General features: G+C 47.1%; 5 protein-coding genes, 1 long non-coding RNA gene and 1 pseudogene across 8 annotated transcripts; 2 read left to right on the top strand and 5 right to left on the bottom strand.

Moving 5' to 3' along the window:
- Positions 1 to 5,770: 5,770 nt before the first annotated feature.
- On the top strand, positions 5,771 to 7,948 carry LOC124682280. The gene is made up of 6 exons (XM_047216993.1): positions 5,771 to 5,977; positions 6,077 to 6,169; positions 6,249 to 6,365; positions 6,550 to 6,666; positions 6,871 to 6,933; positions 7,064 to 7,948. Exons 1-6 carry the CDS (start codon positions 5,888 to 5,890, stop codon positions 7,946 to 7,948), a joined length of 1,365 nt encoding a protein of 454 aa, XP_047072949.1. The 5' UTR covers positions 5,771 to 5,887.
- Positions 7,949 to 8,516: 568 nt separating this feature from the next.
- On the bottom strand, positions 8,517 to 9,965 carry LOC124682287. Of its 2 annotated transcripts, XR_006996233.1 has the most exons (4): positions 9,857 to 9,959; positions 9,153 to 9,766; positions 8,949 to 9,050; positions 8,517 to 8,786 (listed from the first exon to the last, which is right to left on the bottom strand). It is a non-coding gene; the product is annotated as an uncharacterized LOC124682287 (long non-coding RNA). The 2 variants fall into 2 exon arrangements; XR_006996232.1 differs by having other exon boundaries at positions 9,153 to 9,965.
- A 772-nt stretch (positions 9,966 to 10,737) lies between these two features.
- Positions 10,738 to 12,106, bottom strand: LOC124682284. The gene is made up of 4 exons (XM_047216995.1): positions 11,488 to 12,106; positions 11,225 to 11,295; positions 11,038 to 11,136; positions 10,738 to 10,921 (listed from the first exon to the last, which is right to left on the bottom strand). The coding sequence occupies exons 1-4, from the start codon at positions 12,074 to 12,076 to the stop codon at positions 10,814 to 10,816; spliced, it is 867 nt and encodes a 288-aa protein (XP_047072951.1). The 5' UTR covers positions 12,077 to 12,106; the 3' UTR covers positions 10,738 to 10,813.
- A 4,358-nt stretch (positions 12,107 to 16,464) lies between these two features.
- On the top strand, positions 16,465 to 19,071 carry LOC124682293 (F-box/FBD/LRR-repeat protein At1g13570-like). Its single transcript, XM_047217004.1, has 5 exons — positions 16,465 to 16,555; positions 17,054 to 17,199; positions 17,324 to 18,181; positions 18,264 to 18,413; positions 18,666 to 19,071. The coding sequence occupies exons 2-5, from the start codon at positions 17,065 to 17,067 to the stop codon at positions 18,984 to 18,986; spliced, it is 1,464 nt and encodes a 487-aa protein (XP_047072960.1). The 5' UTR covers positions 16,465 to 16,555; positions 17,054 to 17,064; the 3' UTR covers positions 18,987 to 19,071.
- A 10,998-nt stretch (positions 19,072 to 30,069) lies between these two features.
- On the bottom strand, positions 30,070 to 36,057 carry LOC124682281 (annotated as a pseudogene).
- A 603-nt stretch (positions 36,058 to 36,660) lies between these two features.
- On the bottom strand, positions 36,661 to 38,538 carry LOC124682283 (cysteine-rich receptor-like protein kinase 7). Its single transcript, XM_047216994.1, has 4 exons — positions 38,377 to 38,538; positions 37,242 to 37,497; positions 36,894 to 37,116; positions 36,661 to 36,799 (listed from the first exon to the last, which is right to left on the bottom strand). The coding sequence occupies exons 1-4, from the start codon at positions 38,536 to 38,538 to the stop codon at positions 36,661 to 36,663; spliced, it is 780 nt and encodes a 259-aa protein (XP_047072950.1).
- Positions 38,539 to 45,832: 7,294 nt separating this feature from the next.
- Positions 45,833 to 53,254, bottom strand: LOC124682286 (phosphatidylinositol transfer protein 3-like). Of its 2 annotated transcripts, none has more exons than XM_047216999.1 (3): positions 52,908 to 53,254; positions 46,472 to 46,767; positions 45,833 to 46,371 (listed from the first exon to the last, which is right to left on the bottom strand). In XM_047216999.1, the coding sequence occupies exons 1-3, from the start codon at positions 53,034 to 53,036 to the stop codon at positions 46,032 to 46,034; spliced, it is 765 nt and encodes a 254-aa protein (XP_047072955.1). In that variant the 5' UTR covers positions 53,037 to 53,254; the 3' UTR covers positions 45,833 to 46,031. The 2 variants fall into 2 exon arrangements, with proteins under 2 accessions (XP_047072955.1, XP_047072954.1); XM_047216998.1 differs by lacking the exon at positions 52,908 to 53,254 and adding an exon at positions 48,586 to 48,872.
- Positions 53,255 to 70,370: the final 17,116 nt, after the last annotated feature.

A 70,370-nucleotide genomic window follows, 5' to 3' on the forward strand; every position in this document is an offset into this window, starting at 1 on the left:
TGACTCCACTTTATCTAGATACTGATGTACCTAGATGCATTTGTTGACTAGATACATTCAACTAGGCGGCGGCGCCGCACGCGGAGCCCTTCCGTGCGGCGGCTTGTTCGGCTGCTGTTTCCGTCCATTCGCGTAGCTTTTGGACTTTTGGTAGGACTTTCACTTTGGGCCCAATGATCTAGGGCCGAGCTCTACAGCAGCAGTATGGATAGCCGGAAACTCAGCGCCGGTGCATGCAAAAACAACTGGCCCACGTTATTGAATGTGTTTCTCCCAACAGAAATAAATGTCCATCAATGGCGCGCATTAATTATTGTGGCAAAATTATACTTACTTCCTAATTAGGCAACTAGACCTTAATTAATCTGGCAATTGTTAAATAGGGCAGTTAGATCAAAGTACTAATCTGTAAGTTACCACTAATAAATCCGGTAATTCCTTCAAATTAATCGGGCATTTAATGCAAATTAATGTTGGAATTTGTAAAACAGGTAATTATCCCTAATTGGTGCGACACCTCCGCTCGGTGCTCAACAATGGCCACCATTCCCCCGATGCTCCCCTGCGCGAAGATGTTGGCCGCGCCCATCCACCCCTCCGGCATCCCTAGTCCCTAGAGAAAACACCGGAAACCTCCCACCGTGCATGGATGCGCCGGCGCCCTCCCCGCTGCTTCGAGCTTGGCCGCGGTGGCGCCCTCTCCCGCCGTAAAGGGCAGCGGCCGCTCCCTCCCCGGCGTGCTAGGAGATGGCGGCCTCCTCCGTCGTGCATGGCCGCGCCTCCCTGCTGGTGCGTGCTCGGCCACGGCGGCGCTCTCCACCGCCGTTCATGGCCGCGGTGGCCTCCCCGACTGTGCTCCGTGGTGGCGGTTTCTTCGTCTCTTCACGGCGGCGTGGTGCTGGACTCTGCTGCTTTCCTGCTGGTTTCACACGGAGAGGTGTGTGGTGGAGAACACTCCCGATAGATAAGGCACAGGGCAAAGGAAAATAATGATGGATATGCGGTCGGTCCCCAAGAGTGCGATGCGTTTTTTCTGACGACTCGCGTCGCACGGGAGCGCTAGGCGTGCGGCGCTTCTCCGTATCATTTCCCTACATTCATATCTAGATGACATGGAGTAGTTAATTTGGATGGGAGAGAATATATTTTTAAAAATTATTTGCAAAACAACCTCTTGCCGTCTTGCCTAAGATGTTGCCCGTGGTTGTTAATAATTGACGCTACTATTGACAAGAGGGCTGAGATCGACGGAATCCAGCATTGATCGCGAAGACGCGGCCGTTCATCATCAACTACCAAATAAAACCCTAGCCCCATTGGCCTGCCGTCGGGTACAATGTGGGCACTGCGATCATTGCCCCGTCGAGCTCACCTCCTCCTCTCCTCTCGCCGCCATGCGAGCCAGTTGTCCGCCGTCGTCGGCGGCAGCAACCTGATCGGCCCGCGAGGATACGCCTCCAACTCCAACAGCAATTCTCACGCCGAGACCAATCGCAATCTGGCGGCGAAGCGACATCTGTACGTGGTGCTTGATGACCACAAGGACGGCTACGGCATCTACAAGCTGGACATCGACAACGACCGCCGGGATGACGATCTTGACAGCGGCGGCGTGCGGCGGCTTCCCGGGCCTCCGGTCCTCCGAGTGGCGTTTCCAGCCGTCGGCGACGACGCGCAATTCGCCGCCGTGGGCAGATGCATCGTCGCAGTCGGGACTTGCCTCGGTTTTCAAGAAAACGAAGACACCCTCGTTGGCGCCGCCTTGATCTACGACACCGAGACGGCGGCGATGGTCGTCTCGCCTCAGGTCCCCAATGGTCTATTGCTCGGCTACGACGCTGCCATCACGGTCGGGCAAAGGCTGTACATGGTCGAATCCGCAGAGCCCGAGTTTGCACACAGAGTGACGGGCGCCTTCCCCGGCGGACTGCACTGCCTCGCCGCGGATGGCGGCGGCGACATGAAGCTGTGGGGCTGGAAGCGGCCACTGTCTCCTACCTCGCGGTGGTGCTGGAGCGACAACCTGATGCTCCCGTTCAACCCAACCAGCATCACGGGCCACGCGGTGCACGCGCCGCCGGGGTCGGCGCACCATGACGTCTTCGTGTCTGTCTGCCTGTGTTGGTCCGGGTCGCCCGGTGGTTTCTTTTCTTTCAGCTCGGCGACCGGAGAGTGGACACAGCGAAACAAGCGTGGAATGCCGGTGGTCGGCCACGCCTACTATGACGGCGAGCTAGACACGTGGGTCGGCCTAAGCAACGACAGCAGCGATTTCGTTCGTCACACAGATGGGCACCTCTGCACTGTCAATGTCATGGACGCTAAGCTGGAGTATGCAGTGGGCAGTGAAAAGCTGTGTCGCCTCGACGAGGATATCGCAGCTGGTTGGGAGCACATCGACGCAAAGCTCGTGCCCATGGCACCATGCCAAGGTGGCAGCAAGTACTGCCTCATGGAACGCCTGCGACCGGACGGGAAAGAACAGGAGTGCTTGGGCGAAGGCGACAAGTGTCTTCTCCGGCTCACCTCTTTCTGTCTGGAGCGGGACAAGGACGGCAAACCGGTGACCGTAGCTCGCCGGGCTCGCTCTTACAAAGTCTCCAGGTACAACGTGGATTTTGATGCTCAAGTGTTCTGGTTATAAACTATTTCTAGGTATCGCCATAGAGCTTCAGTAGCAAACTTTTTTTTCTAAGGTCCAGCAAAATGCTAGCTTCAGTAGCAAACTTTTCTTTTTCTAAGATACATCTATTCGAGAATCGGCTCTGTTTGCCCCCTATGAGCTTCAGTAGCAAACTTTTTTTTTCTAAGATCCAGCAAAATGCTCAAGTGTTCGTGTTAAGCAGAGTTGAGCATAAATACAATCCAAGTAGTGGACAAGAGCACGAAAGGAAATGGGAAGAACAAGGGTTTAGCCGATTCCTCATACCGGCTCCCCAAAAGTAGCAGCAAGGCAGGAACACAATAGACCAAAATTGTAAGATTCAACCGAGAATTTTGTAATAGCCATATATAACTGATTATAAACATTTTCATGGGAAATGAATTCATAGTGCTTTAATTAATAAGCTTCTGGAAATTTCTCACGGTCAAGGGTGAACACGGTGAAGACTGTCATCCACACTCCTAAGATTCCTAATTTTATCTCATCGCCCTTTAAACCTGGGCGAAGGCAACAGGTGTCTTCTCCGGTGTTATAAAAGCGACAAGCAAATAACGAAGAACGATAAAGGAAATCGCAGCGGAGACACGAGATTTAACGTGGAAAACCCCTTCCAACACAGAAGGGGAAAAAACCACGGGCGCCAGCCAGCAAAACTTCACTATATCGGGGAGTGTTTACAAACGCCGTGGGTTATCTTATAATCTGATAAACCCTAGCCGGCGGCTTACAAGATGTATATATATAGGCGGTGTCAACGATCCGTACCTCGCTCCGCTCGTCAGAAGTTAGCCTCCCTTTAGTATATGAATTTGGATCACAATACAACAAACTCCACCTTGAGACAAATTCCATCTTTTAGCATGAACTTCAACAATCTCCTGAACAACAAAGAAAAAACACTAGCTGGCGCCAACAGCCACTTGGGCTAAACAGTTATACCAACCAAGCTCGAGCAAAGCTCAAACTTGGAAACAGGAACTGGCTTTGTCATCATATCAGCAGGATTATCATGAGTACTTATCTTGCATACCTTCAGTTTACCTTGAGCAACAATGTCGCGGACATAATGGTACTTGATATCAATGTGCTTTGTCCTCTCATGGAACATTTGATCTTTAGTAAGTTATATTGCACTTTGACTATCAGAAAACAAGTTAATGCAAGAATCATCTCCACAAAACTCAGCATACAAACCTTTCAACCAAACAGACTCTTTGCAAGCTTCATTAATTGCTATATATTCTGCTTCGGTTGTAGATTGGGCAACAACAGCTTGTAACGTTGCCTTCCAACTCACAGCACATCCACCAACAGTGAACACATAACCTGTGAGGGATCTTCTCTTATCCAAATCGGCAGCAAAATCTGAATCCACATAGCCTACGAGTCCCTCACCGGTCTTGACAAACTTCAAGCAAGCTTTGGATGTGCCACGAAGGTACCTGAAAATCCACTGAACAGCTTTCCAATGTTCTTTACCAGGATTAGCCATGTATCGACTGACCAAACTCATAGCATATGATAAATCAGGACGAGAACAAACCATGGCATACATCAAGGAACCAACAGCACTAGAATATGGAACTCGTGACATGTACTCAATATCTCCATCAGTACTAGGACATTGCAATGCTGACAACTTAAAGTGAGGAGCAATAGGTGTACTAACAGACTTTGCATCATGCATATTGAAACGATGAAGAACTTTCTGAATGTAATTTTGCTGACTAAGAAATAACACACTAGATTTTCTGTCTCTTGTAATTTCCATACCTAGTATTTTCTTAGCAGCACCAAGATCCTTCATATCAAACTCACTACTTAACTGTGACTTTAAAGTAGTGATCTCTTTCTTGCTCTTGGCAGCAATCAACATATCATCAACATATAACAACAAGTATATTGGTGATCCATTAACAAACTTGATATAAACGCAACTATCATACTTAGATCTCTTAAACTCATGTGCAAGCATAAATGAATCAAACCTTTTGTACCACTGTCTTGGAGACTGTTTCAGACCATAAAGGGACCTCTTCAACTTACAAACAAGATCCTCCTTACCAGGCACAACAAAACCTTCAGGTTGGTCCATGTATATCTCCTCCTCAAGCTCACCATGCAGAAAAGCAGTCTTCACATCTAACTGCTCAAGCTCAAGATCACGCATCCACAATACCAAAGAATGCACGAATGGAACTATGCTTCACAACCGGAGAGAATACATCATTATAATCAATACCTGGAATTTGGCTGAAACCTTTTGCTACTAACCTTGCCTTATACCTTGGAGGCTCATTAGGTGACAAACATTCCTTTCTTTTAAATATCCACTTACAGCGGACAGCCTTCTTTTGTTTAGGCAAGGGCACAACATCCCATGTGCCATTCTTGTCAAGCGATTGCATCTCCTCTTGCATAGCGGAAATCCACTTCACGCGGTCAACGGATGCAACAGCCTCAGTATATGTAGCAGGTTCAGTATCATGCTCCACCTGTTCAGCACAACTCAAAGCATGGTGAACAAGATTACATTCTTCAATCAAACGAGGACGTGGACCTTTGTTACGCCTCGGTCTATCAGCAGCAATGGAACTATTTGTTTGCTGCAAAACAGGTGGTGAGTGCTGAGCAACAGTGTTATCATTTTCAGCAACATCATTTTCTTTCTCCTCCACGTGCTCCACCTGCACGCTAATCCTCTCTTGTTCATCATCAGAATTATCAGAAAAATCAACAGCATCAGTAACATCTGTAGATGAACTCTTATAAAACATGACAGCCTCATTGAAGACTACATTCCTGCTATGCAAAACTTTCTTAGTTTCAGGATTCCATAACTTGTATGCCTTAACTCCTGAACCATAACCAAGAAACACACACTTAACAGCCCTAGGCTCTAACTTTCCATTATCAACATGAGCATAAGCAGTGCTACCAAAAACTCTCAACTGTGAATAATCAGCAGGTGAACCAGACCATACCTCAATAGGAGTTTTCTTATCAAGCGGAATGCAAGGTGACCTGTTTATCAAGTAACAAGCGGTGGAGGTTGCTTCAGCCCAGAAACGTCTAGGCAGTGAATACTGTCGCATATATAACTTCTTTTGATATGTATTGCTGGAGTTACTTGCGATACTTCCTTGCTGATTTAGCAAAGCTAGAGTGATCTTCTATTGTTATAATTCGTCACCTTTGTATCCCCAGTCAGTGCAACTAGCTATGGAAGGGGGCATACGAGTGGCAGTTAAGAACTTGCTCAACCCTCAAGCACCAGGTACTTTGATTACTGCAACAAGAGATATGAGCAAGGTTCGTAGTATGAACATAGTACTACCTTGTTGTGAATTCTTCTGTGTCTAGTAATTATTAATTGCTGTTTGCTGACCTTGAGTGTTCAATTACTTTCAGGTTATATTAACCAGCATTATGCTGAAATCAAATGTTACAGTGCTGAACATAAAGAGCAGAAGGATTCTACACCAGTCCGGTTTTCTAGCGAAGGTACTGTAGCGACATATGTAGCTCCTTTGTTCATGTTTTGAGTTTAATTATTGTTGGTATGATTATGTTATTTTTGCAGTCCTTCTCAATTTTCGAAAAATTGGGCATTTTTGTCAGTTGTGTGGTTACTAGTGAAGGCAAGATATCATTGATAACAATTCCACCAAAAACGTCGAGTCATGAATTGGTCCAGCTGGTAAACATTTGAATCATATTATATTCTGTGTTTGAACAATACGGCCAAGTGCACATTTTTGTCTGTCCTAGTATTATGTTTTTCTCTAAAAGAATGTATTATATTTTCTTCATAAAAAGTATTAAGTTACTTCTGGAATAGAAATTGTGCTCCAGATTATTTGGTTTTTCTAATTATTTTGCAGGAGCTTGATAGTGTAATTGGGGATCTTAAAGAAATTGCAATTGTTGATCGACTAGAGAACAGATCAGCCATCTCCCTGATAGGGAACGCACAGATGTCACAACTCATTCTTGAAAAGGTAAGAACCACATAACACTTAGCGACCAAAACTTTGTGTAGTGTTTTAGAAAAAATGAAACGCTTTTTTTGTGGGGAAATGAAAACAATTTTGTCGTAATTTTTCTAGTTGCTATTACAGTACCAGGGAATGTCTACTGTTCCTTTAGCTTTCCGTTGTTCTTCATTTTGTATGTTATCATTGTTGTGTGCTGCCGCATGCCAGGCGGTGAATGTTCTCCGGAGCATTAATGTTACGGCCCAGATGATCTCGCAAACATCATCCGAGGTAATCACTTCTCTTTCACAAGAATATGCATGATTTATGTTTTCATCCACTCTTATCTGTTTAAATCAAATTGAGCAAATGTGGAACTGAGTTCTATGCAACGGGAGTGATGGTAATTGTTCATAAGCAGGTGATGAAAATTTCCTTTGTGGTGAATGACCATGAGGCAGAACGTTGCGTGCAAGCCCTCCACTCAGCATTTTTTGACAAGGGTTTGGTGTCAGAAGCACAAGTTGCAGAGGTGGAGCGCGCAATCCCATCTGCAGTGGCGTCGAGCTCCGGTGTCAAGAAGAGAAAGGCCTGGGGGGAGCACCAAGCAACGGGTGTTTGTCAGGAAAGGGCAGACATTACTGCTGACCGCAGTCATAGTGTTATTGAGCATCCAATCATGCCTGACGCTGGAGGAGATGACTACGTCAGCGTTCCCGCAGAGCACCTGGACATCATACCTGACGACAATCCTGTGGCTGTCAGAGTCGACAATGATGGATTTGCCGGTGGCAGTGTAATGCCTCAACCCCAAGCTGTTCAGCCCGAGCAACCATCAGGTGTTGACGCGAACCACAGTGCTGAGGTGTACAATAAGCTCTGGGCATTTCTGGACAACGACAACCCGATGCCTGTCAGAGGTGACAACGGCGATGGGGATCCACTTGCGTGGTTTGCCGGCATACTTGAACCTGGCGACTACCCGATGTTCGACGACAGCGGGTTGGACAACGCCCCGATGCTGAATGCTGATGCCGAGCAGCAGGGACGACTCACTGAGGCGGCGGAGGGCGGCAGCCCAATTGTCACGGAGGAGGAGGAGGTGATAAAGGCCCTGATAGCAGGTGATACCCCTGATAAGTTCTTTGGCTTGCCCAGCAGCGACATGTCTTGGTCCCCGCCAGCGCTTGCCTCATCGTCATCGTTGCATGTGGCAGGGGAGTGTCAGACAACATTCTGCGGCCTCTGCGTGTGGCAGGGGAGTGTCAGACAACACTCTGCGGCCTCTGCTTCACCGAGGAAATAGGGATCTAACTGTGCATAGGTGCCTATCTAGCCACCTGATTCCTACATAGGTGTCCTGTTAATAATAGATATGGCAGTTTCGATTACACGAAATGCAAGTAGATTTGATATACATTGTCGTACAGAACCTGATTATATGTGCTGTAAATCAAACTGAATGGGGAAAAAAGCATTACACGTGACAGAGCAAGGAACTATCCTATCAGGAAAACACTTGATCAATATTGGTGCTTAACAACGAAATTAACAGTCTCCATATGCAGTATACACTATACTCTGTGCACTACATGAGGCTAATGCCATGACCGTGTGCTAGCCAGCTATGGTGTCACATCCTACAGGCTTAGCTTGCCATTACACGAGACTCATCTTCCTCATGGAGTCACATGCTTTCTTGAGCACACAGGGTTGTTGACCAAACTAACACATGTACGCCATGACACTAACTGCCTTGCACATCAGCTATGTGACCAATGCATTCTCTGTTCCTCGATTCCCGCTGCACTCCACTACAAGAACGACTCCATGATGTCCAAGGAGCTTGGATGCTGCCCAGCACCCGTGCCCATAACCTTGTCTCGCTCCAGCATCTTGGTAACTCATATGGGAAACCGTCTTAACTGTAACTGAAAGAAGGCCATGGCATTGGTCAGATCCTAATGCTGTGGCGCTCGACCTTCAAAAGTACAGGCGTAAACAATTGATGCAAGTCAAGCCTTTCCCTTGGAAGTGGCCATATCACAGAAACAGGCACGTCGCTGAACACCATGAACTCGTGCCACACTAGTTGGGAAATGAGGCTCTGGTCAGCATCAGGAGGGCGTTGGATGGACATGACACTTCCAGTTCGACCAACTTGATTAATAATGGCAGAATAGGTACAGGCTAAAGAAATCAATAGTCGCGAGGACGGTGCTTGGTTCGGCACACAGCCATGGCTCTGCCGCAGACTCGATAGTGATGTTTGGTGGAGCAGCAGGATGGAGGCGATTAAATTGTACCTTAATGGGTTGCTGCAATTTTCTAGCATCGAACACGGTGAAAGGTGCCAGGCATCCACAGTCCTAAAGGGCCCAGTTTTGCCCCATCGTCATCAAACCATACTGCATATGTTCAGAAAACTACTGTAACAACATACAGGTGAACCACTGCATTTCGTCTGGTCTGATCGAGCTGAGGTGCTAAACCTCAGATATATAAATTACCACGTGTCCAAGAAGAAGGATGGGGATCACAAACATGAAGATGCCAGCTTCCAATTTTCCATACCGGAGTCCTGTGAGAGTGCATTTGTTGCCAGATATTAATTTACCAGGTGTCCAAGAAGAAGGGTGGGGATCACAAATTGAAGTATTCAGTCGAACAGAGTGCATCCAGTGAACGCTACAAAGTTCTCTGATCAAATCAACTCCATGTAATTGTTAGAGGGGATAAATAAAGATGAACCAATCAATTCCACAGTGCATTTGTTGTGAAATACATTTCACAGCCTAAACTTTCAGTGTAATGGTTTTGCCACTTTACTAATCAATCACAATGCATCCTATGAACACTACAAAGGACTATGCTATTGATGAAACAAGGCGAACCATTCAAATCCGTTCATTAGCGCACATACACAAAGTGACTTTCAGAGTACCTTGTTTGAAGAAGAGGCCAGTCAGCACAGTGAATGTTGGCCTGACGAACCACATCACCCATGGGTGCTCAAGCACGTAGCGGACCAACCCCTCACCGAGCAAGGGCATAGAAAACACAAGTTACAAAAAACATGCTAGTAAGCCCAGATTTTGTGGCTTCTCATGGGTGGCACCAGAAACTACAAAAGGTGACAATATTGGCACTGAGATGAAGAATGAAACTTAAAAAATAACTTACAGCGAAACAACTCTGGTGGCTTCTGACATACTAGCAGCTTGTGACAAAACACAATCACAGTTCAGGAGAAAAGTTGCACATCACCAAGTGTCTCAGGTGGAGCTAAGATTCTGCTATCTTTAAGACCATGTAGAGGCAAAATCACTGGCTGCACAGGCACCCCTAAGAATTCAGAAACTATACGACCTGGACGCAAAATGCATGTTGATAACCAGTCTTGAGGGTACAATCATACCTGAAAAGTAAGCTACACTGATTCATTCACCGAGCAGCGCCTTACAGCTGGAGTTCTTCAGTATTTTGCATATCATCCCTGTCCTTTTGTGGCCTGACCAATACAAAATGCTTCTGCTATCATTCATTGATAACTCAAAATTTTCAATATGTGAAAGTTAACACAAATTGCAAAAATTAAACCCATGTGTGAGCACTGCACCTCAGCATGATCTGATTGCTATTTGGGAAAACATACTGAACTAAGGTGGCAACAAACGACACCTCTCGTTAGCACCGATGGGGAATTATGCTGCACCTACAAACTGTAAAACCACCAAACGAACTTATGCAGCTGGCAACCCATGTTTTTACTGAACATATGCAACCTCACAGCGTGCAGCAGTAATATGTTCAACAAAGTGTTCCACTTTGAGAGGTGCAAGCTGTAGCCTCTTGTTCTAAAAATTACTGACACCAGGGGTTGGCCAGGCACATCCAATAACAGGTTTTGCAGCTAGATCACAATTGCAGCATTCTCATCTACATATTGGCGTGATGCCCTGGTCTCCAGAACTACCATTTACATCTGTTATGCTACATACATCTGCCAGATCACGACTAGACATCAGCATTGTGCTTGCTACAGCTATTTGGAGTTTCTGCTCAGTTTGCCCCCCTCGAGCTTTAGTACAAAGTTTCCCTTCCTCTTCAGGGAGGCACCGATCTGGAAGTCCATCAACTGGCTATCGTCATTGTGCCTGATGGATATCTGCTATTCGAACTTCTGCTCGGTTGGTGCCTCGAGCTTCTGCAGCAGGGCTTTCTTTTCTTCTTCAGGGAGTGCGTTGAACATGAAAACAGACTTGTCGCCGATGTCGTCCTTCATTGTCAGCAACACAGCAGAACATTATTGTAAATTTCGACCAAGAATTTCTTAATAGCCACAAATGATGATAAAACCCTCTTGTCACCGAAAGGCAATTCCTGATATTATACCTTAATGGGCTGCTGGAATTTCCTCGCGGCGAACACGGTGAAGAGTGCCATCCACACTCCCAAGAGGCCCAATTTTGCTCCATCGTCCATCAACCCAGACTGCATATGACCAGGACACAAGTGTAAGAAAATACAGATTGATCACTGCATCCAGTCTGAGGTGCTAAATTTCAGATATCTGATTTACCAGGTGTCCAAGGAGAAGGGTGGGGATAACAAACGTCAAGATACCAGCCTCCAATTTTCCATAGCAGAGTCCTGTGAGTGCACAGGTATATTGTCAGATACATTTCACAAACTGACGTACACAGACAAACATTCAGTGGAAGGTTTCAGCACATGAACTAATCGATCAGAGTATATATCCAGTCAATGCTACAAACTGATCTAATCAGCACAATTGTAATCAGCACAATTAGGGAGACACTCATTCAGAAGCAGAGACAGTACCTTCCTTGAAGACGAGGCCGGTGAGCGCGGCGAAGGTGGGCCCGACGAACCACATGGCGCCCGGGTGGTCGAGCACGTAGCGGACGAGCCCCTCGCCGAGCGGCTGCGCGGCGAGGGCGTAGGTCCCGACGGACCCGAGCACGCCCACGGCCCACAGCGCCTGGAGGAACCGCTTGATGGGTGTGACGTAGATGTGTATCAGCACGAGCGACAGCCCGAGCCCCGCGGCCCCGGCGGCGTAGAGCAGGTCGGCGCCCTGCCGGACGGCGTCGCCGGCGGGGCTCCCCGCCGGCAGGAACGCCCCCGAGGAGGCGGCCAGGAAGGAGGCCGCGGCGGTGACGAGCCCGGCACGGTACAGCAGCACCTCGCGCACGTCCGCGTCGTCCACGGACCAGGGCCCGTACACGCCCGTGTACACGGTGTTCTGGTCGGCGAGCCCGTCGCCGGCGGCCCTGATGGCGCCCGAGGCGCGGCCGCGGTGGCAGGCGAGGGGCGGGAGGAGAGCGGGCTTCGGGGAGCTGGGCGCGCGAGGGCTGGGGCGCGGCGGCAGCGGCGCGAGGCGGAGGAGGACGGCGGTGGCCATGGACATGGTCGACGAGGTTGCGGGGTTCAGTTTTGTTTTCTCGGGATCTTTTTTGTGTTTGTGATGATGTGGTGGGGCTCGCGGGAGTGTGTGAGCCGTAAACTCAGCGGACGGCGAGGATTTCCGCCGGGTTTAAGGGCTCGTTTGGTTGTTCGGGCCAAATTTTTCAAGGTAAATATTTCCGGCCCAAATTGGCAGAAACAGGAGCAAAGCCCGGGAATATTTTCCCGACCTCCGGACTAGGAGCAAAATTTTCCCGCGAAAAGGCCGGGATCCCGCCGGGATTTCTGTAACCAAACAAGCCCTAATAGTACGTAAAAAAACTACTCCCTTCAACTCAAATTAATTATCACACATTTAGGAAAAATGTTATCACAATCTTTCTAGATTCACTGAGCCTACAACAATTAATTTAGATCAGATAGTGTTGCTCGTGTAGCATACAAATTAGGAGTGTTATTATTCAACAAGACCCTATTCAAATATTTCCAAGTATAAACAAGCTCAGTGCCTAAAAAAACAAAATACTATAAATATACGCTTGGCGCATCAAGAAGACGGTATGCCACATCTATATAGTCGAGGCCACACCTATTCAACTATCTGTGGCGCACCTTTAATACTAATGCGCCACGCCTATCCCTTGATCTGGCTAGAAGGTCCACCCACCCTTAGCCGTGGCGCACCATATACCGGTGCACCCCAGGTATATCTTGTACCCGTGGCGCACCTATACGCGGTTCGCCATGGCTAAGTAAAAAATTGAAAAATTAAAAGTGAGACACTATACTCGTGGCGCATGGAAGCTAGTGCAATAGGCCAAACCTTTCCACAGTTTGGCCCCGCGAGGAGACAAGGTGCCTCCCCAAGGGGGACAGGCGGCCACCTCGGCAGGAGGCGCCGACGGCTCCCTATGGGCGGCGCCTGCCCTTGGGGCAGCGACCCTTGCACCCTTTTATTCCTTGAACTTCGTGCTAACGTGGAGGAGATCCTCCCACTTCTTGATGGCTACCAAAAGAGAGGATTTTCGCCACAATGGAGGCCTCCAAAAGTAGGGTTTTCCTTCAATATATAGAAGTGCAATCTAGGAGAGTTAGGTCTTGGGCCGGACTCGGCAGTTGGCGAGCTCCGCTATTTTGTGTAGACTTATCGACCATCCTTCCTCTTCTTGTGCAAAACGAAGATGAAGGATACCAGAGCCCAAAAAATTATGTGGTCCTTGGGCTACACGGGTAGTTTTGCTGCCAGTGGTGCTGGCCTCCGTGGGAGCCTTGCTTTGTTCTAGTTGCCGCAGTACACTGTCTCTCTCAAGGGTTTCAACGATCACATCATCGATGTCGTTGTGTCATCGAAAGAAGGAGAACCGTGGAAGGCTACCTTTGTGTATGGAGAGACGAAAAGAGAATTGAGGCATGGATTCCGGGACTTACTTCATCGACTTCGGTCAAATGGAAAGTACCATGGATTTGCTACAGAGATTTCAATGAAGCTCTTACCCATGATGACCATGTTGGTGCTCGTGACAGATCCGAGGCACAAATGTCTCTCCTCCGTGAGTGCTTGGACGATTGTGGACTGTTTGACCTCGGTTTCTCAGGTCCCAAATTTACATGAAGTAATAGGCAATGTGAAGAAGATCATGTCAAGGTTAGGCTGGATAGAGTTGTTGCTAATGGGGACTTCACGGCCCGGTTTGATGATTGTTCGGTGGAAAATATTATCACAACAACTTTAGATCATTTAGCCATTATGATAAACCTCTCTACTCTTAACCAATGGGACCGTGCAACTCCAGTTCAGTATGGTTTCCGCTTTGAGGCCGCCTAGTTGAGGGCCCCGGATTACAAAGAGGTTTGGGGAAAAGCTTGATCTGAGAAGGCTGATGGTAACATTTCGCTCCAGTCTACTTGGCCGACGCTCCACCAGGTTGTTGGCTTGCTTTAGTCTTGGAGCCGGGAGACTTTTGGGCCTATTCCCCAAAAAATTCGTAAGATGGAGAGGAAGTTATACCATTTGCGGCTGGCGACGTCAAACGAGGGGTTCGATGAAATTCACAAGATTGAAAAGGACCTTTGCAAGCTCTTTGAACGGGAGGAGGTTATGGCACGCCAACGCTCCCGTGTGGAGTGGCTGCGCAAGGGGAACCGCGGTACTGCTTTCTTTCATGCTCGAGCTACTGCAAGGAAACGTGCAAATAAGATCAAAGTGTTGCGGCGACATGATGGCTCGAAATGTGGTGATGCCTCTGAATTGAAAAGTATGGTTCAACATTTCTATGGGAAACTCTTCACGTCTGAACCTACTATTTCTATACAGACTGTTCTTGATGCTATACCTCGGAAGGTATCAGATGAGATGAATGCTGACTTAATCAAAGAGTATACAAATGAGTAGATCAAAACAGCTCGTTTCCAGATGGGGCCGACCAAAGCACCGGGCCCAGATGGCTTTCCGGTTCTTTTCTATCAAACCCAGTGGGATTTCTTACAGGATGCAATCTTCCAGGTGGTTTGGAGTTTTCTCGAAGGGAGTCATTTACCTGATGGCTTTTGTGACTCTGTTATTGTGCTGATACCGAAAACTACAAACCCGGATGATTAAAAAAAGTCGGCCTATCAGCCTCTTGTAATGTGCTTTACAAAATTGCGTCCAAAGTTTTGGCGAATCATTTAAAGCTCATCTTGCTGATGGTGATGTCTGAACATCAAAGTGTTGTTGTTCTGGGGCGGTTGATCACGGACAATGCTCTTACTGCCTTTGAATGCTTACATACACTACTAGGAAAATCATTATAGGTATGAATGTATTCTGTAGTGCACCTAAAAGTGCATGCTCCACAAAAATATTTCTGTGGCGCATAAATACATATGCTCCACAGAATTTTCAAATTTCGGTGGCGCATGAAATATTGGTGCGCCACAGAATTGTGGCTTTCTGTGGCATATGTGGAGGGATGCGCCACAGAAACTCTATGGAGCCCACACGGGGTCCAGTACTGCACATGGACGAAGGAAATTCGGTGGCTCATGTGCCACAAAAAGTTGGACTTTTGTGACGCATGTGCTTCGTTCCGCGTCATCAGATCACGATACGGAGTTTTAACAGTGTAGTTTCCCGACTTTTCTAAATTCCACGCCTAGAAATCTTCTCCACTACCTGAGCGCAAATGAATATTCATTATAGCATCCGCTTCAGGGGCAATAAAATTATTCCTGATCACCATTTCCTTCCATGTCCAGTTTTCAGAGTCAATCAACTCTAAGACATTATTCAGTGGTGTATTGCCAATGTGCACCGATGGTGTCATCGATCTCACTCCCGGTATCCACTTATCAGTTCATATCGACACTGATGCGCCATCCCCAATGCGCTTAATCAAGCCCAAAGATAATGCCTCACGAGCAGACGCACTCCGAGGAACTGACGCTTGCATAAAATTAGAATTGGGAAATATTTTGTTTTCAATACCGTGCCACACAGACTCCGGGTCAGTCATAAGCCTCCATCCATGCTTACCGAGTAAAGCCAAATTAAAAAGCTCCAATTCTCTGAAGCCCATGCCCCTGGCTCTTTTTCACCAACTGATCCCAGGCAATCCAGTGAATAAATCGCCGATCAATCGAACTACTCCACTAATATCGTGCCATGTAAGAAATCAGAGTTTTGCACACTCTTTTGTTCAGTTTAAAACAACCCATGCAGAATCGCCTGAATTACTACTTTCAGAAAGATTTCCCGACCGGCGCAAGACACCATGCGCTCAGACCCGCCATTCAGCTTGCTCCGTATACGCTCGCCGATATGATCGAACGTACCACTCGTGATACGGCCAACAACAGTAGGGAGGCCCAAATATCTTTCAGCAAAAGCTTCCACTTCAATGCCCAATAAGTTCTTCATGTATTGCCGATCAGCGAGAGGGGTATTAAGAGAGAATAAACTGAACTTTTCTCCCTATTCACTCAGCTGGCCCGAACAATTCTCATAGATTCTTAGTCAACAAACAAGTTTTGAAGACGTAGGAACGTACGGATATTCAACTAGTGTATTGTATTTTTTTTGCGAGAAAGTGTATTGTATATATTTGAGAGTGTAAATCATACCAAAATTCAGTGCAGGGGTTTACTGCTCCGCTATGCTATATTTGGGGGCGAAATTTATATTCATTTTATTCGTAGCCAAAATATTAGGACCCCATTTCAAACAAAACAAAATACTAGGACCCACCGATTTGTTTCTATTTCTTTCCAGGAAAGAGGGCCTTGTTTTCTAAGTCCAGCCAACTAAAATTCGGCCCACTAAAATCCAGCCCAGAGGTGTGCGCAGAATCACGCAGCTGGTCCCTGCGCCAGCCGACCACGCAGCGCCGCCGCTTCTTCCGCGACCGCCTGTGCCGCTGCTGGTCGAAGCTCGCCGAGACGACGGAACTCTGCGCGTTCTCCTCTATGCGCCGCCGCTCTCGTCGGCTGGTCCAGCTCTCCATAGGTAACATCCATACCCCAGGACTTCACTATGGTGCTTGTACTGCTGGTTATTTCCCAATCCACTGCACACCAAGAAAAGAACCCCATCAAGTTTTGCGATTTCCCCCAAATTTCTCCTTCTTTCTTGTAGCTTGTGCCTTGACATGGGCAATGCTGTCTCGATGTCATGTCCTAGGTATATGCAGTTTTGTTTGTTCATTTATCGTCTGTCCTGTTTAAGCATCGAGTTCACATTCTTTGATAACAGTACTATAGAAAACAAGATGGAGAGATTCTTGTAACCGTAGTTTTTTTTTTGTCATTTATTATCTACCTTGTTAAGCATGCAATCAGTACTTTCCTTTTATAATCTTACTCCCTCCGTTCGCTTTTAAACGACGCGGACTGAGTTCAGCGCATGTACATACATAGTGTAGCGTCCGCGTTGATTAAATCGGGTCAGAGGTACATGTAAAGAAACAAGACTATGTATGACGCCTAACCATGCTTTTATCTTCAGCTTGCAGCTAAATGGGAAACTATCTGAATTCTCCAACAGCTCTCGAGAAGAAGTGTGAACTCCATTACCATGTCAATAGACCAGCAAGGAAACTAGCAGCTCGCAATGAGGGGCCTCCAAATGCTAAACTTGACGACCTTCCACAGGTACATATGTACTACGGAGTATCATTTTAAATGTTCAGTGTAGCTACTATGTATATTTATTTGGACTAACTGCTCCTGGGGTCAAAACATAAATGTATAATCTTGTTTTTCTCTGCTCAATTAGGATGTGCTGTGCACAATTCTATCAAAGTTACCTGCAAGAGAGGCTGTACGGTCCAGTGTTTTGTCGAGTGAGTGGAGATATATATGGACAGCTTGCCCCAGGCTAAGTTTCAATCACAATGATGATGTGCGCAGGCATGGGGGCAAACCGAATGCACAGGTGTTTGTTGACCATGTCAATGAAGTTTTGCAGAAGCACCGTGGCAAGGCCATTGACCATCTTGAGATCAAGTTTACATTTCAGAGCAATCTAACTTATCATCTCAATAACTGGATCAGGTTTGCTATCTCGTCCCAAACAAAGAATCTAGCTCTTGATTTGGCACCACCGTCCGATTTTCTGAAGCATGGGGATCATTACAGATTCCCGTTTCAGCTATTTGACAAGGAAAGTGTATCCTGCCTAGAGTGTCTTCAAATCAGCTTTGTATCTTTCAAACCACCTCCTTCCCAGTTCATAGGTTTCCCAAACCTAAGAAAGCTCGACCTCCATTTACTGAATACCACGAGGCAGGATTTTGACACTATCTTGTGCAGCTGTGAGAATCTCGAGTGGCTGAGTATAGTCAGGTGCCAGCTCAAGGATGAACTCAAGTTTAGTCGACCGTTGTCCCAGCTGCGGTACTTCAGAGTTGAGCACTGCAACAACATAACCAAGATACAGTTTCATGCTGCCAAGCTCTCCACCTTTATGTATAGAGGAGACTGCATACCTATTGCTCTCCATCATTCTATAAAGCTGGAAAAGGCCGAAGTTATTTTTCACGATTTAACTTTTCAGCATTGTACAGCTGCACTTCTCGATGGGCTTCCAGGTGTACAAAACCTGACGTTGGAGTTTGCATTCCAACGAATGGAGGTACAGTTTGGAACATATTTCAAGTGTGTAACAACAATGTTTTATCATTGCAGTGACCTCAAACTGCTCTTTTCTCTTTCAGACTACATGGGTGTTAGATAGCCGTCTAGTGTTTTCTCAGCTCAGGCATGTACAGATAGTGATGATTATGTGTGAGGAAGATGAGGACAAGATTCTCTACATAGTGTCTCTTTTGAGGGTTGCTCCGTTTCTTGAAAATCTGGAAGTACATGTGAGTATTTTCACCTTGATGGTAACAATGAACTATACTTTTTTTTGTTAAGGATACTACTTCAGTGACCATCTGCTGAATTTTATTACCAAGATGCTTAGTGTCGGTTCAACGTATCAGTCTTTTTCAGCGCCTACTTGTTTTGAGACATGGATACACTTATTATTCCTTCCAATTCTCACAGCTTAGTTAGTTCACAACATGTCTGCTGATGTCGTGTACTAATATTAACGTTATTTTCTTCTTTTGCAGCTTGATGGCTCTTATATATTGTGGTTTGCAAAGGGTGGACCTTCAAAACTAGACATTCCAGCTTGTGGATACAAATATCTAAATCTGAAGAATATGCACCTTACAGGATTCAGAGCAGCAAACAGCCATATTCAGCTCCTTTTGCATGTTGTGGAAAATGCGCCTGCGATAGATACCTTGACCGTGGATACAAGTGCAAGACTAGTTGATCTGCGGAAACCGGAGAAGATAAAGCCAGGGCTCCGTTGTGCCGCCCTTGATACTGTTAGGGGTTGTCTGCGTGAGAGGCTTCGGCCAGGTGCCAAGCTTTACGTTCTTTAGGATAGACAGAATCATTGGGAGCAGGGCACACATCATTCTAGGCTAGGCAGAGTAGGATGCCATCATACCAGCGTAAACCGGTCGTCTTTGGCAACAAACCTATGGGTTGTAAGAATCTCCTATTTTGCCCTACAAATTATAACTGTGGTGTGCGGTCCTATGAAATAGAATTTCGTCTTGGAACAGAACATACTGTAGCATGGTGCCTGCAGATCAAATTAGCATCCGGTGGAGATGCTCTAAATGCTAAATGAAGAACCACCAAAAAAAATATACCGATGCAGTAAACTTCAGTCTTAAGGCGTCACGTTCAAATAAACCCATATGCTTCAGGGCACCTCTGCAGAATGTCGGTTCTTCCATCCTTCAGGGCACACTACTTTTCCACTGCTTTTTTTTCTGAATTACAAAATAACCATATGCTAGGTCCTTGTTGTCATCATACTTGAAACATATACAGGCAGCATGAACAACGTCATAACTTATCTTCCAGTTTAAGAATCAATGTTCTTCCACAGCTTTGCGCCGTTGTCCAACAGTACATCTGCCACACACTATGAGGCCTAAATGTAGAACCACCAAAAACACATATGCTGATACAGTAAACTGCAGCCTTTAAGCGGCACGTTAAAATAAACTAACGCAATTCCTTTAAGAAAAACAGCTTCATAGACTGTGCAACATTATCACACGAGCCTTTGTGCATTTGGAAGAATTCTAAATGTCCAAGCATGCAGAGGGAATTTTATTGAAAAATGACCCAAACACAACGATTGATTTAAACTCGAGAAATCATCGCTAACCTTGGGATTCCTGAACCCAAATTTTAAAGAACAGATCCGGATAGTTATGCAAACTATATGAAGAACACTTGGGCATCAAAATGCCTACTGTGCCAGGAGACTTCGTACGAGCGAGCCGGCCGGCGAGCGGTTACCATGGGCTCGCCATCCTGCCCACGCTCGACACGGAAAGAGGTTAACCGGAGAAGGCTCCTACGGCCGACGCCCCAGCACTCCTTCTTTACCTGATCATCCTCGTGCACCTCCTCCTTCGGGCGCAAGCGCTCCATGAGGCAGTAATCACTGCCACCAGCTGGGTGTAGCCCTACCTGCACGAGCTTAGCATCGACGTTCCTCCAACCTGCCGCATCGTCCTCGCTGTGGCGGAATAGATTCTCCTTGCTGACCTTCCAATTTGTCGGGTCGGAAGTGACGTTCCCAGCGCAAAGGTGCCCGTCAGGCACACGAGGACCATACATGTTCCCGTCGAGATCGCCGGCATGGAGGCCAATCCATGCATCTAGGTGGCTGTCGTAGTGAGCATGGCCGACGACCGGCAGGTGCCACTCGCCATGCCGCCTCCATTTCCTACTGGCTGTGCTGAAGGAGAAGGTCGCACCTAGCACACTGTTCTTCGTGGGCCTGATGGACACAAATAATTCGTGCTGCTCCGCCGCCCCCGGTGGGGAAGTGTGGGTCGCTGCGTGTGCCGTGATGTGTTTTGCCCAGAATGGGAGCATTAGAGGACTCTCGAAGTGGCTCCATAACCACGGCGAGGAATCAGATAGGAGGTGCCAACCCCAAAACTTGTCTTGGTCAACCGGATCCAGTGGATCTTTCGTCAGGCAGTACAAGCTCCCGCCACCATAGTCAGAGTCATGATCCAAGCGCCATGGCCGCTCGGTGCTTAGCATGTACAGGCTGTTCCCGACGGCTATTGCTGCTTTGTGGCTACCCACAAGGCGCATTGGCATGTGAGCCGATGCTGTGAAGGCCGCCGTCTTGGTGTCATAGATGAGGACGCTGCTAATAAATAGACTTAAAGGACCTGAATGCCGGTGGTTTCCGATATAGTTGCCTGTAGCGACGATGCTACTGCCCACGGCGGCGAAGTGCACATGCTTTCCGAGAGCCGCGTGCACCAAGCGGAGGGCCGGAGGATCCGGGAGACGACGCACGGCGCCATCCGCCGGATGGTCGTCGTTGTCGCCGAGGTCCAGTTTGTGGACGCCGAAGCCATACTTGTGGTCGTCGAGCACCACGTAAAGATGCCGCTTGACCTTGGCAAGCGGACCTCCAATGGACGACTGGGAGACGTATCCTCGCGACCCGATCGGGTTGTTGATTCCAAGAACGGCGGTAAGCTGTTGGCTGCCATGGCGGCGGACAGGCAGGAGACGGGAGAGTAGCAGGGAGTGTGGTCGACTGAGGAAGTATCGCCACACCCGCGACATGTACGCCGGCGGCCGGAAGGCTGTAGGGTTTGGGAATGCTGATCGTTGGTTCGCTCGATCTGGCAACGGTTGATGAGAGTGAATAGCATAAAACCACCACATTGGTGGCGAAATTTACGAAAGACCACCACTTTTGGTTTGCGGGACAAAAAACCACCACATTTGAGTTGGTTTTTTGCCGAACACCCAAATGACGAGTTTGCAGCGAATTGACACTCAATCAGACCGTCCGACCCCACGAACTGTGCTGACGTGTCAAAACATTGACGGGAGGAGAAAACGGCCGTTGCCGTTGCCGGTCGGAAGTGGGCCCCGCCGCACGCCCAGATAGGGTTACGACCTGTCCCTCCCGTCACTCTCCCTCCCGTCACTCTCCCTCAGTCTCATCTCCAGTCACTCTGCTCCCGCCGCCGCCGCCGCAATTCTTGCCGCCGCCACCGCCGCATTTTGTGCCCGCCGGCCGTCAATGCCCAGTTGGAACGATGGCGAGTCGTCGAGCACGGCTCTTTCCTGGCCAGGGGTAAGTACCTCTTTACTCTGCATCTAGGGTTAGGGTTTGGGAAGATTTGGGAATTTTGATTTTTGTCAATTTCCTCTCCTTTTCTGGTCGATTTGGTGGAATTGAGAAGGTTTTGTTTGTAATTAGGACTTCGCACCTATGGACTACTGCCCAGACAGCTGGGACGAACCAACCTTCACGGGTTTGGCGGCAGGTTGCCCGGAGGTGTGCCGCCTCCACCAGAAGGAGCCGGTGAAGCGTGTCGCTTTTGAAGGAACGAACACCGGCCGTCGCTTCTACATGTGTTCTGTGGAAGGGGTATGTTGCTCACACTTCGAACTCTGTAGCAGTAGCTCTGTAGCAGTAGCTCTGTTTCTAATTTGGCAATGAGTTGATCGATACAATGCTCACCAGAAGAATGGCAAGCCATGTTAATTAGATGTAGCTATGAAGTACTAATTGTCCATTTGTGTGAATAATTGCATGTATGCTATGTAGTAGTAAAGAAATAAATAGTTGCTTTTGTATGAATAAATGCAGTCCAGTGCCTATGAATAATTGAAATAACAAGCATTAACTCTGAATAAGTCCATTTGTGTGAATAATTCGATGTCTGCTATGTAGTACCGATGAAATAAATAACTTTAAGATGCGATACATTGAGAATTGTGGCTTCCACTCTTGGCTTGATGATGAGTGGCCACAGCCAATGAAGAACACATTGCTGAAGCTGTGGGGAATGTACCATGACATGCACAATGCACTGCTGGATGAGAAGATTGAGAATGGCAAGATTGTGAAAGATTTGAATGAAGAGAGGATAAAGGTGGAGAAGAAGTATTCCAGCCTGATGGCAGATGTTTCCAAGTTTATGAATGATACTCAGAGGCAGGTTATGCAAGCAAACTATGACAAGATAATGAATGGTAGTGATGAGGAAAAGTTGAGGGAGAATAAGACTAAACTTGAAAATGAGCTGATGAAAGCCCGTGATGAAGTGGCTAAGCTGAAAGAGGGCAAGATTGCTGATGACAGAAAGATGAAGCTGATAGAGGAAGAAACTTCGTTGCTGAAGGAAGAGAAGAAGAAGCTAGAGTATCAGCTATTTGAGCTGTTTAAGTTGAGCAGTGCTAGGAATGACAAGTTGGTCAAGATCAAGCAGATATGTGAGGAGTAAGATGTGACAGTTGATGTAGTACTTGTCTACCAATTAGTATTTGTAGCCCTATGAACTGTTAGTGATGTAGTATTGAACTCCATGTACCCCTATTATGAATAGTTAGTACTGTTCCATTGAACTCTATGTACCCCTGTTGTTATGTTGAATCTTGTGTTGGTTTATAACTCTGTGTTTGTTTAACTGTGTGTTTAACTGTAAATTTTAGAAGCCTCGATGGTTTTCCGAGGGTTATCGACTATTTTAGCTAATATAGATCATGTATGTGCTTTTAAGAAGCATCGATGGTTTTCCGAGGGTTATCGACTATTTTAGCCCATATAGATAATGTATGTGGTTTTAAGCAGCCTCGATGGTTTTCCGAGGGTTATCGACTATTTTAGCTAATATAGATCATGTATGTGCTTTTAAGAAGCATCGATGGTTTTCCGAGGGTTATCGACTATTTTAGCCCATATAGATCATGTATGATGTTTTAAGAAGCATCGATGGTTTTCCGAGGGTTATCGACTATTTTAGCCCATGATGTTTTAAGAAGCCTCGAGGGTTTTTCGAGAGTTGTCGACCATTTTGGATCATCGAGAGGCTCTATGGTTATGTAAAACCCTCGAGGGTTTTCCGAGAGTTGTCGACCATTTTGGATCATCGAGAGGGGCTCAATGGTTATGTAAAACCCTCGAGGGTTTTCCGAGAGTTGTCGACCATTTTGGATCATCGAGAGGCTCTATGGTTATGTAAAACCCTCGAGGGTTTTCCGAGAGTTGTCGACCATTTTGGATCATCGAGAGGAGCTCAATGGTTATGTAAAACCCTCGAGAGGCTCTATGGTTATGTAAAACCCTCGAGAGGCTCTATGGTTATGTAAATAACAACAACAACTACCAACATAGTCTGAAACTTAATCTTAAGAGCATCAATTGCAACACCTCTGAGGAGAATGTGGGAACACTTGTGATACAGCTTTGAGAAGTCCCTGCAAACATGAACAAAACAATTGTTACTGTTTGTTTCCTTTTAAAGGAAAGAGAAATGAACTGTAATAGACAAAATATATGTTACTGCACTAACCTTTTGCCTATCAGAATAATTGTGTACATTCCAAATTTTCCAGACTCCCCAATACAGTACCTAAGCTGAGTCAGAAACCATAACCAACTGGCAGTGTCTTCCTTGTCCACCACACCAAATGCAATAGGGAAAATGTTATTGTTCCCATCTCTACCTGTTGCAGCAAGTATTTGTTGGCCAGTGCTCAATTTAATGAAGCATCCATCTACCCCTGTGTCATTGTATGGGTAAGATAACAAAGAAAAGTTACTGGCTAGGAAAAAAGTAATGCATTTACAAGAATAATTACCTATGAAGGGCCTGCAGCCATTAAGAAAGCCTTCCTTTGATGCATTCAGACAGTAAAATAACCCATGAAACCTTGGGTTTGTGCTAGGATGCTCCACTAAATTCTTTGTTGTCACAATACACCTACTGCCAGGATTAGTGTCAAGGACAGCCTGAAGATAGTCCCTCAACCTAGTGTATTGTGCCTTCGGTCACCCATAACAACGAGCAAATGCCCGCTTCCTTGCTCGTAAGCTTTGCTCTTGGGAACTGGTACACCCCACTTCGCTTTGCATTGTCAATGAGTGTGTCAACGGTTGTGTTTGGATCAATTCTAACAGACTCGCTCGGACTGTTTGGCTAGCCAATCAATAGTTACCTTTGTGTGTCTGTCCGGAGGCAATACAAGTGTGAACCCCTAAAATTTTCCTTATGCAAAAAGTCTTCTCATGTGCAATCTTTGAGGCACCGATGTAGAAGGGACAACCATCTTCTGCTCTAGGACAAAGAACTATGATTCTATCACTCGTCATTCCTCCGATCATCGAAAGTTCCTAAGCTGAGCTATGTGGTATGTCCTTAGAGCCCTCCTGAACTGGTATACATCAGTGAAACAAAGCTTCATACCTATCTGTTCATGTGGGTTTGCCCTGTTTTCATCATACCAAACTCTTTTCTTCATTTTCTTCAGTCTCCTCTTCCTTCCACTGGCAGATACAAATTTTGACACAAACCCATCATCATCACTGTCTGCAACCTCATCAGGGCTACTCTCTTCATCGGATGTGGGCATGAAATAATTTCCTTCTTCAAATTTAACCACCTCATGATGTGAGCTACTAGTAGGACCACACTTTGCTGCCTTGTTCTTCGGTGGGATGATTTTCTCCGTAATTTCCTCAACCTCTGAATCTTCCTCTGGTGAAAATATCTCTTCAACATCAGTGTCACCTTCAAAATGAAGAAATGGGTCAGCCTTCTGTTCTTTCATTTTTTGCAGCTTCTCCATTATTTCTTCATTCTCTGCATTTTGTGCTGCATGCCTCTTCTTCCTAAACTCCCTCATTAGCTCCAAATCCGCTTCAATAGCTGCCTCCCTCTCGACTGCTCGCTAGTTCGAGTCTGTACTCACCATCATAGTACATGTACTCAGCCTCATATTCACCAACCTCATTATCATTTACCTCCTTATCACTTGTCATATCCATCTTCCAAGTCTTCATCTTGATCTGATTCAGCAACCTCTTTTCCCTTCCCTTTATTCATGGTGCTGCTGTGTTGTGTACCAATGTACACAACATCACTGTAGTCTATTGCCACTGGATACACCTCCTCCACTTCCTTTGCCATGAAATTGACCCCTGTCTTGTTATCTGACAACACAACAGGGACATCAACTAGATTTGTAGCTTCAACATCTTCTCTGTTCAAACCAATTGGCCATTCCGCTTTGTCCTTCACCACTGTTATATTGAGTACCTTCTCACTGTCATAAAGCTCAAGCATTTCATGTACCTTTGCCATGCTATCAACTACCTCCATTCCTTCCTTCCCTTTGCCTCTTTCTTTAACATAGTACATGTAGTCTCTGATGCCATAGCCACGTTGTTCTACCAGAGCTAGCAAATTCAACACAGTGATGTCTGACCTGCTAATAGTCCTCTCTAAATTATCTTCACCACTAAAATTAAATCTAATCTCCCAGATATCATCATCCAAACTGCAAATAGTTGTTCATATTATCAAGACAGAGATGACAACTGAGCTTACTCGACGCCTATCATGCCTAGTGCAAAGAATCTACAACACCCGTGGCAGGGGAGGGGAGAGAGGAGTGAGCTTACTCTACGCCGCCGCCGAACCCTGACGCCCACCGGTGGCTGGTCTTGCAGGGTGAAGCGACCACGGCTCTCGCGAAAGCGGTGGCTGCTTTCTGCTCCGGCGACGGCTGCCCCACCGCGGCCACGTCCTCGCGTGCGACGCCACAGCCGCCTGCGCCGCCACCGCCAGCTCCGCCTCCTGCGCCGCCACCGCCATCCTCCGAGTCAGCAGTGAACGCCGCCATCCGTGTTCGAAAGGAGAGACAGAGGCGCTGACCGTCCCGACCGTCCAAACCCTAACCCTATCTGGGCGCGCGGCGGGGCCCACTTCCGACCGGCAACGGCAACGGACGTTTTCTCCTCCCGTCAATGTTTTGACACGTCAGCACAGTTCGTGGGGTCGGCCGGTCAGATTGAGTGTCAATTCGCTGCAAACTCGTCATTTGGGTGTTCGGCAAAAAACCAACTCAAATGTGGTGGTTTTTTGTCCCGCAAACCAAAAGTGGTGGTCTTTCGTAAATTTCGCCACCAATGTGGTGGTTTTATGCTATTCACTCGGTTGATGATGTGGTTACAAATGGGCTTTCTTCTGCGGCTGCGGGACCAGGCTGCCATGGACCGTGGTACTGGTTGGTTTGGGCTGAAGCTGCGGACTGGAATTGTGCCGGCTGAGAGCAGGTCCATCGAGAACATGCATGAAGTTTGCAGAACTGTTTGCAACTACATCGCGGGGGTTGGGCAGGGGGATTTTGCATCTTGATCCAACTCATGAACCAGCAAAATGAATTATCCGAAATGCAAAATATATTTTGGTAACAGCCAAGGACTAGAATTCCCACAAACAATTGTAATGTTTTACTATTAAAATGTAAGAAACAAACTAAAGTAGGGTCTGTCCAAAAGAAATTGCTATTTGGTGACTGAATGAACAAATAATCAAATAAACATACCACGTTAGTATGAAGTAGGAAAATGTACCATGTTTGCAGTAGAATGTTGTAATTGCATCCAATCTGCTCTCCAAGGCCTTCTCTGCGTGTTTGCTTGAACCATCTCAGTTGCAACTCAGGTGCCTTAGAGCAGGTCTAACAGACCCCGTAAAAGGGGCAAACCCGTATAATAACCGCCGATTTGAGGGTTTCGCGTCTATCCGGCCGTCTAGCACGCCCCGTAAAAACGGCCCCCGCATCGATTTTTCCTGTTTTCGACTACGGGGCGGGTCGTCGCCCCCTACTTGTGCGGGGTGGGAGCGGGGATAGTGGGTGAAACCAGCATCGCCCACTCCACAGCGCGCGAAGCATTTCGCTGAAGCCAACAGCCGCCGCCGCCGACCGATCTCCTCCCCCGCGCCCTTCCCGGCCGGATCCCGCTTCCATGGACCGTCCGCAAGAGCCGCCTGCCGCCGGCGATGCATCTCCTACGCCAGCGGTGGTCGATGTCGCCGTCGAAGCTGCGCCGAACGCCGGGGCGGTGTCGGCCATGATCTCCGCCACCATCCCGTCGAAGAGGAAGAGGATCCCGAAGGTATTCTTCGAAGCACCTGCGCCGGCGGCCGCAGCAGCGCCGGCCGCAGCTGCGCCGGCCCAAGGCGGCCGGGTCAGGGTGAAGACCAAGGCGGCCGGGCCGAGGGGCGTCGCGCCGGCCAAGGTGCGGACAAAGGCCATCAACCGCATCGGCCTCGCGCCTCCACCGCCCTCCAAGGCCGCGCCCTCTCCTCCCTCCGTTCCGTCCGATGCGCCGCTCGCGCCGCCGCCATCCACCGTTGACGTAGACAAGGTGTTCGATGTTGAGTCCACAACATCCTACTTGGACATGCTCAACGATTCCGCGGTGAATTTGGACGCCGGTATGGATGCATTCGATGCCGAGTGCAACGTCGAAGAGATTGATGGGGAGGAGGAGGATGAGGGTGACGAGGAGGAGGTGGTTGAGGTTGATCCGGCTGCCGCCGGTTCTTCGTCGATGCCGAAGCCACGCACGGCGAACTACGAGCGAGGTCGAGGACACCACCTTGGTCCGAGCTTGGAGCAAGGTGGGGATGGATGCGTGCACCGGAGTGGACCAAGGCGGCAAGCGCTACCGGCGGCGCATTGAGGATCTGTACCACCAGCTGAAGCCTCGCACGAAGAGCATGGCGGACAGATCCTACCGCTCACTTGAAGGCCGATGGAACATCATCAAGCCGGCTTGTTCTCGTTGGAGTGCTGCCATGGATCAAGTGGCCGACAACCCCCCTAGTGGATGCGTGCCGGAGGACTATGTAAGTTTTCCTTGTGTTGATGATGTGCTATCCATATTATGTGTTGATGATGTGGTATCCATATTATGTGCAGCCCAAGTATGCTCAAGCACGGTACAAGGACATGGCCGGCTCTAAGAATAAGGAATTTCAATTTCAACATTGCTTTTCCATCCTTCAACATCTTCCTAAGTGGAAGTTGCGGGACAACGAGCCAAAGTGCAAGAAGGAGGCACTTCTCACCATGGATGATGAAGCGGAGGACATGAGTGGGAGAAACACCGGCAAGCCCGAGGGCAACAAGAAGGCCAAGGAGAGGGCCAAGGTAGAACTTGAAGCAGCTAGCTTCCGGGAGAAGTTAGATCAACTCATGAAGTCCAAGGAGGCATTGACGATGAAGACGTTGGAGACCAAGCTCATCATCACCGACAAGAAGAGTGTGGTGAAGCTTGCCAAGGTGCAAGCAAGGAAGGAGCTTGACATGAAGATGATCGCAGCCAAAGAAGCGAAGGCCATGAAGGAGCTCTTGGCCGAGGAGAGGAAATCATGATGATGCGCACCGACGGCATGGACGAGGATCAGCTGGCGTGGTGGAAGGAGACCAAGGCGGACATCATTGCGAGGAAGAAGGCTGCGCGTCAAGCTCGTGATCAAGGTGAGTCTCCGGCGAGCGGTGGCGCCGGTGGTGATGGATCCGTTGATGGTTGATCACATTTGGGAATTCCGTGGCTTGAACATTGCCTATGATCGTCTTGTGATGTTAAAACTATGAATTATGCATCACATATTTTGGATGTGCTATGTTTGATGTGAAATTGTTGTGCAAATTGCTGTCTAAAACCCTGTTTTGAGGGGCCGGAAACTCGGACGAGCTAGCAGAGCCCGTATCCCCACCCCGTAAAACAGAATATTCTGTTTTACGGGGTGGGGATACGGGCTCTGCTAGCTCGTCCGAGTTTTTGGCCGGCGAAAACTGGATACAGGGCCCTTTACTCGTGTTATACGGGGTGAAATTATACGGGGCCTGTTAGACTTGCTCTTACCAAGTGTTATAGCAGTGAGTAGAGTAACATCAAGTATTGGTAAACATTTTCTAGATATTTTTTAATGATAAATTGAACCCTATTTCACCAGAAACCATCCTCAGGAGCGAACAATAATTGCATAAATGCACAATACATTGTATGAGAAAATGGGCTGTTGATAATACAAGAGAAGTTTACAACGATGCATTTTCCTTTTACTTCCACTTGCGCTAACTTTATGTACATACAAGACAACTATTTATCGGCAACTTCTATATGTACAACAACACTACAGCGGCATGAAGACCTCTCATCGCCGCTGGTGACTTATCACAAAAAAGTTCCATAGCTTGTAATCTGAGAGCAACCTGCATATATTTTTATTAAGAAAATAAGCATGAAAACTGAACCAGTAACTATTTATCGGAATAGCTATTTATCAAGATACAGGATTTCTGGAAAACAAAGTTCATTCGGATCAGTCACCATATCGGTAGTATAACACTACTACTTGATTACTGGTGAACATCCAATCTAATAATAGTACAAACAGGGAATGCGGTTAAAGACATTACCATTTTAGTGGATGATGCTCACCCAGCGAGCCTTCTGACATTACACCTCTGCATATATACTGTATTGAGCATCAAAAAGCAGCCTGCACGTTGATTCTGCTGCAGCTGTTCAGTGGGACCAAACATGGTCCGACCGCACGGTGATGGAATATTGGCGTAGATATATCCTCACTCCAATCATTTTATGGCTGCCTTTTCCAATTTCTTTTTTTCAGCTTCCGCATTTCGAGCATTTTCATCACATGACTTCTTGAACATATTCACAAATATAACCAAAATCGATGTAACTGAAAATAGAAAGAGCTAGGAATCATCAAGGAAAGATCCTCAAGTAAATACAGCTATGCTAAAAAAAACTGAGTTCATATCAGTCAAACAATAGATTCAACTCGTAATGGAACTAAAATGAAAGAAAATGCTACTTGATAGATCATTCCCGATAAATAGATATTCCGGTAAATGACTGTTTGGACCGAAACTTCCTCAAGGGGCAAGAGAGAACATTTTAAAGTTTTTTTTTAACTGTGCTAGTGCAATCAAAAACTTTGTCATTGGATGAGTTACATCTGTGCATATAATTAAGAGAACAATGGCCTAGTAAAGCTGCAAAATTTTATAAAGGTCACACAATACCTTGCTCAAAAGAGCAGCGGGCTGGATCTTCACCAAAATACTTAAGTAGGTAATCAGCGTGTTTTCCCTGCAAAACAAATGTAGTTAACATCTTTCACAAACACAAGACGCAAACAAAAAATAACTTCAGAGCAGGGCCTCACCACTTCTATAAAAAGGGAAAAGAGGGAACTAACCACAGCTTCTGCTGAGTCAAGAAAGCTTTTCAATGCCTGTGAAAGCAACTGATCTTAGTTCACTCGTAAAAGAATCACCATTTGTTTTGCTTACTTGCAAAGTCTCAGCAGGTATTCTTGCTTTAGAGTTAAGGGTCCCGCAACATACTACTCCTATCGAGTCCAGAGTTTGGACTGTACACGGCGTTATTGCTGTGCTGGATGCACAAAAGTGCACACCGATGGTTTCCCAAATTGTGTAACAATTGTGTTCGGTAGGCAGCAGAATATTTTCATAAGTCAATCTACTCTTGTACATTCATGATTGTTCTGAGCAATACATTTGTGAAAGAAAAGGTGCAAAATGCATGCCAGGCTGTGTACTTATTTACATTCCGTTATAGAAGTGATTAATGAATGGATAGTACTAAAAAGTATACACTTATCCTGCTGTCTACTATAGTATGTAAAATTACAAATCAGAGAAAAACTAAAACATAAGTCCTGAAATGAATATCAGGGGACAGCTAATTCAATAGTTTGGTATGTTTAATTTATATATGCCATTTCTTGTCCTGAATGAGTAAAATTATAAGCTCCTTAAGAAATAGACTAATCGTAAACAGAACAAATATGCCCAACATCCAACAACTGTGAAAAGTAGACAAAAGGTATTCTTACCTTACGGAAGCCAAGAGATATTGCACCATCATTCACTGAAGCACCTAATTCTTGCTCGACCTTCTCAAGACCTTTTTTTATTGCTTGCATTTCTTCAGCAAGCAACTTCAACCGGATCTGGGGGGGGGGGGGGGATTAAAAAATGCAATCACAGAGAAACATCTTTGGTGAGTAGCTTGATGATCACCCAGAATTGCTATTAACAGATCAATCCATCTGCATTACCTTAGAAGCTGCTTCCAGATGAATCAAGTCTTTGTCAAAATCAAGAAGCTCAGGCAACTTTTCAGCGAGAAGCTAGCATGTAATAAAGAAAGATAAGCTAAGTTCAAGAAGCTTGCAATAGCAAATGAGAACTGACGGAATTCTTAAAATGTGCATATAGTATTAAACGGCCCAAGCATCACATTATGAGGCCTACCAAACTGATCACATTCAAACCAAGACTCAAGTAGTGCCTCTATTCCTCATACATAGCTAACTTTAAAAATAGTGCATGAGAGCGCCTCAAAACATGTAAGTGAACCTTGGTGTCATATGCATCTTCATAGTATCATTCACATGCTTACCTATCTGCAATCATACCATTAATTGCATCTATACAACAATAGTTCACATCCAACTAACATCTCCTGTGGAACCTATCAATTACCATCTACGCCATAGACCTCTCACCTACCCAACCTGGGATTGTAATTTATATAGGGTATTATTCTCAAATGAAGGCAGCTCAAGATTAAATATCCAGGAAATGTATTGATGTGCCTGAAGCAGGCATGTTCTAGTTCTAAGCTCAGATCCAATATCAGATGGGTCTGCTTTTGAGAAAAACTGAACCAATCAGATGCTCCCTCAACAAACCAGTAATTACAACAATAATGAAGAAGGCAAGCCACCAGATTGAAACATATCCTGGTGACAGACTGATAATTGGCCTTCGGACCACCCTATAATTGTTTGCTTGATCTGAGCGATTGACAAACCGAGAGCTGACCCGTGGAAGATAATATCAAGCACGCTACAGCAATCGGCACCAAAAGCCATCGTGTATTTCAATGGTTCAAGGTTGCAATTCTTTAATTTTAGTGTTCAGGGTTGAAAATGTCTTTTTGACACAGTTTAGATTGAAAAGTGGTCTCTCTTCCTATACATGATTCTAAGGGCTCAGGTAAATTACTGTTCTGCACTAGCACAACATGATTATGTACCATAAGTCCATCAGAAGTGGCACAGTTCACCGACTGTAGTAAGATATTAAATCCAAACCAGCATTGAATTATTGCGAGGTATGGCCAGCAATGAAGATTGATTGGGGAATTTTAGCATACAAAACTATTAAGTTAATTAACACTTTACACCAAGCGCATACCTTGCATAAATAATGCATTAGTGTCATCTTATTGTTCCTAGCTCGAGTATCCAATAGTTTAAGAAGACTGTCTAATCTGAAGCCAACAGCAGAACCTGTTCAACCCATCACCATATCAGACAAACTATCAGACAAATGCTAATTTTCTACAATCATTTGATACCTCGAGCTGTACCTTGATTCAATGCATTCCCTAATGTGAGAATGATCTGAATTATCTTCCGTAACTTCAGAGACTCTCTCACCTGCATGAAGTGAAAAATTAAGACAGTCAGTGCATGAGAATATATATGTACAAAATTTACCCAAGATGAGATAATACGATGTTTTACCTCGATTGTTGCATCATTTATGGTGGTTAAATTAGTTCTTAGCTCATCCGTCTGACAAAAGGTAAGACATCACAATTACAAACTGCAGTTCTTAGAGAAACTGAGATAATCCCAGAAAATTAACTGGAAGGAGGACAACGGACCTGTGTCGAGAATGCAATTCTGAAAGCAAAAACTCTTAGTTTGGACTCCACACGAGGAACTTTCATTAGCTCCAGGAAAAACTGCAGCAGAGTTTATGCTTCCATCAATATTCAAAATGGAGCACTATATATGCAACCAAAATATTAAACAAACCTTTTCACATCTTCCAAGCATTTCTTTGTTGCCGTTATAGTTCTGAGCGCACGGACAAAAACAATAAAAATTTAGAACAAAACCGCATTAGATGCTAACTCAAAGTCTAAGTTACATATCATGAAATGCAAAAATAGCTATCAGAATTCAGAAGTACCTTCAACATCTCGATTTCTTCATTTTAGGGCAAAGCTTAATGAGATTCTCCACTTGGTCATTATCAAGAACAGAAGTATCTAAAGCCAAGATTGCGCTCTGCGAGAACAACCATTTGCAGAAGAAAATTACATAGGAGCACATAACAAAGTAGCAGGCTGACAGACAGTTGTTAACAACATCATTTGAATTGAATAATAGTGTCATCAATGTGATAAATTGCCTAGAAGATAAAAAACAAGGATCGGGAAATCCAACACAGATCATCAGTAACTTGCACGTACAATAATCATATACAGTGGTTTTACTTTACCAGAAGAGCGTAAAAATATTTTCTAGTCTTAGGCAGCCCAAAGGTTATAACACTGTATGCGTGCAGATTAAACAATAGGAGTTATAGCATCTAATTTTGTGCTTTTAAGAATTTTTAATGCTTAGTGTGTGGAAGATGGTAGCAAAACATGTGTACGCCATAGAATCTATTAACATATAAAGAGTAGAAAGGAAAAAATGCAAAATAATATGAATACAGGCTTTAGATACTCAGAAACTATTCCACATGAAAAAAAATCAACGTGCCTCCTTTTTTTTTCACAGAGTGGAGTAGTTAACCTACAAAGGATACTCACAATCATATCAGGAAGGGGCATTTTGATTCCGTTAAGTATGATCTCACAATTCTTTGCTCTTCTCATATCAACCTGTAATACAAGTAGCAGGAAAAATTAGTTCATCACCTGACGGAATAATCACCATGCTAGTCTATTAACATACTCCCTCCGTTCTGATTTAGTCTACATTCTAGAAAAAATGAGACAAATTAGTAGTGCATTTATTAGTACTACTTAGATATGTGAACAACTAATGCATTGTCAGTGTTGTTGTTGACTAAAATTTAGAATGTAGAGTATTTCAGAACAAATTTTGAGACTATAATGTAGACTATTTCAGAACGGAGGGAGTATAAAGAATAGAATTATGTTGACTGCAAATGACTGAAGATGTCAAACCGTGAAACCAGTATATTGGCGAGAATAAGAAAGAAAAAACTATTCAAATGACACTTTATAAGGAAATTTATTGCAGCATAGAGTACCATACATATGAAAATCATACTTTCAAACTTTAAATGGATAATACAACACAAAGATGCAATGTCACTCAGTTGAGCACATTCAAGGAAAAAATAAATATATAGATAGATTGACTTAAAAAAGAGCAGTAATCATGTAAATCGTATTACCATGCAATGGTTCTAATGAAGAAGAATAGTTTGACAAATCCGAGACTCGGAGCTCAATAACATATCATGAAAAAAAATAACAAGGTTACTGAAACAACTTTGTGAGAATTCAAGTGTTTAAGGTAGAAGCACAAGAATGAAAGGTCAAAAACTTGCGAGTACTCTACAGCAAATCAGTACATTAAGAAAGTGAAAGTTTCCATACGAGGTGAACATATTCTGGCTTGCTAACAGCTGAGGCACGCTTTGTTCCTCCTTTGTCACTTGCATTGGTTGCAACAACAGTGGAGAACAAGGTCTCCAACTCAGATAAATCAATGTCAGGAGCCCTGCAAAATAGTGCACGAGTAAATAAAGTTTCAATGCAGAGACTGTCCACATGTTAAACAAGGAAAAGGAATTCCAGACCCAGGTTTAAATAACAAAAATTTAGCATGAGAGAACAGATGCACCAATCAAGTTCATATAGTTAGGGGGAAAAGCAGCATGATAGTCCATAAACAATGACTGCCATATTTTTGTACCACCTAGCGGTATCAATGATGTAAAAACATACAAAATTAATTAAATCACAAAAAATTAACAGCATATCAGTTACCTAGCCTGATTTCCTTCATTTTGGGCATCCGCCCAGAGACTTCCTTGCAATGTGCGTGTAACTTTCACCGCATGCGAAGAATCTGAGGAAGATTTCCTTGGGGGGTTACTTTGATGCGCCAATCCAATGCCACGACCTTTTCCTGATCCAGTTGCTGCTCTTCGCCTTCCCAATAATGGGGGTGGTGCAGGTGCGTTTGAGATCTTTGAGCTTGGAGGGGGTACAGTTCCAGGAGGTTTTGGTGCTTGAGGTGGTGGGGGTGGCGGTGCAGGAGCTTTCTTCCTTGTCATCAGGGGAGGAGGTGGTGGCGCTGGAGTTCTTCGAGGTGGAGGTGGAGGAGGAGGGGGTGGTCCTTTGGCCAGAGTGCCAGCAGCAGTTGTAGGTGCTCTGTTAGCTTGGGATGGAGGTGGGGGTGGAGGAGGAGGAGGTGGTCCTTTGGCCAGAGTGCCAGCAGCAGTTGTAGGTGCTCTGTTAGCTTGGGATGGAGATGGTGGAGGTGGGCTAGAAACGCCCTGCACACCACGTTGTTGGTTGACCTTCTGGAGGCTCTCAGCTCCAAACTTTCCAATCCTTTCTCCAAATTGTTCCCTGGGTAAACTTATCTGTCCGACGCTAGTTTCTGAATAGTCAGCACTTGTCGTTTTATCAAGCCCATCAATTATGTGCCTTGCAACTGGTCTCTTCTTTGGATCCAAGTTCATGCACTCTATCCAAATCTTAGAGCATATTCTTACTTGTTCCAATTGCATGTGCCTCTCTGATGCATCCAATCGATTCATCCAACTTTCAACTACCTATAAGGTTGCAATCTAGAGTTAGTATTTATGTAATAAGTTTAAGAATATATATGATTATTACATTACAGCTAGTAGAGAGAAAGACTGGAAATCTTAAGAAATATGGATTGTAATGATTTTCTAAATTGGAAGCCACTTAATTTCAGTCCACACATTCTAGTTTAATTTGTGTATGTGCTACTTATGTCTTGCCATGTGATTTGTTTTCATCCAATTGACATTGGAATCTCTTACAGTTACAATTGAAGTGTACATTATATTAAAATGATCAGTTTATTTTAGTGGTATTTAAGAATGTAAGACTGCAGAGGTTATTCTAATGAAGTACACCCATGTGTATCTAATATTCTAAACGTGAGAAAAGATGAATTCTGATGGGTAATGCCATGCCCCACAACTAAACCACCTCACTGAGAGGTTATTTTAGGTATATAAGAAAAATCTCCAACCAAGAGGAAAAATGATGTTTTGCTAAGTTAAATCTAGACTTGAACTTGGAGCCAACGCCTACACTGTTCTTACATCATCTTCGTTGAGATACAGCTTCGGTCCTGTCAATATCTCCATGATTATGACCCCAAGACTATATATGTCTGAAGTAAATGCAATTTGTTTTGATCTCATGTATTCTGGAGCCATATATCCCCTGTAAAGAGATTAATGTTTGATCAATGAATGTGCAAATAAATATGAAGCAAGTCGTGCCAGAGAAAATGAAGAGCTTTTAGTGGCTGGCTTACAGAGTTCCACTTATGTTTTCAGTAATCACACGGGTTTGATCTTCACCGAGGCGTCTGGAGAGACCAAAGTCGGCAATTTTCGGTACCATGTGACCATCAAGTAAAATATTAGCTGGCTTAAGGTCTAAGTGAAGAATTCGCCTCTCATGAAGAAAAACCAAACCCTCAGTTATCCCCTTAATAATTCGATAACGTTCCCTCCAATTAAGTCCACAGGTTGCATCTGCACACAAGAAGCGGTTGGGATTTGAGAATGCTAGGTATAGTAAGGAAAGAACATGCTACTGTATGTATTTAAATAATCTTTCACAAAGTAAATGAAGATGGGAATAGACATTTTCGTCATACCGGTAATGTGCGTATCGAGACTCCCATTGCATACATACTCAAAACAGAGCAACCAGTTCCGTTGTTCTGCCATGACATCCTCCCCCTCAAACTTTTGCATTTTACCTTGAGTCTCAGCACAATAGCCCAGAAACCTTACAATATTCTTGTGCTTGGCATTTAACAGGCATCTGACCTCTTCATGAAATTTATTCTCATGAAGAACAAATGTGTTGGACAGCTTCTTTACGGCGACCATACCTTTCCCAACCATTCCCTGCAGTGACAACATCCATTGTTAACAAGAACTGGATCATGTATGTATGTTATCCATTGTTAACAAGAACTGGTTCGTTCTCTGTCAAGACAGCTTACCAGCTCTATTTCATGGCCAGTCATAACTTTGCTTGTGCCAAACCAATTTGGAAGTCAAAAGCACCGATGAAATGCAAATTCTTCATGTGGTTAGCAGTCCACAGAAGGTGCCTCACTGCAGATAATCTCGAAAGGAGAGGCTGGCCTCACTCTGCAGTTTGCTCCCTCTGCTCATCTGCAAATGAAGATTGCACTCACCTTTTTGTACATTGCCGCTACACTCTCCAGGTTTGGCTCCGCCTCCGCAACTGGGCCAATGCTGATTTCCCGATCCCTGGAATAAGATTCCAGAGTACAGAAGAGTGGTGGCTGACGGCTAGGAAGTTGGCTCCAAAGAAAGTTCGCCGCGATTTTGATACTTTTACCGTTCTTGTCCACTGGAGACTGTGGAAAGAACGTAACGCGAGAATTTTCCAGCAGGAATATAGTCCGGTGAATCGTGTTTTTGAGCTCATAATTGAAGACCTCCATGCTTGGAGGGCAGCCGGCTGTATAATTTCTTTGTAGTGGCAGCTTTGTTTCATGTGGAGCCAGTGGAGTGAGTGCCCTACCATATAGTGGTAGATGTGGTGCCGGTGGTGTATTTTCCTAGCTCCTGATAGGGTCCTTTTTGTAACCCTTCTGTACCATGCGTATGCCTTGTACGCTGCTCTCTTTTCTTCTAATAAAAAGTTCGGCCTCTGGCCCTTCGATCGATAATTCATATCTGATTATATTTGTTTCATGTCTATATCGACTGTGATTAGGATTGGAGAAGCTGATTAGATCGAGTGTGTGCTACCTTATAAACTACTGCAAACCCGCCCCTGCCAATTTCGTTATCAAGAGAGAAATGATTCGTTATGTGTTGCAGAAGTGATAACGGCAGGCTCGTGGGCTCTGCGCTTTCATCAAGCAGCACCCGCTCCAGGATGTAGTAGCTTGTACTGGTTTCACGGTCCATTTGTAATCACTGCAAATTAAACGAGTAGAGCACCATAAAATTAAAATAAGAGGAATGTCTTTATTACATTGTGTAACTAGCCACTAGACTTAATTACACAATAAATTAGTCATGAATGGACCAATTACAAAATCAAGATCTCACGCATCAGACAGCACTAGAGTAACCTAAGGCCGCTCATAGTGGGAGTAACTTAGCTAGTAACATCACACAACCCAAGGCATTTTGGTGACATGGCATGGCAATAAATGAAGAAAGAGAGTGGGGTGGTAACTAGCTATGTTACCATAACATCACACACCCCAAGACAAGATGATTCTACACCATAGTAAATGACACAATGCATGACACCACATATTAGTTACTACCCACTATGGAGGTAGTAACTTAGACTAGTAACATATGTCATGTTACTAGTCTAAGTTACTCCCCACTATGACTAGTCTAATTGCATACTTGTTTCAATTTATTTCAATGTATCCAGGCACCAAGTTTTCCACCAAAGGACAAATCTGGTCTGCTGTATCGACCACGCCTGACATGATCTCTTCCGGGCATCAAATACGATCGAGACTACTCATCAATCCCCACAATAATTTAATTTTATCTGCTTCTCCACCGCTTATCAAGCTAGTACTGGGTGGAAACATATGTTGGACACATTAAAAGGTAAATAATTACATCTTGGTATGATCACAAAGCCTTTGACCACTTTCTTTTCACCAAAAGAGAAGAGGCTTGAAGATGCAAGCTTGTCTAGCGGGTGTTTTTACCAAGGTGTATCCTTCAGACGACGAGAACATTATCTAGCATCTAGCAAGGAGATTCAGAGAGGAAAGATGAAACCAAAACATGCACGCATGGAAATGCAATCTAGGTTCTAGGATACCTTCCATCTGAAAGAAAAATCAGACCGAGAAACTGAATAAGCTACAACTGAACACATAAATACCTTGGCTACGACGAGCGGTCGATGAATCAAGCAAAGCAATCACCCAGCAGGTGTTTTTAGGCGAAGGTATGAAGTGGATCTTGCTCACAACGGCCTGGTGGATGAGTCGATGGATATGTGAGGAAGTGCAAAGTCAATGCCAAGACGAGCTAACTAGCCTCTCCTGCCTCCCTTCCTTCGATTCTTCCCGTCAACGCCCAGCTAATTGCGCATTTCCATGTGCAGCGGTACTAGGATAACTAGAAAATACCCCGCGCTTTGCGGCGGGAATTTTGAGATAAATAATCTGATAAAAATTATATGGAAAAATAAGCAAACAGGAGACACAACAATCAACAGAAGTGGAAAACGAAAATTAGCTTACTATGGTAAGCTCAGAATGACAAATCTATCACTTACAAAATGGCATGCCCTTGAACCTCATTCGGTCAAAGAACTCCCTTGTCAAAGGACCTCAGATCACATCCCCATATGGGTGGCCAATATTCGGTGTCATCGGCTCCAACATATAGCTGTAGATCCACTATTTAGCATTGAAATACAATTACTTAAGTAGCCGACAACCGAATATTGTTTACGAATCCGTCAAAGGAATTAAGAGGTGATACATACAAAATATGTAGAAAATATTTATATTTGCTATATTAACTCTATTAGATGGTTAACCAGGCTTAAAATGATAACTGCTCAATTGAAATAGAAGGTTTAGCACACATACATAGACCATGGGAATGACTACATATTATTTCCAAATAAAGAACTCAGTCCATGAAGCTCAAGAAGAAATAGTTACAACAGTTTTCCTTAATTCAAATCTGGAGAGGAACATTATATATAAGAAAAATCAAACCTAAAAAGAGGAAATATTATACCTGAGGATTGCCTAACTGGTCCATGTTAACTTCTACCTGGAGATTTCCGCAAGATAAAATCCACCTGAATCTTTGCCTAACTGAATTTGAATCTTAATCATCAACTCAAGCCCTATATGCCCAAAATATATTCTAAACATATGAATTATATTATCCTTATCTCGCTATCTCCAGTTCGTTCTAATGTTACAACCAATATTATAAAGCTGCAAGAAATATTGGAGGACGGTAGTTTTATACATGAAACAAACAATAATACAGTTATGAGTGCATTCACCTGAAATCATCATATTCCTACTTACAGATGGCTCCTGGCATGGCAAACTTGTGTCCCTCGTTGGTTAGAGATGGCAGATCACCAGAAAGTAAATAGCAGCGGATCGAACAAATAGAGACTTTGCTGCTCCTTGGACATAGCTTGGACCTGAGAGAAACAAACAGAGCAAAGGATGAGTGAATGTGCTATGCCGTAGTTGCACCTTGAGCAGTCCAAATCGGCAGCAGAAAATTAGATATCTCAATTGAGTAGGCGAGCACGACAGCCACTCCTAGCGAGCCAGATCCTCAACTTGCTGTTTTTGGTGGAAGCATGGAATGACAGTGGTTTATAGGAAGAAGAGGAAGAGGATATGACGCAGAGGAGACTAAATATTGGTGGAGAAGGGGGAGAAGGAAGTGGAGGGCCAGACGTGGTGCAGGCGTTACCGGCAGCTACTCTAATTTCGGGCAGCGCGTGGGGATGGGAAGAGGAAGAGATGGGTCAATACATATTAGTTTTTTTTCAAAAAAGTGACGTGGCAATCTAAGTGGGCCCTGCTGAGGTGGATAGGTTGCATGTTGAGAGAAATATGTTAGTGGGGATGAACTATTTAGTTATATAGGATGAACAATTTGTCAGTGGCATCTATCAGACCCATTAACATTAATTAAGCAGTTGGTGTGGGCGTGTATCACATGGTATATAGTAATACAAACGCCAAATCTAATCGTTGGATCGCGATCGAGCGGCATGGATTTCTCTCTCCCGGATGGTTTGATCCCGTGGGAGGAGACGCAGGACAAGTATTACTGCAGTTGGCAGGAGCTCGTCTACTTAAGTTCCTGGTAGTTCGTGGTAGTACTACATGTAAGTACAATAATACTCCAATTGTACTAGGATATCACTCCTGAAGTGCTGTTACGGTTAGTGGTCAGTGCTAGTTTGTTTGTGACTTTCCTATGATCTAGTCGTTTTTCATATTCATACTAAGTAGCGATATTTACATCTAGTTGTTTTTCATATTCATTAGTTTGCTTGTAGGTCTATCTCTTCCAATCTACCGTTCTCATCACTGGTGATGATTGATGTCCTTGTGTGTTGGTCATTTGAGACTTTAGCACCATGACTTCTCCTCTGTTTACGACAACAAGCTCTATTACGACAAGATATGCCCATCTTGAGTGACGGAGGAGCGAGCAATACAACACACATTCATCTCGCTCGGGTTCTCACAGTCGTAGCTAGGTGTTCCAATGGCATATTTGTAATTTATAACTTTTATAATTCTTTGTACTGTTGTTTTCTTGATTATCAAAAAATGAGTTAACTTTTCAAAAGATATAATAAAATATCTTCAGATATATGTTAGAGTTAGAAATATACAACATATATTAGACATGAAAATTGGGAATGCAATACTATATCATTGAGTACACGTGGCTCTTACATGCTACATCTTTAACAGAGCCCGTAAAAGGTCGAAAACTGTAAAATAACCGCAACTTTACGGGTTCAATTCACGAAAGGGCGCATATCAGTAACCGTGAACGAGGCCACCTCGATTTGTTTTACAGCCCCAGGGGTCGTAAGGCCGAACTGAACGTGAATCTATAGCTAGGGCACACGGAAGATTCAACCCATCTAACCACTCGCTTTATTCCCACTTCTCCGCGACGCCACTAGATTTCGCCGCACCCGCGCCTCCCAATTCGGGCGAATCCACCGACGCGGAGCTCCGGTTGGTTGCCCCACATCCCGCCCGCGTCACCTTCTTCACCTCCGCCGTTGCGCCGGCTGAATCGAGGATGAGCTCCACCGATGATTTCCCCGACGTTGATATGTTCGATTCGTCCTCCTCGGACGATTCGGACCTCGACGATCTGCTCCAGGACGACGACACCGAGACCGCCATCCTCCTCCTCGCCATCAAGGAGCTTCTGAAACGGAGGCGCGGTTCAGTGATGGGCCGCAACTTCATCCAACGGAATCGCCTCCTCGGCTACGCGCAACTATGGGATGACTATTTCGCCGAGGTACTTACCTATTCGCTGCATATATTCCGTAGGAGGTATCGCATGCATCGTAGTTAGTTCATCACAATCGTCAACGCTTGCGAAGCAAACTCAAATTACTTCAAGCAACATAGAAATTTCTGCTGGCGAGATGGGTTTTACCGCCTATAAAAAATATCGGCTGTCATGAGGGTGATTGCGTATGGCATCCATGTGCGGATTACACCAATGAGTATCTTCGAATTGGTGAAGATACAACCACCGAGTCCGTGCGCAAGTTTGCTCGGATGATCATCAAGTTGTTTGGTCCAACGTATCTTGGAGCCCTCACCGAGGAAGATGACACAAAAAAATTGATAGAGGCAAATGAGAAAAGGGATGGCCTGGTATGCTTGGTAGTGTTGATTGTATGCACTGGAGATGAAAAATTGTCCCAAGGAATGACATGGAATGTACTATGGGAAAATCCAAGATCCTACCACTATACTTGAGGCCATAGCATCACATGATTTGTGGATTTGATATTATTTTTTTGGTTTGCCGAGAACACTCAATGAGATCAACATTTTACACAAATCGCATTGGTTTGCAAAACTAGCAACATAAGATGCACCTAGGTGCAATTACAAAGTTATAAATAATGAATATATAATGGGATACTATCTAGCCGATAGCACTTATCCGAACTGGAAAACTTTTGTGAAGTCTGTGAAGGATCCCTAAGATAAAATAGAAGTTGAACTTGCCAAAGCTCAAGAATCAGCCCACAAAGACACTAAGAGGGAATTTGGTATTTTACAAGTTAGGTTTGCTATTGTCGAGGACCTTCTCGGTTTTGGGACAAAACAAATGCTTGTCAACATCATGACTTGTGTGATTCTTCACAACATGATCATCGAGAATGAACGTGGGTTAAGTTTGCCCTATTTCTATGACAATGTAGGCACCCGAGTGAAACCCAAAACGAATCCCGGTCGTACTGAAGCTTTCGTTGAAACGCATTGGCAGATTGAGGATACCAGTAGTCATGCCCAACTCGTTTGTGATATCAAAATGGACCACTGGAAGCTCCATGGCCGCCGGCAAACATGATCCTACCATTTTATTCATGTACGTGTGAGCTGAACCATTGCTGAGACATTTGTTTATTTGTTTTATTGTTTGAAAACTATTGTTGTAATTTGGTTGACACATTCTTTTATTTGTTGTAATAATTTAGATGACTATTGTGTGATCAAGACTATTTATTTATTATTTATGATCCATTGTTGAATGTGTTGGTTTATGTTGCATATGACCATTGTGTTAAAAACAATTATTTTACGGGTTTGGAAGGTGCTGTTGCAGAGCCCACAAAACGAACCTATAAAGCAGTAAATTTTTGTTTACGGGCTCTATTCTGCGCCAGCCTTTTTCCAAATCTAAAACTGAACTACGAATTTTCGGTTCGGCCTTTTAGTGTGAAGTAAGGCGGAAACCCAATTTTGAACTTAAGAGCGTATGCTCCTAGTACCTGAAAAAATCTTTCAAAATGTTTAAAAAAAATCTGATTTTTTTGGTACGTATATATCAACATTATATTATGAACGCCAAGTTTCGTGGAAAAATGATATTTTTTTTGTATCCTATGTGAAAAGGGTAAAGAAATATCTTGTGAAATATTTTTAAGCACAAAAATTTGTCTTTTTCAGAACACAAAAGATATAGTATTTCTGCAGAACTACTTTATGAGCACACATTATGTTGAGATGTAGGCATAATGTTTTTTTGAAATTTTAAAGTATTTTTTTGAAATTTTTAACTATTTTTAAAATTCATTTCAAAAATCAGGAGAGTATGCTCCACGGTGCAAAAATGCCTCGTCCGACGTAAAGAGGATACATTGATAATTAGGGCAAAAGTTCATCCAAACCAGCTGGTGTAGAGGCTATTTCATGCAAAATCAAAACAAAACGATCAATTATCTTTGAGCGAGCTCGACTCATAGATTTTGCAATTTTATGCTATGGTTTCAAAATCCAAGATTAAGTCGGGGCCTTTCAAAACAAAATGAGATATGTACAATATTTTTTCGCAAAAACGCAAAAAGCTTTGCATTTCGATTCATTGATAGAAAAGGAATTTACATTACAAGCCTAAAAAAGGCCGAACACCCACAGTACACAGCTAACATTCAAAACAAGACTACGACAAAAAGGCCGAAATCCGTCGAGTGCTCCTCCAAGACGCTGCAGAGTGAGCTCCTCCGCAAGACAGAACCCTTGCCGATAAAAGTCGCAGTGCTTGTGCATAGTCTAAATTACCAATAGCCTGCGAGCCGCAGCCAAAGCGCGTACCACCTGAATGCCGCGAGCGCCACGACTCAACTGGGAGCATTGCTGCTCCGGCCTCGGCCCAAATCCAAGGAACGCCGTCGGCGCAGCGGCTAGCTCTCGGCAACCTTGACAAACGTGCAAGTATGCAGTCTTCAGCAGCCCGCCAACAAACACAGAGGCCAGCCCACCACTGCTCATCCAGAGACATGCTCGCGCTGTTCGAGGAAGATCCTCATCGCCTCGAGAGCAATGGCGGAGCCACACTATGGCTGTGTAGTCATATGACTACACAAATTTCCACTTACATAGGCAGAAATCATGCAGAAAATTATAAAATAATTATATAAATACATGTATTTGACTACACAACTTTAAACTGACTACACAAGGTTAACATCTTGGCTCCGCCACTGCTCGAGAGGCCGGTGCGCTACCTGCATCGCAAGGCACCGATGACATGTACAATGTAGAGTAGCGTTGATCACCGATGATGATCGGCGCGTAAAGCCCCCGGCTGTAAATCCGATTAGGGTCAGGGAAGCAAAACAATCGGCGGCCAGTCCAGCCAGTTCATTTCTGGATCTGCGAATGACTGGTCGAAACAAAATTTGAAACTCCAAGCCTAAACTTATTATGTTTACGTTCCGAGTCGAGCAAACTCATAACTAAAAAATATTTGTAAGTTGAATGGAGTTGGCTCCATATTCACCCTACCGAGCCCCCCTTGCGAGTGCATATCCTCCTCATCGTGCAGCAGCAGCAGTACATGCACTTAGGTTGTCTGCACCTACACCACGGACCACATCTCATGAATACCTTATCCCGACCCACCGCACGCACTAGCAGCTAGCTGCACGTACAATACAGTCGCTCAGCACATCACAGAACCAGATCTCGACGTACGAGACACTTCATTTCATGAACAAATTATTCGACGATGCATGCATGTGCCTCAAGCAGGGACCAAGTAACCTTAAGGATGGATCGAATCTCTGTTCCATCATCAATTCCAAACGAACCGTACTTCATCCGTAGTACGTACTCATCGAGTACATTTGGACAACATTAATAAATCCTTACCAATCAGTTGCACGGCGCGTTGAAGCCTTGGAGCTTGAGCTTTCCGCCAAACTCCTCGGGCAGCTGAGACTCCTCAATGGCGTCCCGGAGGGTGGCATCTAGATTCTTGTCAGCGACGAACACGAACTTCTTCTTGGTGATGTCATCGATGAAGGGGTACACCATCTTCCACGCCGCCATGAACACGTATGGCACGTGGATGAGGAACACCCGCCCCAGCCGCTCCGGGTAGTTGTTCTGCATGATGTCCAGCGCCTCCAGCATCGCCCGGATGTCGTAGTTCGCGTACCCAAACCCCTTGAGGTCCACCACCGACGCGAACTTCTCCTGTCCCGCCTGCAGCCTGAAGAACACATCCACACGATTTTGTAATTCCACCATTAACATTTCACATTATCCATACATGAAATTCGACTAACTGATTGGTGTATGCGGATGCGTACTTGGTGCAGGTGGTGTCAAGGATATAGACAACATAGCGCTTGAACTCGTTGAGGTCGCGCTTTGCAGCGATGTGGCGGGCGCCGAAGAGGTACACCATGGGGCGGCCTAACTTGTCGTGGCCCTGCACGTAGAGCTTATCCTGCGCGAGCTCGTTGCGCACCTCGTCGGCGGTGATGGAGCCGTTGGGCTTGGCGGTGCGCTTCCAGGCGAGGTACTTGAGGAACATCGCCGACGCCTTGCCGATGTTGTGGTCCCGGGCTCGCAGGAACCGCCGCAGCATGAAGTCATCCTCCTCCTGCATACATGGCAATGAATCAACCAACGGCTGGATCAGCTTCCAGTTGAACGTTAGGTACATGTATGGTTGGACAAAATGATAGTTCTGTAGTTGCAGGATTTGAATTGAAGGGCCAAGTGGATGGCACTGGACGGTTGGCTATCATGAGGTCGTTGTGGTGAACATTTATAATGAACTTTCGATCGCCACGAGCTATGCGCCTGTCCGGTTATATCAAGCAGCTGTAGCTTAGCATAGCCAACGGTGCCAATAAATTCGCCGACAGCTGCAAGAGCAACGTGATGCGCACTCACGCTATACCTACTGTTCCACGTTTTCCACCGCTAACAAAAACAAATAGGAGGCTGTAAGAATTAGACTAATATATTTTTCCCCAGTTGCATGAGGGGCGAGAAGAGAAGAGAAGTGTGCTGGCAGCAGCAGGTGTGTTCCTAAACACTTTGCAAGAGCGTAAGACTAAACACATATTAGTGAAGTACTTAGTGAAGTACTAATTTTGTAGCTAACTACTTCCTCCGGTGAATAAAGGGTGTATTAACCTTATCTAAATTTAGATCTATACATTAGATACATTTAAATTTTGATAAAATTGGGACAATATTTTGATAGAGAGAGTTATGTGCATATATTGGCTATATAGCGGACATGGTGCTTTTGCTTATGGGTGCATATGCTCCCTTTATTTAAAATAAATTTTAAATATATTAAAAAATATCAAAAAATCAAAATAAAATATTGTGCGTACATTTCAACATCATAGGTGATCATGAAGGCATTTCGGAAAAAATGAATTGCTATGTCGATTGTGCAAGAAAGACAAAAATCGATGCTAAAAGAAGGCTTTTACTAGGTATTTGTTTGTCTTTTTTGTACAGGCCACACAAATGATCATTTTACTATAAAACTATAAGTGATTACATAGAATGTGGAGATATACGTGCTAAAAAAATTCTTCAGATTTTTTAATATTTTGAAATATAATTCAATTTTTGGGTAAAGGGAGCATATGCACCTGGGATCACAAAAGTGCATTTCCACTATATAGGATGCTATAGATGACATGAAAAACTTATGTTGAGCAATTAGCTCTACTATAGGCGCACACTTGGGCACGTAGGCGCCAATGGATGGAACGCATGGCAGTATCTTCCCATGGACGTAGTAGCTCTCTGTTTGCTGGGCCAACCGCTAATAACTACTCCTTCTGGCACGAGCGCGCGCGCCTTAACTACCCAGAGACTGATCAACAACCCGTGTTCATGAGAAAAGCGTGAGTCATCAACGCCCAAAGCGACCAGCAACCACTGCCGCGCGCGCAGCCAGGCAGATGTACCAGCTTGATCGGCCGTGCATCAGATCGATCGTGTAACTTTGATCTGGTCCATCGTTTTACCTCGTCTGCTCACCTACTGCGCGCGCTCCTTAGCTAGTAGCTGAACACTATGTCTCCTAACTTGAATACTTTCCAGTTAATAAAGCTGACTAACTGTGAGCGGCAAACTTGATCAATTGTGAATATCCCACCATTGATTTTATTTTTAAATGGGGGCGAGCGACAACCTATTTCAGAAGCTAGCAAATAATTAAAATACTTCCTCCGATCGATACTAATCGTTGAAATTTGAATTTCAATTACTAGATTAGATATAAACTAAACCCTCGATTGTTAGATTGAAGGGAGTAGCTCACTGAACCGACACGGCAGGCGTGGACTAGCTAGTCACGGGAATTTGTTTCTGGGCAGGACACAGTCCAGTCAAGTCCATGAGGCAACAAGTTGATGAGGAGCTAGCTAGGAAGGGGAGAGAGGGGTACCTTGGCTGCGGGGTCCTTGGCCTCGACGACGGCCCTCAGCTCCGCCACCTTCTTCCACTCCGACGCGTCGCCAGCGCCGTCGCAGCAACCATGGCCGGTCTGCTTCTCCTGCTCGTCACCACCTCGCTCCATTCCTCAATCGATCGGCTGGCCGGCTTCGACTGACTGATCGATTGCCGCCCGCGGCTTGATTGGGAGAAACTAGTCAGCAATGGCCGGCGTGGCTGGAGGGCGGCCTGGGAGTGTGGATTTTATAGCTGGAGAAGGGGAGGCTGGGACGAGCGAGGAGAGACAATGGTGGGGGTGCAAAGGCTATGACCTGTGTGTGGTGCGGAACTGAAATCGACTGGACGACGGGTCACCTCGCCAACTATTTATGGCGGTGGCAGTACAGCACTGCAACTCTGAAACGGACGCACACCCGGCTGTTCGTCTCCTATACCGAGTTCTGCCAGACTCGGATCGGCCGTTCGAACGAGCAAGTAAAATGTTTTTTATTAATAATCATAAACAATTAAAAATTAACAAAAAATATAAATAAGTATTTGGGGCGCCTAGCAATGACTATAGACACAAGCACGAACCGACGGCGTACCGCAGTCCTCACTTCTCCATCACCGGAACCGAACAAGCCTTGTCATAGTAGATAGATGTGAAGTCATCATGCTAAGATCTCAAAGTAACAGCGTAACACAACAACAGCTATTGTTTGATATGAAATAACACTGACATAAATTAAAGCCGATCGGATCCACCAACACTGGACGTACCACCGATGCAAGGATAAGATGAGAATGAGGAAAACATTACTCTAACTTCGCCGGAGATGGTCGGCCTGCGGATGGTGGTGCTGGGTCTTTCGATCTGTCACCGCGTACCGGCGGAGGGCTGACGTTCGGCTGCGGCGGTGCCCAGGGCGTGTGCGGTTTCTCCAGACAACGCGATCTGCGCTTGGTGTCTCCAGCGGCAACTGTGGCTAGCCTGGGATGGTCGCCGGCATGGGGGCCCAACCTGAATAAAGCCGGCGGTCCTAGGGTCTCTCTTGGGCGAAGATGAAGATTGACATGTGGTTTGCTCTTCTCGATCTGACAGGAGTGTTGAGTTCCGGAAGGCGCTGCCGGCAAATGTAATAATGCTTTTTGGCCTGGAGTTTGCTGGATCGGTGGTATTCGATCGTGCGTACCCATGCTTTTATTCTGGCCGATTGGTTTTGGAGGGAGTGGCACGAAGCTCTTGTCTGTGTTGGCATCAAGTGACATTTTGATCCATGATGCAGTCACATGAAGGGAATAACATGAAAACCGGAGCGGAGGACTATCTTAGGGAGGTTCAAGTTTCTGCGTTGTTGAGAGACTTGCTTGGTGTCCCGCGATTCGCAGCAGTGATATAGAAGTGGGGGCGGCAGCACAGGTGAAGTTCAGAGTCCTACCTTTCAGGGTGAAAACCCAAGGTCTGGCATTAACTGGTTGTGTCTGACAATGACCTTGTTGGAGACATTGTTTTGAGAGCAGGAACTATCTTCAGGGTGAAAACCTAAGATCTTAGGTCGGACGACGACGGCGCTGATGCAACGTTTCCTTCTTGGCAGGGACGGAGCCAGGAAAACAATATGGAGGGGGCCAAATGAACGTCAGTTTTGTTGGAGGGGGCCACTTAGTGAAATGCTAGCAAATTCAAGGACCAATGTGCATAAAATACAGGGGGCCTTTCACAAAAAATTCAGCATAGGGGGGCTATGGCCCCTGCTCGCCCCCCCTAGCTCCGTCCCTGCTTCTTGGAGGCGTCGTTTTGGAGATTTTGTATTTCATGTGTTATCTCGGTGGTGGTTGTATTTGTGTTGCCAAACCTAGAATGCTATAGCGGGACTTTTGTTTCTTAGTTTTTTTTCTATATGCATCCATACTGCCATTTAGGTTTTGCGTTGTTGCAGAGGCTGGGAGTAATTAGTATCTTTTAATATTAATATATTTCCTTTATCGAAAAAAAGTTACTCTAACTTCAGAATGTGGCAGTTATCTCACCGTCCCGAGAAACGCGCTGAACATGTTGGGCACGATGCAAGTGGTACTCCGGCGCTTGACTGGCACAAATCTCTGAATCAACTAGAATTAAATCTGATCTTTGACTTAAGAGAATGCATAGACTGTCAAAAACAATGATTTGCCGGCCGTATTGATCCTCTCTGAGATCGGTTCCTTTATATATTGATCATGCATGCCTTGATAACCAAATATACAATCAAACAAGATCTCCTAAGATCAAAGGATTAGTGATTACAATTGAAGCAAACTAGTACATCATATTAAGGTTATACCGTATCTACATTGTCTAACATTAGATGACTAGTAGAAATCTTTGAACCAACTAGAATTAAATCAATCTTTGACTAAAAAAATGCATAGACACTATTTAGGTACTAATAGTGTCCCCTAAGTCCTAGGAGCGTCTTCACTGGTGGACTACAAATAGGCGTCGCTAGGTGCGCCGGCAGTGTGCTATGGGGCGGGCTGATAGTTGCTCCCTCTACTTGGCGAGGGCTGCCCCACACCGGCGACCCCAAACCAGCGTCCAAATAGGATTATTTGACCAATAAAATTAAATCTCGCAAACAGAGATAGAAATTCGAACGAAGTTTCGCGAGTAGCAATTCAAATGTTGGCCAACATCCGGCCACCAACTCCCCGTCATCTTATAGTCAAATGGGTTCAAGGAACAGCGTGAGCGGCGGGGCCACCTCCAGGACACCCGGCTCAGTGTCGATTACCGACGGCTAGGCGTCGATCATGGGCGGCTGCTCTACGACCAGTGGTGTTACCGATGTCGGTATGGCCGTCGATACCGATGCCGCCGCTAGACGAATTGCTGAACTCATAGGCAGATGTTGATGCCGGTGCTGAACAGGGAGTGAGGCAGCCTAGTGTCGTGGGTCACGTGGCCACCGCTGCTACTGGACCCGCGACGCATGCCCGGTGAGTCGGTGTAGTCCTTGTTGAGGTCTAGTCCGTAGGCGCGACGTCCTGGCCCGATCATCGGTGAGAACATTGCATTGGGATCAACAATCATGTCGCTCTCGTCTAACTCGGGGAAGTACCAGACGGGGCCGTCCATATGCGATAAGTGCATCTACGATAGCGATGGCGGTTCCGTGGAGGACGCCGGTGATGAGGGGCAAGAGAGTTCCCGCATCCGATGGTGGCATAGTACCCGCTCATAGCTTCGGGCTGCTGCGTCCTACCAAGGCTGATCCATACCTGCGTCGCTGCCTAGTTCAGTTGGTCAACATCGTGATGCCTTTTTTGGTCAAGTCTTCTTGACTCACGACGGTGCAACGGGCACGCTCGGCAGCACACTCCTTCCCCGGCATCGCCGCCGGCTTCTACTTCAACGTAACCTTGCACGACTTCGTCGAGCCTTTCACAACCATCTTCTTATTCGGAGGCATGCCGGAAAGGACGACGATGGAGCAGACGCTAGAGAGGAGGACGGGAGCTGGAGTGGCAGGCGGGAGCTGGAGAGGAGGGCAGAAGAAATGAAGCGGCAAGCGTGAGGGTAAAAGAATTGAAAAAATGTAAGATTTTGGGGCTTGTGACTGCCAGGTGGGGCCCGCGGAAGAAATCCGACATGTCACCGGTCGTCGGCACGCCCAATTTGAAGGCTTGTCTGAAGATGACGGTGTGGCGTTGCCGATGATTTTTATTGAAGTCGAAAACACGCCGACTATTATTAGGTCACGCCCGGTGTGAGCCCAAAACTAACACTGGGCCCTAAATCGTTATTAAGGTCGTTATTGGGTGCGGTAACAGGCTGCTTAAATACTTTCTAGTTTTAAAAAACTACGTTGTCCGGCTTTAAAACTTGTGGCGGGTTAAGTTAATTACACAGGTTTTTGCTTATATTTGGTCCAAATCTGCGACAAGTATTTAATATCCGAAAGAGTATTATTACTGAAATAGGCAAACTAAGTCAAGACAATTGAGGTAGTAGTAGTAGTACTGTAACGGTACAACAGTTAGCGTTTGTCGCCTGGTGCAGTAAACGCGTTGAGTTGTTATGTGCGATATGATTCTCAGTTTGCGTTATGATTTGAGAGGGAGAAAACTACTCCCTCCAATTTATAATAAATATAAATAATTCATTTTAATTACTAAATTCAAACAAACGTTTTTACATTTACTATGGATCAGAGAGCAGCTAGCTAACTGACCTGACAAGGCAGAGGCAAGCTTGAGCGCGTGAGCTACCATGGACAGGAGCGGGACTGAGAGGTATCGAGTCAATCACGCAACAAGTTGATAAGGAGCCTACGGAGGGGCGATGGGTACCTTGGCTGCGGGGTCCTGGACCTCCACGATGGCCCTCAGCTCCGCCACCTTGTTCCACTCCGACGCGTCGCCGTTGCAGCCACTATGGCCGCCGTTCTGCTTCGCCTGCTCGTCACCGCCACGCTCCATTGCACCGGCCTCCTACGATCGGCAGGCCGGTTTTGGTTGAGTGATCCACTGCGGCACTGCCGCGACTTGCTTAGGAGTCGGGGGGGAAACTAATCAGCAATGGTGGCTAGAGGGCGGCCGGGAGTCTCGATTTTATAGCTGGAGAAGAAGAGGCTGGCTGGAACGATTAAGGAGAGATAGATGGTCGATCGGGGGCGAGATGTGCAAAGTCTGTGACCTGTGTGCCGAACTGAAATTGACTGGAGGACGGGTCACCGGCCGCCCACTACAGGAATCGCACGAGGTGCCGACGGCCGGCGGCCCTCGGCGTACCACCGCCTCGCCCTCGGCGTATGGTACGCCGACGGGGACCCTCGGCATAGCTCCTCGGGCAAGGTCAGCCTCGGGATAGCCCAGCTGGCCGTCGGCGTAGAGGAGACCGTCGGCGTAGACGGCGAAGGCCGAGGGCGAGGACCACCCGTCGGCGTACTAGCCCTCGGCGTAGCAAGCTAACGGGCGACGTCGATCTGACGGTCGTTACCGCTACGCCGAGGGTGCGGCCGTCGGCGTACTCCGCCACGCGGCGGGCCCTGGCGAGCCGTGGCGCACGCTACGCCGAGGGTGCAGCTGTCGGGGTACGCTGCCACGCGGCGGGCTCTGGCGAGCCGTGGCGCACGCTACGCCGAGGGTGCAGCCGTCGGGGTACGCTGCCACGCGGCGGGCTCTGGCGAGCCGTGGCGCATGCTACGCCGAGAGTGAGGCCGTCGGCGTACGCTGCCACGCGGCAGGCCCTGGCGAGCGCTGGCGCACGCTACGCCGAGCGGAACCCCGTCGGCGTACATGAGACCATTTGGTCCATGTCGACGCTACCCCGAGGGGGAAGCCGTCGGCGTAGCTTGGACCATTTGGTCATTTTTTTTGGTTTTTTTGCTGTTTTCCAGATTTGGCAGATAATAAAAGCACATAAAATTCACATAAAATTCACAAGAACTTCGCATGAAGTGCAAATACACATAACATGAAGTGCATACATAGTGTCATAGTGGATACATAGTGCCATAATGTGCATACATGGTGCCATAGTGTGCATACATGGTGCCATAGTGTGCATAAGATACATGGGACTACTAGAGGAGCTCGTCGCCGCTAAACACCGGCCGATTCCTTCCGGTAGAAGCTGCGGAAGAACCACCGGGAGAAGGACCGGGAGAAGTACCGGGAGAAGTACCGGGTGTAGCACCGGGAGAAGGACCACCATGATGAACCGGTGTCATGTCCCTCCCACCACCCTGGTTTCCGGAACATCCCGTTCCCTACACACATGTTCCCGAGATGTTAGCAATTTGCGAGGCAAAGGAAAGCCGTAGTATTCGGTTTGGCGAAGAACTTACCGTTGTTCTCCCATAGTACTCTGCAGCGAAATTTTCCTTCGATGGCATGTTTGGCGCCGGCCCGGAAAGGGAGGCATCGGCCCTAAATCCAGTTGTCTGTCCGGTTTGATTGCCCACAAACGACGCCTGCAAGATAGTTTACATGTCAGTCTTTGCAGAAATGAAGCATCAAACTAGGGGAAAGTGGGACTTGTCATCATTTGCGAAAACAAAGGTTGGAACTTACATGTATATATGCCATGTACTCCATCTGCTGGTGCTGGTTGAAGGCCACCTGATATTCTTGATGAGCGGCCACGTAGGCCGCCTCGAAGTCAGGCTACAATTTCACAAATTCATGTCTCGTTAGCACTTAGCAATGTATGAACGAAAGTCGGAAAGAGGATGGAAATGAGGGAAACTTACGTCGTATGCGGGTTGTTGCCGAGCCCGGCGACGAGGCGGGAGAGGGGGCTGTCCTTGGTGAGTCCCGCCTTGAGACGCGTGAAGGTCGTGGTGAGGGTATGCTTGACGGCCTTGTTCAGCATGGCGAGACGGCCATGCGGCAACCCTCCGGACGACGGGACCAACGACTCCTCGTCGACCTCCGCGCTCATGGGGTCATCCACCTCCGGGTGACGATGCTTCACCATCTCGCGGTAGTTCTCGACGTCCTCGGCGTAGGTGCCGAAGTACTCGGGGAGCGAGGGCTGAGGCTGCGAGAGATCGGGCTTCTTAAGCCGCATCTTGTTGTATATCTCGAGGTCGGACATCTCCTCCTCGGGTCCTAACGCGGCCCTCTCGCATCGCGAAAGGAAATGTTGTGAGTACCAACTTTGAACCCGAAGGAAAATAAAATGTATACATACCGTCTTCCCCTTGTAGCGCTCGTAGCTGAGGTTTCCCCCACGGTGTGTGCCACCGTCGCCTCGGTTCTCCGCGTTCCGCCTCGCCACGGCTGCAAAGTCCTCGTCCATCTTGAGCCACCTCGTCCTAACCATCTCCTCCCATGCCTCGGCATGCGGCTCGGCCCAATCGGGGATAACCTGAAAATGCAATACTCAACTCAATCTAATGCAATCGCAACTTACTAGCAATGTAGAATCTCATTGACATTTTACTCACCGACATGTAGTCCTCCACCGTCATCTCGTACTCGGCCTTAGCATTCTTACCGACAATGTCCGGCTTATGGACCCTCTCGCCTCTCTCGCCCGAAGTGACCCGCGGACGTGATCCTTTGGTTGTACCACACCTGCGGTGTCAACCTCTCACAAGTCGCCCGCAAAGTCCTGTTCGCGGCCGTCTCCTCAACCTCGGGCGCCACACGATAAAAACACTTCAATCATGCAAAAAACAATTGTGAGATTCATGAGTTAGAACATTGGGGTCATCAAATATGAACGAAGCTCGAGAAAATATGTCTTACCCAAAACTTTGTCATCACGGCCTCAGCAGCCGTCGGGAAGCCTACGCCAGGGGCACTCTCGTAGTCCGTCCAAGTAGTGGCTAGCTTCTTCTCGCCAGCTGGGACAGTGCCGAGGGGATAGTACTTGCCCGGCCAGAACTTCCTAAGCAAAGCTCCAATCATGCTTGCTAGGCAGGCGCCCCTTGACCGCCGGAGGAAATATCCAATTGCTGCACATGAAAATCAAACATTAGCACATGAAAATCAAACATTAGTACATGAAAATCGAAATTGCCAAATTAGTACACTTACTCAGGGCCAGCAGGAATAATAAGGGTCTTCGCCTCATGGGTCTTAGGCTCCTTCCTCTCGTCGGGGACTCTCGCTTCCCCACGAATCTTCGGTGCCTTCGGCCGCCCATCCTCCTCCGGAGTCTCAAACCCGCGGCTAGAGTCCTCCTCGGCTCTAGACTCCGTCTCCGCCTCCTCTCTAGACGTCCCCTCCAAAAAGAACCCGGAAGCAACGTCGCCTGAAGCCGAGGGTGGTGGCTCAAAGTCCGGTCCTCCCCAGCCACCTCCACCTCCACCTCCACCTCCACCTCCACCTCCACCTCCACCTCCACCTCCACCTCCTCCCAAGCCACCTCCAGCTCCACCACCTCGTCCCCGTCCTCGTCCTCGTCCTCGTCCTCCTCCTCCTACCGCGCCGTCCTCGTAACGCGGATTGCGACGCGGTTCCCTCTCACTCCTTCTAACATTGTTCTTGAGATTGAGAAAGAGAAAACAATTAAGAAGCATGTTGAAAAATATATAAATAGTAAGCATAAAGACACTAAACAATTAAGAAGCATGTTCAAAAATATATAAATACTAAGCATAAAGATACTAAACAATAAAGAAGCATGTTGAAAAAAATATAAATACTAAGCATAAAGATACTAAACAAATAAGAAGCATGTTGAAATATAAACACATAAAAGACCCTCACCAGCCGTCATCAATCTCATCGTCAATCTCATTTTGTTTCTCCTTGCCACTATCACTATCACTATCTTTTGAGTAGTAAGTTGGATTTTGATAGACGGGTGGAGGCTCATCATCGCTATCATCTTCCACTTGTAACTTCTCGAGCATATCTATGTCCTTTAGATCCACCATCGACTCACCACGAGTTTCTGCATCGTTCCCGAGGTCCTCTTCAAGAACACATTCTAACTCAAAGTGCCCGAAGTCCTCTTCCTCTTGATAGAAAATTCCCTCGTATGTTACGGGGTCAATGTTGTTGTAATCGTCCTCGGAGGGAATCGGTAGGTTACCATGTGGCGATACTGGAACACGACTTCCCAGCCGTTGAGGGCCTCTTTCTGGCATGGGTACGGCAAATAATAAACTTGCTTGGCTTGGTGAGCAACAATATAGACATCGGCTCCGGTATAGGTGGTGGAAGGCTTAACTTCAACTAACCCAATGGACTTGGTAATTCTCTGTCCACCTCTTGGGTCGAACCAATGACACTTGAACACAACGAGATTGAGTTGTTTGTTTGTACGGTTGAAGGTCAGCTCGTATACATTCTCTAACCTCCCGTAGTAATCAAATGTATCGGATCCTTTAGTGAAGACACCAGTATTTATCGTTTTTGGATTCGCCCGGCCCTTCGGTGTGTCTCCGTATGGAATCGAAACCCATTCACGTCATACTTCTCATACTTCATGACGTCACTGTTACAACCTTGGGAAACACATCTCAACTCATCTCGTCATCTCAACGTTTGCATCAGCTCCCTACAAGCACGGTTCAAATTTGTTGTGTGCATTAGTTACGTGGAATAACAGGGACAAGTCACATATTGGTAGGTAAGAGGGACAGCTTAGACATTACTTTTTTCATGAACCAAGACACAAAGTTTATTTTTACTTCGGGAGCACCCTCTTTCAGTAGAGTCTCCAACTCCGCGCCCGTGGGATCGCGCGGAAGCCACCACTGTTCATCCGTGAATTCGCTGAAAGGATACAATAAGCATTAGACCGAGTTGAGTGTAGGTGATCGAAACTAGATACAATAAGCATTACACCATGTTACCTAATGAAATCGTGACCGCCATCGTCGTCTTCCCCCCCACCACTTCCTTCATGTTCATAAGCACATAGAGCATTATGCAATCCTTCTCTTCCCTCTCCAATCTATATTTTTGTCCTTTACCAGCCTTGCCACCGGGACATTGGAATAGTTGAAGCTTGGGGTCATTCATGGGCACGTCGACATTGTAACGAGAGACCGGGTTATGCGAGTGGGAACTTCATCGGGATAGTACGTTGTTGCGGCATCTGCCATCTCCCGAAGGCACGTTGCCTCGGCTATGCATGCTTCAATCTTGGCTTTGTTTCCGAGTTATCTTCCGAATATACTTGAACTCTCTCTCAATACAAAACTGCCACCGAAAGCTGCACTTGGGCCACCCAATAGTGCCTCGTTTGCGAGGTGCACAATGAGATGTGCCATCGGAGTAAAGAAGCTCGGCGGAAAGATCATCTCCAAATTGCATAGCAACTCCGGCACTTGAACTTGCAGCTTCTCAATAACCTTAGGACATATCCGCTTAGCACGGAGCGTGCGGAAGAAATGGCTCAACTCCGCGAGCACTCGCCATATTTTCTCGGGGAGATACCCTCGAAGCATCACCGGCATCGGCCACTCAATCCATATATGATAGTCGTGACTCTTGAGCCCGGTGACTTTTCCCGTCGAAAGATTGACTCCCTTGCTCATATTCGAACAATAACCATCAGGGAACATCACAACGTATTTTAGCCACTTGAATGCCTCCTTCTTTTGGATGGAATCAAGGCGAAGTCGGCGTGCGGCTTGAACCAATTCTTTCGACGGCCAGTAGGACGTTGCATGTGTAATTTCTTCCTATCACAGAGCTTCTCAACATCGACTCTAGCCTTGACATTATCCATTGACTTCCCGGGAATGTTTAGGCACGTGTGAAATAAGGACTCCGCGACATTCTTTACGGTGTGCATCACATCGATGTTATGGGGAAGTTCGAGGTCCTTGTAATACTCGAGCTTCGTTAAGGCTGCCTCGTGAGTCCAGGTTGTGCGTTACACCATATCCCTCAAATTGATGGCCAGCTTCCGATGCCGCGGCACGAGAGCACGTAGCTCGGCATCAACAGATATACCATCGAACTTTGGCACCTCTGTTACTTCATGCACAACTTTGCCTTTCTTGAAGTTCTTTTTGTCTTCTCTGAACGGATGCCTCCGTTTGAGGTACTGCCGATTCGTGTCAAACGCAACATACTTGCGACCCTTATTTAGCCAAAGGAACTCAAGTCGATGCTCGCACACTCGGGCATGGCCATTTACCAGCTGTACACCATCCACATGTTAGGGCGTACCCGGGCATGTCATGCATGGTATACTGCAACCAAACTTTCATGCAGAAGTTTTTCTTCGATGCTCGGTCGTACGTCAACGTCCCGTGGTGCCAAGAGTGGTTTGAAGCCATCTGTAGCTATCGCAATTCTGACATTCCGAGCATCTGCTGCCATATGGGGGTATTTTCTATCAAAGTTCTTCCATGCATTGCCATCAGATGGATGTCCCATCTTCGTCCGCCCCTGATTGTCCTTTATTCGAGTCCCCATCTTGTGCCACGTCATCTGTTTGGCGGTCTCCTCAGTCAAGTAAAGCCGCTGGATTCTTTTTATGAATGGGAGATACCGAAGAATCGACTTTGCGATCTTTGACTGCCTCACCTTACCATCCTTTCCCGTTACCTCTTCATACCTAGAGGCCTTACAAATGGGACAGTACTTGTCCTCCGCAAACTGTTTCCAGAAGAGAACACAGCCATTTTCACAACAGTCTATCCTTTGATAATCCATGTTGAGCGCCGACATGAGTTGCCTCGTCTCGTGCAGGCTTTTAGGCAGACAATGCCCTTTGGGCAACATGTTACCAGTTGTTTTCAGACTTGCTTCGAAGCCGTCACGGGTGGTGTTGTACCGGGTCTTGTCGGCTAGACATTGGGAGATGGCATCGAGCTGAGAAATCTCGGCGCCATCGTACAGAGGCGTCTTAGCAGCGGCTATCATATCATAGAAGGCCTTCGCGGCTGGCTCTGGTTCCTCCGGTTCTGGAGGTTCCTCCGGTTCCGGCGGTTCCTCCCGTGAAGGTGGCGACTCGGCATGTGGGCATCGACAAGATCATCTAGAAAGTCTCTAACCCCATCGTACTCATTGCCATTGAGCCGCTGCCGCATCACCTCACCTCTGTCACGTTCGTGCTCATCAAAGTCGATCTGCGTGACGTAACGAGGCATATACCCATATTGCGGAAGGTGTTTAAACATGTCATCCTTTCCACGACGGTGATGCTTCAAGCAACGATTGCACGGGCAAAGTGGCTGAACCTTCTGTTTTGTACCACGCGCCAACTCCTTCACTAAATGCCAAGTCTTCCTTATCCACTCATCTGTTTTATTAGTCGCACTAACACGGCCGGTGTACATCCATCCATTATCAGCCATCCTCTGCTCTATTGGAAGCCAAACGACAAGCATAGCATTTATATCAAATAGGAAAATGCATCATATTTTAATTTTTTTAACGAGGCAAAACGAATGCATCAACCTACATCTCTACTAGGTGGGCTCCTAGCAGCCGCCGGATCCGTAGATTGAGTACGTTCTCCATGCTCTACCCGGTCCGAGTCAAAATTTCGGCAGCACCTCCCCGCTGCTCTCCCGATACACGTCTCGCCAAAAAGACAAGAGGATGTGCATCCGGAGAACAACGGTGAGGCGCTGCCGAAATCCTGACTCGGACCGGAGCAGAGCATGGAGAACGTACCTAACTACGGATCCGCCGACTGTCCCGTAAATGCCGCAAGCGTTACGGTTGAAAATATGCCGACCACTAATGCATATTTATCCGCGTAACGCTTGAGGACGGGAAGTGACACCTAGGTGACGCAACTTGACTTGGAAAATGAATCTAGTGACATAAATAAAATGCGGAGAAGAAGTTGGAAATTTTGCTCACCCTCGGCTGTAGAGGAAGTAGTCGAACAACCGACTGTCGATGTCGGCGACCGTCGAGAAGCGCGTCACGCCGGGGTGCTCACGACGAGGCGGTCACGGCATAGCCTATTACAAATCCGCATTCAGGGTCAGCGTTAGTGGAATAGAAACATAGAATCTACATACCAAAAGATGACAAATTCACAAACTAGCAACTGAACAAATAAACTACAAACAGCGGCGCATCATATCCCAGTAATTTGACAGCAATTGGACAATATTTGTGTCTTAGAGCAAGTCCAGTAATTGGAGTTTGGAGAAAACCTCACTTAATTTCCCAAACAATTGGACTTCATCCACAAATTAATTGGATACAAAGCAGTACCAAATAACAAACAAGTAGCAAGCACTAGCAAAATAAACGAGAGAACTTATGCATAACAAAAATGAAAAAACAAACAGGGGCTAACCTAGCTTACCATGTGCAGGCCGGGTACTGGGCAGGGGTGCGAGGTGGAGGAGGGCGGCGCGAGGAGGAGGCCAGCGACGGGAGGAGGGCCGGGCCGGGGCAAGGAGGTGGGCGGCGCCGGGAGGAGGGCCGGGGGCGAGGTTGGGGATGAGAGGAGGGCGGCGCCGGGAGGAGGGCCGGGGGCGAGGTTGGGGATGAGAGGAGGGCGCGGGGCTCGGGTCGAAACGAGGAGGAGGGCGCGGGGCTCGGGCGGCGGCTCAGGTGAGGAGGAGAGAGCGGCGGCGCGGGGCTCAGGTGAGGAGGAGGAGGGGCGGCGGCGGCAGCTCAGGTGAGGAGGGGCGGCGGCGGCGGGCGGCGCGAGCGGCAGGTGGCCGACGGCGTCGGGCAGGAGGGGCGGCGTCGGGCAGGAGGGGCGAGCGGCAGGAGGGGCGGCAGGTGAGGAGGGGCGGCGGCGGCGGGTGGCGGCGGCGTCGGGCAGGAGGCGGCGGCGGCGGGACTTGGGCGCGAGCGGGAGTGGGAAAACGCGAGCGGGAGTGGGAAAACGCGAGCGGCAGGTGGCCGACCAGGTGTGTTTTTCCCAGATCCCGATCCCTAGCTATGCCGAGGGCCAGGCTATGCCGACGGCTGCCCTCGGCATATCCACATTTTTTTTTTCAATTTTTCATTTTTTCTGCTCTCAATTATTATTATAATATAGTATATTAATTGAATATGTAGTACCAATATAGTATAATATAGTATAATATATTGGTACTACATTTTTTAGGTCATAGGACATGTCTATCGGGCGCGCGGGTGGTCTCGCGCAAAACGGGGCCGCCGGGACATGCGGTATGGCCGTACCGGGCGCGCGCGTGCACCCGTCCGCCAACGCGCGAAACGGAAAACATTTAGCACATAAAATGACGCGTCCTAAACCTAAAAACATTTTTCCCTCCATTTATTGAGCAAAGGAAAGTGTCGCCCTAGTTCAAATCCGGTCAGTTTCCAGCGGATTCGGCGGGGCACCGCAGGATGCGGGTGGGATTCCCAGATGGCTTCCGCGCGCATATGGCATGTGATAGGTGGTGCGTAGGAGGTATCCTACCGCCGCGCGGAGGTCCCGCGCGATATTGAAATGCGCGCCATGTAGCTGCTTCACAAAAAAAAGCCCTTCCGGCACCCCGAAAATGGAAAAACCGTCGCCCGTGGTTCGGATTGGAAATCCGCGACCGGGGCCTTGCTTCCCATCCTAAGGCCCACGCACGTGCCAAATATGGCCTCATTCCGACAAACTATGTGGTGAAACGGGCCGTTTCCTACTCATTTCCCCTAAAAGCCATAGAACTCCGGACGAGATAGCCCTGTTCGTGAAGGGTTCTCCAAGATAATTGCCGTATCCCGGTTCCGTCTTTTGCAGTGGTTACTAGGACACATAAAATGACGCCACGCGGCTCCGCTCGATTTTTTGGCTCCGTTTGCTTTGCCAACTGCGCAAAACGGGGCCGCCGGGACATGCGGTATGGCCGTACCGGGAGCGCGCGTGCACCCGTCCGCCAACGCGCGAAACGGAAAACATTTAGCACATAAAATGACGCATCCTAGACCTAAAAACATTTTTCCCTCCATTTATTGAGCGAAGGAAAGTGTCGCCCCAGTTCAAATCCGGTCAGTTTCCAGCGGATTCGGCGGGGCACAGCAGGAAGCGGGTGGGATTCCCAGATGGCTTCCGCGCGCATATGGCATGTGATAGGTGGTGCGTAGGAGGTATCCTACCGCCGCGCGGAGGTCCCGCGCGATACTGAAATGCGCGCCATGTAGCTGCTTCACAAAAAAAGCCCTTCCGGCACCCGAAAATGGAAAAACCGTCGCCCGTGGTTCGGATTGGAAATCCGCGACCGGGGCCTTGCTTCCCATCCTAAGGCCCACGCACGTGCCAAATATGGCCTCGTTCCGACAAACTATGTGGTGAAACGGACCGTTTCCTACTCATTTCCCCTAAAAGCCATAGAACTCCGGACGAGATAGCCCTGTTCGTGAAGGGTTCTCCAAGATAATTGCCGTATCTCAGTTCCGTCTTATGCAGTGGTTACTAGGACACATAAAATGACGCCACGCGGCTCCGCTCGATTTTTTGGCTCCGTTTGCTTTGCCAACTGCGCAAAACGGGGCCGCCGGGACATGCGGTATGGCCGTACCGGGCGCGCGCGTGCACCCGTCCGCCAACGCGCGAAACGGAAAACATTTAGCACATAAAATGACGCGTCCTAGACCTAAAAACATTTTTCCCTCCATTTATTGAGCGAAGGAAAGTGTCACCCCAGTTCAAATCCGGTCAGTTTCCAGCGGATTCGGTGGGGCACCGCAGGAAGCGGGTGGGATTCCCAGATGGCTTCCGCGCGCATATGGCATGTGATAGGTGGTGCGTAGGAGGTATCCTACCGCCGCGCGGAGGTCCCGCGCGATACTGAAATGCGCGCCATGTAGCTGCTTCACAAAAAAAGCCCTTCCGGCACCCCGAAAATGGAAAAACCGTCGCCCGTGGTTCGGATTGGAAATCCGCGACCGGGGCCTTGCTTCCCATCCTAAGGCCCACGCACGTGCCAAATATGGCCTCGTTCCGACAAACTATGTGGTGAAACGGGCCGTTTCCTACTCATTTCCCCTAAAAGCCATAGAACTCCGGACGAGATAGCCCTGTTCGTGAAGGGTTCTCCAAGATAATTGCCGTATCCCAGTTCCGTCTTTTGCGGTGGTTACTAGGACACATAAAATGACGCCACGCGGCTCCGCTCGATTTTTGGCTCCGTTTGCTTTGCCAAGCTGCGCAAAACGGGGCCGCCGGGACATGCGGTATGGCCGTACCGGGCGCGCGCGTGCACCCGTCCGCCAACGCGCGAAACGGAAAACATTTAGCACATAAAATGACGCGTCCTAGACCTAAAAACATTTTTCCCTCCATTTATTGAGCGAAGGAAAGTGTCGCCCCGGTTCAAATCCGGTCGGTTTCCGGCGGATTCGGCGGGGGCACAGCAGGAAGCGGGTGGGATTCCCAGATGGCTTCCGCGCGCATATGGCATGTGATAGGTGGTGCGTAGGAGGTATCCTACCGCCGCGCGGAGGTCCCGCGCGATACTGAAATGCGCGCCATGTAGCTGCTTCATGATACGTCTCCGACGTATCGATAATTTCTTATGTTCCATGCCACATTATTGATGTTATCTACATGTTTTATGCACACTTTATGTCATATTCGTGCATTTTCTGGAACTAACCTATTAACAAGATGCCGAAGTGCCGATTCGTTGTTTCTGCTGTTTTTGGTTTCAGAAATCCTAGTAAGGAAATATTCTCGGAATTGGACGAAATCAAAGCCCGGGGGCCTATTTTTCCACGAAGCTTCCGGAAGTCCGAAGACGAGACGAAGAGGGGCCACGGGGTGGCCAAACCCTAGGGCGGCGCGGCCCCACCCCCGGCCGCGCCGGCCTATGGTGTGGGCCCCCGTGCCGCCTCTTGACTTGCCCTTCCGCCTACTTAAAGCCTCCGTGACGAAACCCCCGGTACCGAGAGCCACGATACGGAAAACCTTACTGAGACGCCGTCGCCGCCGATCCCATCTCGGGGGATCCAGGAGATCGCCTCCGGCACTCTGCCGGAGAGGGGAATCATCCCCGGAGGACTCTACGCCGCCATGGTCGCCTCCGGTGTGATGTGTGAGTAGTCTACCCCTGGACTATGGGTCCATAGCGGTAGCTAGATGGTTGTCTTCTCCCCATTGTGCTATCATTGTCGGATCTTGTGAGCTGCCTAACATGATCAAGATCATCTATCCGTAATTCTATATGTTGCGTTTGTTGGGATCCGATGAATAGAGAATACTTGTTATGTTGATTATCAAAGTTATGCTTATGTGTTGTTTATGATCTTGCATGCTCTCCGTTACTAGTAGATGCTCCGGCCAAGTAGATGCTTGTAACTCCAAGAGGGAGTACTTATGCTCGATAGTGGGTTCATGCCTGCATTGACACCTGGGACGAGTGACGGAAAGTTCTAAGGTTGTGTTGTGCTTGTTGCCACTAGGGATAAAACATTGATGCTATGTCTAAGGATGTAGTTGTTGATTACATTACGCACCATACTTAATGCAATTGTCTGTTGCTTGCAACTTAATACTGGAGGGGGTTCGGATGATAACCTGAAGGTGGACTTTTTAGGCATAGATGCAGTTGGATGGCGGTCTATGTACTTTGTCGTAATGCCCAATTAAATCTCACTATACTCATCATGATATGTATGTGCATTGGCATGCTCTCTTTATTTGTCAATTGCCCAACTGTAATTTGTTCACCCAACATGCTGTTCGTCTTATGGGAGAGACACCTCTAGTGAACTGTGGACCCCGGTCCAATTCTCTTTACCGAAATACAATCTATTGCAATACTTGTTTTACTCGTTTTCTCCGCAAACAATCATCTTCCACACAATACGGTTAATCCTTTGTTACAGCAAGCCGGTGAGATTGACAACCTCACTTGTTTCGTTGGGGCAAAGTACTTTGGTTGTGTTGTGCGGGTTCCACGTTGGCGCCGGAATCCCCGGTGTTGCGCCGCACTACATCTCGCCGCCATCAACCTTCAACGTGCTTCTTGACTCCTACTGGTCCGATTAAACCTTGGTTTCTTACTGAGGGAAACTTGCCGCTGTGCGCATCACACCTTCCTCTTGGGGTTCCCAACGGACGCGTGTCGAACGAAAAGACAATACGTCAACCACGCGCATCACTTCACAAAAAAAAGCCCTTCCGGCACCCCGAAAATGGAAAAACCATCGCCCGTGGTTCGGATTGGAAATCCGCGACCGGGGCCTTGCTTCCCATCCTAAGGCCCACGCACGTGCCAAATATGGCCTCGTTCCGACAAACTATGTGGTGAAACGGGCCGTTTCCTACTCATTTCCCCTAAAAGCCATAGAACTCCGGACGAGATAGCCCCGTTCGTGAAGGGTTCTCCAAGATAATTGCCGTATCCCAGTTCCGTCTTTTGCGGTGGTTACTAGGACACATAAAATGACGCCACGCGGCTCCGCTCGATTTTTGGCTCCGTTTGCTTTGCCAACCGCGCAAAACGGGGCCGCCGGGACATGCGGTATGGCCGTACGGGCGCGCGCGTGCACCCGTCCGCCAACGCGCGAAACGGAAAACATTTAGCACATAAAATGACGCGTCCTAGACCTAAAAACATTTTTCCCTCCATTTATTGAGCGAAGGAAAGTGTCGCCCCGGTTCAAATCCGGACAGTTTCCGGCGGATTCGGCGGGGCACGGCGAGGAAGCGGGTGGGATTCCCGGATGGCTTCCGCGCGCATATGGCATGTGATAGGTGGTGCGTAGGAGGTATCCTACCGCTGCGCGGAGGTCCCGCGCGATACCGAAATGCGCGCCATGTAGCCGCTTCACAAAAAAGCCCTTCCGGCACCCCGAAAATGGAAAAACCGTCGCCCGTGGTTCGGATTGGAAATCCGCGACCGGGGCCTTGCTTCCCATCCTAAGGCCCACGCACGTGCAAAATATGGCCTCGTTCCGACAAACTATGTGGTGAAACGGGCCGTTTCCTACTCATTTCCCCTAAAAGCCATAGAACTCCGGACGAGATAGCCCTGTTCGTGAAGGGTTCTCCAAGATAATTGCCGTATCCCAGTTCCGTCTTTTGCAGTGGTTACTAGGACACATAAAATGACGCCACGCGGCTCCGCTCGATTTTTTGGCTCCGTTTGCTTTGCCAACTGCGCAAAACGGGGCCGCCGGGACATGCGGTATGGCCGTACCGGGCGCGCGCGTGCACCCGTCCGCCAACGCGCGAAACGGAAAATATTTATCACATAAAATGACGCGTCCTAGACCTAAAAACATTTTTCCCTCCATTTATTGAGCGAAGGAAAGTGTCGCCCGGTTCAAATCCGGACCGTTTCCAGCGGATTCGGCGGGGCACCGCAGGAAGCGGGTGGGATTCCCAGATGGCTTCCGCGCGCATATGGCATGTGATAGGTGGTGCGTAGGAGGTATCCTACCGCCGCGCGGAGGTCCCGCGCGATACTGAAATGCGCGCCATGTAGCTGCTTCACAAAAAAAAAGCCCTTCCGGCACCCCGAAAATGGAAAAACCGTCGCCCGTGGTTCGGATTGGAAATCCGCGACCGGGGCCTTGCTTCCCATCCTAAGGCCCACGCACGTGCAAAATATGGCCTCGTTCCGACAAACTATGTGGTGAAACGGGCCGTTTCCTACTCATTTCCCCTAAAAGCCATAGAACTCCGGACGAGATAGCCCTGTTCGTGAAGGGTTCTCCAAGATAATTGCCGTATCCCAGTTCCGTCTTTTGCAGTGGTTACTAGGACACATAAAATGATGCCACGCGGCTCCGCTCGATTTTTTGGCTCCGTTTTCTTTGCCAACTGCGCAAAACGGGGCCGCCGGGACATGCGGTATGGCCGTACCGGGCGCGCGCGTGCACCCGTCCGCCAACGCGCGAAACGGAAAATATTTATCACATAAAATGACGCGTCCTAGACCTAAAAACATTTTTCCCTCCATTTATTGAGCGAAGGAAAGTGTCGCCCCAGTTCAAATCCGGACAGTTTCCAGCGGATTCGGCGGGGCACCGCAGGAAGCGGGTGGGATTCCCAGATGGCTTCCGCGCGCATATGGCATGTGATAGGTGGTGCGTAGGAGGTATCCTATCGCCGCGCGGAGGTCCCGCGCGATACTGAAATGCGCGCCATGTAGCCGCTTCACAAAAAAAAGCCCTTCCGGCACCCCGAAAATGGAAAAACCGTCGCCCGTGGTTCGGATTGGAAATCCGCGACCGGGGCCTTGCTTCCCATCCTAAGGCCCACGCACGTGCCAAATATGGCCTCGTTCCGACAAACTATGTGGTGAAACGGGCCGTCGGGACATGCGGTATGGCCGTACCGGGCGCGCGCGTGCACCCGTCCGCCAACGCGCGAAACGGAAAATATTTATCACATAAAATGACGCGTCACACTTGTACATATATGTTAGGGGCAGATGCAAGTTTTCCAACAATTCTGACGCTCCGGTGATCTGTATCTTGGGAAACCCTAGGGCGGGGACCCCGTAGATCTACCCTCCGTGCGAGAGTTTACCAATGTAATTTTTTACTTGTTTTGGTTTATTTATGACATATGTACATGGAAACCATAGGTTGGGCATACTTCACCATAAAATAGGCTCCATTTGAGCCGTGGCGAGAGTTTCCACATACAGATCCTGGATTTTACCAAGTGTTAGCCCATGTATGCGGAAATCGTCAACAACGGGTACATCCAAGGTTAGCCAAACCTTACATCACACTTGTACACATATGTTATGGGCATATGCAAGTTTTCCAGCCGATTCCGACGATCCGATGGTCTGTATCTTGAAAAAACCCTAGGGCGGGGACCCCGCAGATCTACCCCTATAGCTTTCTCCGTGTGAGGGTTTACCAATGGACTTTTTTACTTGCTTTGGTTTGTTTAGGACATATGTATATGGAAACCATAGGTTGGGCATACTTTACCATAAAATAGGCTCTGTTTGAGCCGTGGCGGGAGTTTCCACATACGGATCCCGCATTTCACCAAGTGCTAGCCCATGTATGCGGAAATCGTCAACGCCGGGTACATGCAAGGTTAGACAAACCTTACATCACACTTGTACACATATGTTAGGGACAAATGCAAGTTTTCAAGCGATTCCGACGCTCCGGTGATCTCGTATCTTGGGAAACCCTAGGGCGGGGACCCCGCAGATCTACCCCTATAGCTTTCTCCGTGCGAGGGTTTACCAATGGATTTTTTTATTTGCTTTGCTTTGTTTAGGACATATGCACATGGAAACCATAGGTTTGGAATGAAATAGGCCCCGGATGAGCCGTAGCAGGAGTTTCCACATACATATCCTGGATTTTACCAAGTGTGGGCCCATGTATGCGGAAATCGTCAACGCCGGGTACATGCAAGGTTAGACAAACCTTACATCACACTTGTACACATATGTTAGGGACAAATGCAAGTTTTCAAGCGATTCCGACGCTCCGGTGATCTGTATCTTGGGAAACCCTAGGGCGGGTACCCTGTAGATCTACCCCTATAGCTTTCTCCGTGCGAGGGTTTACCAATGGATTTTTTTATTTGCTTTGCTTTGTTTAGGACATATGCACATGGAAACCATAGGTTTGGAATGAAATAGGCCCCGGATGAGCCGTAGCAGGAGTTTCCACATACAAATCCTGGATTTTACCAAGTGTCGGCCCATGTATGCGGAAATCGTCAACGCGGGGTACATGCAAGGTTAGACAAACCTTACATCACACTTGTACACATATGTTAGGGACAAATGCAAGTTTTCAAGCGATTCCGACGCTCCGGTGATCCGTATCTTGGGAAACCCTAGGCCGGGGACCTTGCAGATCTACCCCTATAGCTTTTTTCGTGCGAGGGTTCACCAATGGATTTTTTAATTTCTTTGCTTTGTTTAGGACATATGCACATGGAAACCATAGGTTTGGAATGAAATAGGCCCCGGATGAGCCGTAGCAGGAGTTTCCAGCGATTCGGACGCTCCGGTGGTTTGTATCTAGGGAAACCCTAGGGGGCGGGGACCCCGCAAATCTACCCCTAGGGTTAGGGTTAGGGTTAGAGTTAGGGTTAGCAATGGACTTTTTTCCTTTGTTTTAGGACATATGTACATCGATAGCGGATGTTGGGCCTACTGGATCCCGTCGACCCGTCTACGAAGAGCGTCACTCGTGGGATCTACATAAGCCATCTACCATTTTTTTCTTTAAAAAAGTAACTATTTTTACATAATTCATACTAGTACATAAATAAAACAAACATAATATAAAGTTAATGACCAAAAAGAAAAAAAGAAAAAAAATGTATGCCGAGGGTGGCCGTCGGCATAGGTGGGTGATGCCCTATGCCGAGGGTGGCCCTCGGCGCCTCGCTGACGCCGTGACCGGGCCGTCACGGCCGGAGCGGGACCGGAGCAGATGCTCGTGCTACGCCGACGGCCTTGGGTACGCCGAGGGTGGCCG

The sequence above is a fragment of the Lolium rigidum genome, unplaced genomic scaffold (genome assembly GCF_022539505.1).
Source record: "Lolium rigidum isolate FL_2022 unplaced genomic scaffold, APGP_CSIRO_Lrig_0.1 contig_8179_1, whole genome shotgun sequence".
Classification (NCBI taxonomy): Eukaryota; Viridiplantae; Streptophyta; class Magnoliopsida; order Poales; family Poaceae; genus Lolium; species Lolium rigidum.

Coding starts and splice junctions, on each gene's coding strand:
- LOC124682280 (XM_047216993.1), top strand. CDS start 5,888: ATGGAAGGGGGCATACGAGTGGCAGTTAAGAACTTGCTCAACCCTCAA. Junction 5,978..6,076: donor CAACAAGAGATATGAGCAAG/GTTCGTAGTATG, acceptor AATTACTTTCAG/GTTATATTAACCAGCATTAT. Junction 6,366..6,549: donor GTCATGAATTGGTCCAGCTG/GTAAACATTTGA, acceptor ATTATTTTGCAG/GAGCTTGATAGTGTAATTGG.
- LOC124682284 (XM_047216995.1), bottom strand. CDS start 12,076: ATGTCCATGGCCACCGCCGTCCTCCTCCGCCTCGCGCCGCTGCCGCCG. Junction 11,296..11,487: donor CGGCCTCGTCTTCAAGGAAG/GTACTGTCTCTG, acceptor GTGCACTCACAG/GACTCTGCTATGGAAAATTG. Junction 10,922..11,037: donor AATTCCAGCAGCCCATTAAG/GTATAATATCAG, acceptor CTGACAATGAAG/GACGACATCGGCGACAAGTC.
- LOC124682293 (XM_047217004.1), top strand. CDS start 17,065: ATGGGAAACTATCTGAATTCTCCAACAGCTCTCGAGAAGAAGTGTGAA. Junction 18,182..18,263: donor TTGCATTCCAACGAATGGAG/GTACAGTTTGGA, acceptor TTTCTCTTTCAG/ACTACATGGGTGTTAGATAG. Junction 18,414..18,665: donor TTGAAAATCTGGAAGTACAT/GTGAGTATTTTC, acceptor CTTCTTTTGCAG/CTTGATGGCTCTTATATATT.
- LOC124682283 (XM_047216994.1), bottom strand. CDS start 38,538: ATGGACCGTGAAACCAGTACAAGCTACTACATCCTGGAGCGGGTGCTG. Junction 37,498..38,376: donor GGTTTGCAGTAGTTTATAAG/GTAGCACACACT, acceptor TTGTCACTGCAG/GGAATGGTTGGGAAAGGTAT. Junction 37,117..37,241: donor TCTCGATACGCACATTACCG/GTATGACGAAAA, acceptor TCTTGTGTGCAG/ATGCAACCTGTGGACTTAAT.
- LOC124682286 (XM_047216998.1), bottom strand. CDS start 48,717: ATGGAGCGAGGTGGTGACGAGCAGGAGAAGCAGACCGGCCATGGTTGC. Junction 46,768..48,585: donor CCAAGGACCCCGCAGCCAAG/GTACCCCTCTCT, acceptor CCATGTATGCAG/GAGGAGGATGACTTCATGCT. Junction 46,372..46,471: donor CTTGACACCACCTGCACCAA/GTACGCATCCGC, acceptor TGTGTTCTTCAG/GCTGCAGGCGGGACAGGAGA.